General features: G+C 42.9%; 2 protein-coding genes across 2 annotated transcripts in view; both read left to right on the top strand.

Annotated features, from left to right (window-relative positions):
- The first annotated feature begins 3,336 nt into the window (after nucleotides 1–3,336).
- Nucleotides 3,337–9,731, top strand: LOC132899033 (uncharacterized). The gene is made up of 3 exons (XM_060940682.1): nucleotides 3,337–3,386; nucleotides 3,572–4,045; nucleotides 9,000–9,731. Exons 2-3 carry the CDS (start codon nucleotides 3,599–3,601, stop codon nucleotides 9,729–9,731), a joined length of 1,179 nt encoding a protein of 392 aa, XP_060796665.1. The 5' UTR covers nucleotides 3,337–3,386; nucleotides 3,572–3,598.
- Nucleotides 9,732–57,075: 47,344 nt separating this feature from the next.
- rtel1 (regulator of telomere elongation helicase 1) overlaps nucleotides 57,076–60,948 on the top strand; it is a 74,932-nt gene continuing 71,059 nt past the window's right edge. Inside the window, exon 1 of the mRNA XM_060941697.1 lies at nucleotides 57,076–57,324. Coding sequence (XP_060797680.1) covers nucleotides 57,223–57,324 — 102 coding nt within the window. The 5' untranslated portion in view covers nucleotides 57,076–57,222. The remainder of the gene's footprint in view (nucleotides 57,325–60,948) is intronic.

Genomic DNA, 60,948 nt, shown 5'->3' with positions numbered 1-60,948 from the left:
TCAGAAGACTTGAGAATTTTTTAAACTTTTAATGTCCTAACATACACAACCTGACCTTTTTTTCAACTGACCAACTTCTTTTGGGAAAAACATCTGTGAATCCTACTCCATTAAATTACTCTTTCTATTCTTTCTTTGTATTCTTTTCTTCAATTAGTCTCGAGGACCAACTTTTACACGCGACTCTTTTGCCCCTTTAAGTGCTTTCATTGCATTTAGTTGTATTTATCACACCACTAAGAGTAAGAAAGCTGATTTAAGATTGGTTAGTCATTGCCGCACATATAGGGCATCTCTTCCTACTGCACAAGATTCATCATATTCTAATGGAAATAGTTACTGGAAGCCATACAGTATGTACACTCTTAAATCACTCAAGGGTATAATTTCATTCCTGAATCTGCCATTAAGTGCACCAATTATCATCTAAAACCAATGCAAACATTCCAGTGTGGATACCTCTTAGCAGTGTTTTGCATAGGATCCCACTTCACTAAAGGTATAATTTGAGAAAGACCCAATTAACACACATTTCCTACTTATCTTAAGTGTATTCTACCAGCTGAAACATGTTTTGTGATTAAATTTGGTTTCTTTAGTTTTGATAGATGCTTACTGAAAGTCTGCAACCAGCATCCTGCCGACTGCATTCCCAAATCATCATGAAACTTGTCTCAAACTGTGTCAAGCTGAGAAAATAATGTACGTTTAAGCAGGTCTGAGTGGACTTTGCTATGCAATTAATGACCAGTAGACTCCATTATTCATTAACTCAGTCAACATCATACAGAACCCCAAGGCAGAGCATAATTTCAACACCAACATTTGCGAAACCTGCCTGACTCGTCTGATATATGTGGACAATTTGTGTAAATTTGATTTCCCCTAAATCCTTCCACTAACAGGGTGTAGCCTATGCAAAGCACAGACAGTGGAGCTCAGACAGTCAAATACTAAGATACTAACTTGGTTCTTTGTGTAGGCTCCTTGCAATGTGAAACTGCAAGTGTAAAACTATCAGAAACCTTTTAAGGGGAAAATACTTACAACAACCTAGTTGCAGAAGTGTACACACCCCTAAACTAATACTTTATTGAAGCACCTTCTGATATTTCTTTTTTACACCACTCAGTCTTTTTCAATAAGAGTCTATCAGCATAGTACATCTTGACGTGGCATTATTTTCCCACTCTTCCTTGCAAAAACATTCTAGATCTGTTAAATTGTGAGGGCATTTCCTGTGCACAGCCTGCTTCAGGTCACCCCGCAGATGTTTAGTTGGATTCTTTTGGAGAAGATCTTTAGTTTGGATCTTCTTTTGGGTACGCCATTCCTTTGTTGATTTGGATGTATGCTTTGGGTCATTGTTATGCTGAAAGGTGAAATTCATTTCCATCTCCAGCTTACTAGCAGACACCTGAATGATTTACACTAAAATAACCCGGTATTCGTAGCTATTCATGATTCCCTCCACCTTGATAAAAGCTCCAGTTTGGTCTGAAAAGAAGGAGCCCTAAAACATGATGCTGCCACCGCCATGCTTCACCGTGGATATGGTGTTCTTTTGGTGATGTGCTTTTTTTTTTTTTTGCACCAAACATACCTTTTGAAATTGAGCTCATTAGACACATTCGGCCACATGGTTTAGGTGATTTAGTTGGGCTTGGATGTTTTTTTTTTGTGAGAAAGGGTTTCCATCTAGCCACCCTACCCCATAGACCAGATATGTGAAGAACATAAGAGACTGTAGATTGTCACATGCAGAGAACAATCAGTACTTGTCTGATATTCCTGTCGATCCTTTGATGTTACCGTATGTCTCTTATGCCGCTTTTCCACTACCAACGCGGCTGAGTCGGGCTGAGCCGTGCCGTGCTGAGTTGGGCTGAGTCGAGCTGAGTGGGGCTGTTGGGGTTGCATTTCGACTACAACCGCGCTGAACCGTGCTGGCTGGAAGTGGGTGGACACATTGGGTGGAGTTAGCGAAAGTGGGTGGACGTCAGGTGATGTCGTTAGGCGGCGCAAACAGTGACATCAGTGAGCTTTTAAGCGGTAGTCTCACGACCCGGAGAGTAAACAATAAACATGGAGGACATGGAGTCGTTAGTGTTGCTGGTCTTGGTGCTGTGGCTTGTTGTCACCGACAACGCCAACAGATACTGGCAAGAGCGTATAGATGAGGCGAGGCGCATAAGGCTTCATAATTCTCGTAATTCGTAATTCTTCTTCTTCCGGGTTTACGGTGTTTACAGATCCCAGCGTGCTCGCGGGGCGTGTGTGGGCATGTGAGGACACTCCTCCTCACCAATCAGTGCACAGGGGAGTGTCTGCTCACGCCCCTAGCCTCACTCAGCTCGGTTTGGCTCGCTTCAGCCCCACTCCAAAACCGTGCGAGTTTTGGGGGCTGAGCAGGGCTGAAGCGAGCTGAGTCGTGCTGTTCTTAGATAGTCGAAACGCGAGCCGTGTCGGGCTGAAGCGAGCTGAAGTGGGCTGAAAAAGGGTAGTGGAAAAGGGCCATTAGCAGCCTCCTTGATAGGTTTTTGTCTTGTCCTTTTGTATTTTCGTATGATCCTTTGTATAATTGTCCCATTTTCGAGAGTTCTTGGTAATGTTGCTATAGCGTCCTGTTTTTCTCCACTTATTGTTGATGACCTTCACAGTGTTCCACGGTACATCTAATGTTTGGGAAATTCTTTTATATCCCTCTCCTGATTGATATTTTTCAACAAGTGAGATACCATACATGCTTTGTAAGCTCTTTGCGGACTCAGCAGTGAGATGGAACCAAGAAGATGTCAAGAAAATGCTCAAGAAGCAGTTTATCTTTATTTGGACTTAATCAGAATAATTTCATTGATTACAGCTGTATAATAATTACTTTTGAACATGAGATTGACTTTCATTGGTTCGTTCTGAACACAACCACATCCCCAGTTACAAAAGGGTGTGCACACTTATGCAACCAGGTTGTTGTAAGATTTTTATTTTTCCTATTTTTCCCTAAAACGTTTATGATTGTTTTTCACTCAATTGTTATACCTTGTAATTTCTTATTGAGAGTGGGAAAAGTTCGAACATGATTTAGCTTGTAGTATTATTATTATTATTATTATTATTATTATTATTATTATATTACAAAGCCTGCTATTTTAACTGGACTGTGTGGATTTTTTTTTCATATCCACTGTATGTATGTTAAATCGTATACTCTCCCAGTCAATTAATTCACATAATCTCCGAGGCACCGCTGTTGTTTGAAATGTAAATGTTATTTGAAGGGCAGCTAAAGAAAAAAATTTATCAAACCCTTATTTGTTCTAGTTAGGAAGTATAAATACAGAAGCCAAAGTGAAGGTTATTTCACATCTCACTTCATCTGTATATTGGTGAGTCTCCTACCTGCATTTCTGACCATTTTATAAATAGATATTCTTTTTGAAATTAAAAATTAATTTCAAATTAGAGATTGTATAATTTTATCAATGTTACAAATGACCAAGATAAATTAATTATTTGATCACTTAATAGATCATGCATCTTTTTTTTTTTTTTGCTTGTGTTTCCAACTCAGTTCATCCATATTCTTCTCATTAAAACCATGGCACTATTTGGGAAAGTTCTGGAACCTGTTGGGTTCATGCAGACCATGCGCGTGCTCGTCGAAGGAATCTGCTCTTACCTGAATGGCAGCACTACCTCTGATGATTTGGACCCAGTGAAAAAGAATTTAGACCACATTGATAATGAGCTTAGCTCCTTTGGACCAGGTCTGCTGACTGACGAGGAGGTCCACTGTCTTGAGTATGACTTGGCTGTAGTGTACAATCAGCTAGGAGCATCAGTGAGAGCCCAGGCTGAGTTCACCAAACGTGAAAAGGAAGTCTTTCTGAGCTTTGTTCAGGAGTACAGACTGGAGAGGCAGCTGACAGCGCTGTACAGTCGTATGATGGGCATCTCTGTGCTGACCGATCAGCCCACCCTGTTGGAGAAGCTTGTTCTTAACCGCAAGCCCAGACGCTGGGAGATTAAAGAATTTTGTGTTAAGGTCAGTAAATATGCAGTCTTTGGGTGAAGGTTTAAAACATTCAGTTTCAGTAATCACTTTATCCTGGTCAGTATCATGGTGACTTTGGAGTCTATCCTGGGAACACTGGGCAGGAGGCAGGAATACACCCTGCATGGGATGTCAGCCTATCACAGGGCACCACACACACACACACACACACACACACACTCATTCACAACTAGGAGGCATTTGAACATAGCCAGTCCACCTCCTGACATGTTTTTGGGAGGTGGAGAACCTGGAGGAAACCCAACTGGAAATGAAGAGAACATATACAGAAACTTCACACATAGAGAAACACAAGTTCAGGAATGCAGTAATGCTAACTGCTGCACCATGAGGCCGCCCACTATACAACATCCATCCATTATCTGTAGCCACTTATCCTGTTCTACAGGGTCACAGGCAATCTGGAGCCTATCCCAGCTGACTATGGGCAAGAGGCAGGGGACGCCCTGGACAAGTCGCCAGGTTATCACAGGGCTGACAGAAACAACCATTCACATTCACACCTACGGTCAATTTTAGAGCCACCAATTAGCCTAACCTGCATGTCTTTGGACTGTGGGGGAAACCAGAGCACCCAGAGGAAACCCACGCGGACTGTTGGGGTGTCAAAAAAGTAGGGCCCAAGTACGCCAGCAGTGGTCATGGCGCACCACACATTCAGGAGAAAAATAATCTATTAGTATTAACATAATTTTGACTAACCCTGTAGATCCTGAAGAAACTATGCTCACTTTTTATCACGTTGGCTAGCTAGCTCACATTGCTTTGTACATTCATGTTAATGGTGCTTTCGGTAAAATCATCCATCCATTATCTGTAGCCACTTATCCTGTTCTACAGGGTCACAGGCAAGCTGGAGACTATCCCAGCTGACTATGGGTGAGAGGCAGGGTACACCCTGGACAAATCGCCAGGTTATCGCAAGGCTGACACACAGAGACAAACAACCATTCACACCTACGGTCAATTTAGAGCCACCAATTAGCCTAACCTGCATGTCTTTGGGGGAAACCAGAGCACCCAGAGGAAACCCACGCGGACACAGGGAGAACATGCAAACTCCACACAGAAAGGCCCTCGCTGGCTGCTGGGCTCGAACCCAGGACCTTCTTGCTGTGAGGCACCGGTGCTAACCACTACACCACCGTGCCACATTGACAATTCAATATAGTTCAGTTTCTAGGTGGTGGTGAAAAAGCACACTGAATACTCATATGATTGCTCAATCCCTGTACCATTTAAACACTGAGACTTGGATAAGCACTTTCAAAAATTCAGCTAAATGAAAACTTACTGGTTCATTGATGTCATTAGAAGAAAAAAAAAACATTACTGGTGATTACACACATTACGCACCAGGCAAGATAATTGCAAGCAAGATAACCTTGATAGTACTATACATAGTTGTAAATAACAAAGTAAATGTCACTCATGAAAGACAAAGAACAAAGCAAAGACATCTGATAACGCCAGCTGATAATTTACTCAGGAACCACTTTATCCTTTGTATTTTTAATTCCCACACAGAAGTCCTGATACAGAGACACAGTGAACAACCTGAAAGGAACAGTAAGGTTCTCTGGTGCTTTGTCCAAATGCACGGTGGCAGACTGGATAGGCAACAAATAATATGTCCATCTTCAATAATTTGTGTAATAAATTTAATTTAAAAAAAACTTCTTGATAAAAGCAACCAGGATCTGAGATAAAATATGGTAGTACTGTGTTTGGAACAATTCATGATGCCACCAATCTTCAAAGGAGCTCCAAAGCATCAATGATCCACCACCAGCACCATCGCCTCACAGCAACAGTGTTTATGATGGCTTTTACTTGGACACAGTCTCCTGAGTCAACTTAATCTTATTTTACATCATCCTCCGTAATCATTTATATCTATATTACCTGACTTGTGCAAGTCAAAAACCATATTTCCCTGTGGTTCTGGATGACAGAGGGATGTTATGTATGCTGTGACATATCCAGGCAAACAAGAAGCCTCCATTTACATACAGTGGTGTAGTGGTTAGCGCTGTCGCCTCACAGCAAGAAGGTCCGGGTTCGAGCCCCGTGGCCGGCGAGGGCCTTTCTGTGTGGAGTTTGCATGTTCTCCCCGTGTCTGCGTGGGTTTCCTCCGGGTGCTCCGGTTTCCCCCACAGTCCAAAGACATGCAGGTTAGGTTAACTGGTGACTCTAAATTGACCGTAGGTGTGAATGGTTCTCTGTGTCTACGTGTCAGCCCTGTGATGACCTGGCGACTTGTCCAGGGTGTACCCCGCCTTTCGCCCGTAGTCAGCTGGGATAGGCTCCAGCTTGCCTGCGACCCTGTAGAACAGGATAAAGCAGCTAGAGATAATGAGATGAGATTATTTAAAGCTAATAGATGTGTTGGAGAAAAAAACCGACAAAAAGGAGTTCTTGTGAGAATGATTTTGTTCAACAAAGGTAAGTAGTTTCTTTACTCAATTAAGTGGACATTTGAATCTTGTATAGTGTTGATTTTACTACATTCATTGAGCCTGTTTTCTTACATTTTGGTGCTGACTATAGCAATAAAGAATATGCTGCCACTCCTGGCATTCAAACTGAATTGTGTTAAAAATGTACTGTCGATTTTACAGTAATTTACTGGCAACCAGGGTAAACAACTGTAAAATATATTTACAATAAAGTAATGTAATATCTCATATGATATAAAATAAAACATAATGTAGGTCTGCAATAGATTAGTGAACTGTCCAGGGTTTACCTTGCCTCTTGCCTGAAGTCATCTGGGATTGGCTCCAGATTCCCCTTCGACCCTGATGGGTAAGCGGTATAGATAATGAATGGCTGGATGGATAATCCAGCATTTTTGGTTATTTGGCTGCTGCAGGATACAACTGAGAATCTGAACCCATGACCTTCTGAATTGCACTTGAAAGCCTTAAAGGCATGGGAAGTGTTTCTTTTTCAGGAACAGTTCTTTAAATTCTCTTTACATCCTGATAGCAATGCATAAATCAAACAATCTGATAATAAAGCTATGGCTTAATGGTTAGAGAAGTGGCTTTGGGACCAAAAGGTCCCTGGTTCAATTCCCTGGGTTGAAGTGCCCTTGAGCAAGGCACCGAACCCCCAACTGCTCTCCAGGCCACTCTGGGAATGTTGTTTGTCACTCTGGATAAGACTGTCTGCTAAATGGCTTTAATGTAATAAGAAAAAAATATCCATCATCTGTGGCAGTCACAGGACTGTAAAAAGCCCATTCAAGCATTTCATTGGATAAATGTTGCCTTCACGTGTTATTGGAATTATGGTAAATTTGAGTTGCCAACTTGGGTGTTGCACATGAACACAATGTCAAGTCATAATTTCAAGTGGGAACTTTGGAAATTATTTTGTTATCCGAGCTCCCAAGTTATGAGGACCTTCAACCTTTCAACATGGAAAAGAAGAGGACAATGTCAGTAGTGGATAATTGTTTATTTTTAGCAACACATCTACTCTTAGCTGTTGCTTATGTACATAATCTAATCTATAATCTGTGTACCCTTTACTTGATAATGCTATTTAGCATGTGCATATTGGAATCAAAATAGGATTTCTCCAAGAAACAAATGAGAAGGAATTTTGCATCCGCCCTTTTCCATTTCAAGCACTTGAACATGCCATACTTGTACTGTAATTCCAACTTCAAAAGTGGGAGGTAGGACCTTCCAACTCGCAAGAGATCTCTCATAGACTTGTTCTCCAGCAGTAATCAGTCATACTCTTGCTGGTTTCTCCAAAATCACTGACTATGCCTTTAACCACTGAGCCCCTACAATTACTGAATCACCATTGAGTCAATGCAATCGTTTAGTGGCGTTAAGTCAATGGTAGAAGTGCTTAATAGAGATAGTTGTGGTGGCTCAGTGGTTAAGGCTTTGAGTTACAGCTTAGAATGTCATATGTTCAAATCCTAGCACCACCAAATTACCATGATTGAGTCCTAGAGCAAGAACCTTAAAGTGCATATCCTGAACCAAATTCTTTTTTTTTTTAATATATATGAAAGAATGTCCCTTTACACACTCATCCAGAAGGGTAATTTTGCACAAGGCCATCTGTCTACAGCAGAAAAAAATAAAATAACAAAACGCATCTGGAAAAATCCCAAGGGAGTCTGGAGCCAGATTCGTGACGTCACCTGCGGAAGCACCAGCAGGCTGTGAGAGCTTGCACGGTTTCAGTGCACAGCCAAGTTTAGCAGCTAGCGATTTTGCATTGAAATATGGAATTGTCAACTGAGCGCAATGTGGGAAACGATGAGTACTAATCCCATCAAGATTGGTGTTGCTCCACCCTCCTACGATACATCTGTTAACCATTTTAATAATTACGTGATAACGTTGAAGAAATTTGCAGAAAACCACCAGGTTGTTTTCTCATAAACAAACCAGCGCTGATGTAGGATTCAAAGGGAGGCATCCCACACACGACGTCACGAAAATCAATGTTTCCCAGGAAATCCAAATGCCAAGTTTTTTCAGAGGCGGACCAATTCGCCTCAAATGGCTTGATTTCAACTGAATTTTTCTGGTATTGTGCAAGGCAAAAAAATTGCAGAGAATGCAGAATGTTACAGATATTTGACCAAAGTTTAATATAAAATAGGAGAATTACATTGATCTTGCTCCTGAATTTACCCGTGATATGCACTTTAAGTTGTATCCTGCATCAAGAAACTCTATTGCGTTATTTTATGCTATCTAAGATATTAGAGTACTTTACTGAAAACGTGTTTGAGTTATTTACAGTCGTAAATTTTACAGCACTTTACTTGCAACCTGAGTTGAAATTTAAATGAAAAAGTACAATTTACAGCAATTCCTTTTTTGACAGTGATGTCAGTGTTGAGAATTGTGTTTGTATAATATAAACCTAGCTTTTTGCATTGCAGGTGAATTTTGTGCTTGGGACAGGCCTGTTGTGCCTTTTTGTTGAGGCTTCTTTGACCGGAAGAGATCAGGCTCTTCTGATGAAGATGTGGTCAGACAGGATGTCGGCCTTGTACAGGAAAATGAAATCCACTGGAGGGCTCTGTTCTGGATACTTCAGAGAGCAGGCTGAAGATGACGTAAAGAAGCAGATCCTGGAGGTTCGGTGGAGCACACACAGTCCAGAGCAGCAAGCAGCAGAAATTCTAAAAGGTTTAGAGCGAAATTATGATTGGCTGCACTGGGCTGTAATGGTACACCCCCCTGTGCCATGTTGGAAGGAGGTTGCTGTGGAGGGCACGGAGGAAACCGAAGAGCAAAGCAGTTGTCCAAGCCTGGAGCACTTCATCTCTGCTTTTTCAGAGGCTTCCAATTCTAATGTAGTGGCTTGTCACAGGGATACCCCGTCCTCCCTGGATAAAGCTCGCATCCATCAGCTGATAGTGGACCTGGAATGGAAGATCCCAAACCCACCACCTGAAATCTACGCAGCTATAGAAGAAGATCCGGGTAAAGCTAGACTATATCTAGCCAATCGGATGTTTAAAAAGCTGCAGGAAGGACTTGGCACAAATATTGCTATCTATGTGGTACCTGGCAAAATGGAGATGAAGTGCAACTTTCCTCAGGCTTCATATTACCAATATGAATATAAGCACAGGCTGGCATCTGGAACCGTTTGTATATTCGGGTAGCACACCAGATTTGATTTATGTTGAATCTGAACAAGCATTTATTAATATATCCAACAAATCAAGCAATCAGTTCTCTGAATCTGAGTATGATTAGATGTTAGGTAAAACTGGCAAAACAAAGTTGCATATTAGGCATCTAAACATTGTATTAATTATTATATGTTGATACAATTTATCCACGTGCAAGAAATATATGTGCATTTTACACTTTTAAAATCAATAAAAGTGAACCGTGCTGAGCACACCTAAAAGAGTGCTGTTCATTACCATAAAGCAAGGACGACAAAACTTTTCTTTCCTACAGACGAGAGGAGACGTGTTTTTACAGGCACTCTCCAGTGTGCTAAATAACGACTCTTGATTCAGATAACAATCAGTAATCTCTTCATGTCCTTCCAAACATCTGGGTAGTCTTCAAGCACTTTGTAAAAACTGTCCACAGACAGAGAAAAAACCTGGCATATAGTCTGAGCTTGAACTGTAGCCACATGTTTTCCTCTGGTCATGAGACATGTCTCTAGAAAGGACAGAAATAATTTATGACAAACAAGTTTTTAGTTTAAAGACGTGATTATACTTATGCTTATACTTCAAATCCTTATCTAGTATAAAGCTCAAGACTAAATTTGTATTTTTGAAAAAAAAAATTAACCTTAATGATAAGAGCTACACAAAATGTACAATGTATCACTGAAAATATGAGAGAAGTGAAATAAATTTATCACGAGGAAATGAAACAGAGCCCTAAATAAACTATATACAATTTTTGAATGAAATTATGTCAATTATTGGCACCTGTACAAATGATTATGAACAAAATACAACAGAAGTATGTTCTCCTTAATAGTATAAGTACACCAGAGTGTTTAGGACAAATTCTTAACTTGGCATCCATGACTTCCTGTATCACAGAGGTGTAAATATGAGGTGACACCAAGACCTGTAGTCATTTATCAACATGGGGAAGGCGAAATCAGCATTCACGGTAGCAGTATGGGGTCAACAAGTCCATCCATCCATTATCTGTACTGCTTATCTGTCAGGGTCATGGGGGAAGATGGAGCCAATCCCAACTGACTTCTGGGCTGGTCACCAATCTATGGACCCTTTTCACGTGACGTCACGACAAACGCGGCCGCCATTTTGGACATGTACTACCAGTAGTTTACCACAGCCAACATTGAGGAACGGCAGCAAAGAAAGTGTTTATTTTCAGCAAGACTTCCATCATGCCACTATATTGTTGTGCACCTGGATGTAGTAACCATCAACAAACAAGGCAAGGGTTATCATTTTATCGGATCCCGGTAGATGCTGACCGACGGAGAAGATGGATAGCAGCATACCAACGCTTGTGTAGTGACCACTTTGTTGGAGGTAAGACAAATAAAATTAGCCAGAAAAGGCATTACATTGCTGTTAACATTCCATTCTAGTTTACTGTAATTATGATCTGGCAGCTATTTACACCGGATCCAGTGTAAATAGCTGCCAGAGCCAACGTCCGAGCTCGGACATTGGCTCCGGCAGCTATTTACACTGGATCCGGTGTAAATAGCTGCCAGATCATAATTACAGTAAACTAGTAAATACAGTTTTCTGCATCTCGCTCCTTTTTCTTTTATGTTTGTCGCCTTCCTCGCATTCAAACTGATTCGAGCCGAAGTCCACTACATGTCCAAAATGGCGGTCGTGTTTACGAAGGTCACGTGACTGAAAAGGGTCTATAGATGACTTACAACCACGTGATCAATATGTGCTACATCATGAGCGTCCGCCATGATGGTGGATATACAAAGCAACTTGGATGACAGCCGCTGAAAGCGTGTCTGTAAACAATGCTGAATTTTCTCAGTATTACCACGATTTGAGCAATCGAGCGGAGATTCGATACAAAGAGAAGAGAGATATGTGTGGTTTTGACCCATCTCATCTCATTATCTCTAGCCGCTTTATCCTGTTCTACAGGGTCGCAGGCAAGCTGGAGCCTATCCCAGCTGACTACGGGCGAAAGGCGGGGTACACCCTGGACAAGTCGCCAGGTCATCGCAGGGCTGACACATAGACACAGACAACCATTCACACTCACATTCACACCTACGCTCAATTTAGAGTCACCAGTTAACCTAACCTGCATGTCTTTGGACTGTGGGGGAAACCGGAGCACCCAGAGGAAACCCACGCGGACACAGGGAGAACATGCAAACTCCGCACAGAAAGGCCCTCGCCGGCCACAGGACTCGAACCCAGACCTTCTTGCTGTGAGGTGACAGCGCTAACCACTACACCACCGTGCCGCCCCCAACCAAAGGCTTCAGAAATACCACTGAGATTTGAATTCAAATCATTGGAGTCAAAGGCCAGAGTGCTAACCATTACACCATGGAACCAAGACGGTTTTGACTCATATTATTTCAAAAAGTCAGACTTTTCTGAAGATAAGACACTTCTACTGACCATCGGAGTACCCAGATATGATAATGCGTTCTATCTGGTTCGGCTGCCGAAGAATCAAGTCCGACCTTGGACGAAGCATAGCCCATTTTCTGAGTGGGTGCCCAGTCTGGATTGTTTCTATTGTATAATTTTGCTGGCACTCCTAGAAGCGAAATGGTAATACACGTGTTAAAATTATAACAACGACCGAGTGAACCACGACAAGAGAACGCTCATTTTACAGCAAAATTCTAGCAACACAAAATAAAATTCTTCCATGATATTATCGAGAAAGCTTGTGAATCTCACCTGAGATAAAATGATTATTGCAAACATGAGCGGTTTTGGTTTTAGCCTCTGTTAGACCAGCCCTGCCGATGTTGTTCGGCCGTGCTCATCTCCTCTCCGTACTAAGCCTCAGTGTTTCCTCACCCTCTTTCCAAATCACAGACGGAATTCTAAAAAATCAGAACGTGCCATGGTAACGAGTACTGTTGTGACCACAACCATATACAGTACAAAGATACGGTATAGCTAAAAGAACGCTTAAAGCAGTGGAAAAATAGAGATTTGCGCACACATGACTATGTTTTGCGTGGAATGTCTCTTGACCCCGCATTTGTATCTCCACCAACATGGCCGACATCCAGGTTTCTATTTTGCTTTGACGTCACTTGCAAAGCTAAACAAACATTCACAGGCAATTTAGAGTAGCCAGTTGACTTAATCCACATATCTTTAGACTGTGTAAGGAAACTAGAGTTAGTTCCAGTCAGCCGCAAGGTTCAAATGCAGAACCTTCTTGTTGTTTGGTGACAGTGATAACCACTGCACCACCATGTCACCTTGATCACCCAGTCTCCAAGTGATTTAGGCTGAAATGAGAGTCCATATGAGAGAACCTAGGACCTGGAGGATCTGAAGAGATTCTGCATTAAAGCGCAGTCTCAGTTCTCAGATCATTTAGCATTATAGGCGAAGACTATTGTATCGGTGCTGTGGGATTATGTTGAGGTTATACAAAGTATTAACCTTTTTTTAGTTTTAATACATTTTTTCCTAGGGTGGCACAGTGGTGTAGTGGTATCACCTCACAGCAAGAAGGTCTGGGTTCGAGCCCCGTGGCCGGCGAGGGCCTTTCTGTGTGGAGTTTGCATGTTCTCCGTGTGGGTTTCCTCCGGGTGCTCTGGTTTCCCCCACAGTCCAAAGACATGCAGGTTAGGTTAACTGGTGACTCTAAATTGACCGTAGGTGTGAATGGTTGTCTATGTGTCAGCCCTGTGATAACCTGGCGACTTGTCCAGGGTGTACCCCACCTTTTGCCCGTAGTCAGCTGGGATAGGCTCCAGCTTGCCTGTGACCCTGTAGAACAGGATAAAGCGGCTAGAGATGATGAGATGAGATACATTTTTTCCTAGGGCGGCACAGTGGTGTAGTGGTTAGTGCTGTCACCTCACAGCAAGAAGGTCTGGGTTCGAGCCCCGTGGCCGGTGAGGGCCTTTCTGTGTGGAGTTTGCATGTTCTCTGTGTGGGTTTCCTTTGGGTGCTCTGGTTTCCCCCACAGTCCAAAGACATGCAGGTTAGGTTAACTGGTGACTCTAAATTGACCGTAGGTGTGAATGGTTGTCTATGTGTCAGCCCTGTGATAACCTGGCGACTTGTCCAGGGTGTACCCCACCTTTTGCCCGTAGTCAGCTGGGATAGGCTCCAGCTTGCCTGTGACCCTGTAGAACAGGATAAAGCGGCTAGATGCGATATTTTTTCCTTTGGATACATTTAGTTCAATTTCTCTCAAATTTTCATTGCGAGCTTAAGCTAATTAACCATAAAGCTCTTTCCCCATAACCATTTTAAAACATGGTTTTAAAATTATCAAGGGTGCTAATAATTATGCATCTGAGAGTATATAATAATGATAATATACATAACAGCTTAAGTTGTCTCATTCATACTGACCTCCAAAGTAGCCCCCGTCACATAGCTCTATCTGAGAAGTCTCTGTCTCCACGACGACCTGTCCATGCTCGATGAAGAACATGCGATCACCAGGGGTGTTCTGATACACAATGACGTCACCCTCTTGAAAAACCTCATATTGCAGATGGAAAAGGAGGGCATTGATGAAATTTGTTTCACAATTGCGAAAGATGGGGACTCTTCTTACAAGGCCCGAGCACATGATCATCAAAATCTCCTTCAGAAAAATCAAAACAATTTGAGAATTTTTTTCAACTATGGAAATTCAGTGACATTTACAGACTTTGAAATGCTCCCATCTTGTTAATTAGCACTCAAATGACTCAATGCTACCTCCTTAATGGATGAAGACACCCAGTTTAGTATATCCTTTTCATCATACCACTTTCCCCCATAGCGAGCCTGAAAGTAATTGCTGATGCGAAGACGCAGCTCTTTGGGAAGCTTCATGGAGGTCATGTAATCTTCCAGATGATTTAACTACAAGAGGAACGTATACAAATGTAATTTCTGAAAATGTCCTGATACTGATTCATCTCTTTGAAAGATTGCATATTATTTCACCTTGTTCTTGTACGCTTTTGCTGTGAGGTCTGTGTCAGTCATCAGAGCGACTGTGTTGGCAACCAGCACTGTGTACATTATAGCTCCTGACATAATGCTGGTCATGACAATCCACAGCTCGACCTCATCTCAAGTGGCAAGAAGAAAATGAAAACACAGAAGATACTCATTCACTGGTTAGAAAGCAGTGGTAAAATGAAACTGATACACTGATTCATTGTCTGGACACAGGTCAACTTTTTACTTGTCGGTGAGTCAGTGGAACCGTACGAGATTGCCGTCATATGCGAGAGTGCACGAAAGACACCAAAGGAATATTTCTCTCCCACGGTAGCATTCTGTAAAACATCAATGTTGTTTATTAATACAAGAAACACCGGAACAGATTTAACTACATTAGTCTATGAGCGGGGCGGCACGGTGGTGTAGCGGTTAGCGCTGTCGCCTCACAGCAAGAAGGTCCGGGTTCAAGCCCCGTGGCCGGCAAGGGCCTTTCTGTGCGGAGTTTGCATGTTCTCCTCGTGTCCGCGTGGGTTTCCTCCGGGTGCTCCGGTTTCCCCCACAGTCCAAAGACATGCAGGTTAGGTTAACTGGTGACTCTAAATTGACCGTAGGTGTGAATGTGAGTGTGAATGGTTGTCTGTGTCTATGTGTCAGCCCTGTGATGACCTGGCGACTTGTCCAGGGTGTACCCCGCCTTTCGCCCGTAGTCAGCTGGGATAGGCTCCAGCTTGCCTGCGACCCTGTAGGACAGGATAAAGCGGCTACAGATAATGGATGGATGGATGGATGGATAGTCTATGAGCTGAAATATTTAACAGAAACAAGTATTTTGAAGTAAGTTACAAAGTCAAGTATTCTACAAAAACCTACTAAACATTCATTGAGCTGTGAGCTGTGAGCTTAAAGCTAGGTGCCAGACTGGATCCTGGGATTTTCACATTAAACAGTCTCAAGGGTTATACAGAATGGCACAAAAACAAACAAAACTAAAGGGGCATACCTCTGCCAAGCCACATATTTGGATTTGCATCAAAATCTAAACATTTGTTCCTTGGCTCATGGCCCACGTTTCCTCAAAATTTTATCAAAATCCATTCACTACTTTTTGAGTTACGCAGGCTTGTAGTACTTGAATCCAGGACTCAGACTCGAGTCCGACTCATGCCCAAATTTTAAGGACTCATTACTTGACTTGGACTTGAGCACTGATAACTCGGACTTGGACTTGTGCATTAACTGCATTCAGACTTGTAAATTGGAGATGAGGACTCGGATTTTTTCTTTATTTTTGTAACATCTCATCTCATTATCTCTAGCCGCTTTACCCTGTTCTACAGGGTCGCAGGCAAGCTGGAGCCTATCCCAGCTGACTACGGGCGAAAGGCGGGGTACACCCTGGACAAGTCGCCAGGTCATCACAGGGCTGACACATAGACACAGACAACCATTCACATTCACTTTAGAGTCACCAGTTAACTTAACCTGCATGTCTTTGGGGGAAACCGGAGCACCCGGAGGAAACCCACGTGGACAACATGCAAACTCCGCACAGAAAGGCCCTCGCCGGCCACGGGGCTCGAACCCAGACCTTCTTGCTATGAGGCGACAGCGCTAACCACTACACCACCGTGCCACCCCTAAGATATTTATATCTACATTAATTTTTATACTAATTTTGTGCAAGAGAATGCACATTCACCTGTTCATACATCATGTTCAGGAACAAACTAATGTTAATGGCACTAAAATGCCTGGAGAGAACGCCCCTAGGATTGTCCGCTTTGCTTATACAGACTTCTTGTGCAGGGGGAAAAATGCACTGCTATGTGTTCCATATGTAGAAGAACTATCGAGGAGACGATGGGGACAACCTCAAACTTCAATCTTCATTTGGCAAGACTCCACCCAGAGGAGGAAGTGGCACACGATGTTCATTGTTCTGTTGATAGCGGGGCTTGCTTGCTGAGTGATTGACTCGCTAGTGTTAACCCTCTCTCATGTTATTTGCCCTGTTGATAGTGGGCGGGGCTTGCTGAGCGATGAACAAGCTTTTTATCTGTAGCCTATTAACTAAAATGGGGCAGTTGAGCAGTAACGTTAGTCCAACACAGTAGCAGAGACGCTTTCACATAAAGGCAGCAACAGCCACCATCAAATGGTGCGGCTGGAGTCGTGTTCTTGGACTCGACTCGGACTAGACTCAGGCTACATTCACACGACAACGGCAACGAGATGTTATTTAAAAAAATATCGCGTCCACATGGGCAACGATCAGTAAGGCTACATCCACACGACAACGGCAACGAGATGTTATGTAAAAAAATATCGCGTCCACATGGGCAACGATCAGTAATGCCGCTTTTCCACTACAAACGCGGCTGAGCCATGCCGTGCTGAGTCGAGCTGAGTCGAGCTGAGCGGGGCTGTTGGAGTTGCATTTCGACTACAACCGCGCTGAACCGTGCTGGCTGGAAGTGGGTGGACACATTGGGTGGAGTTAGCGAAAGTGGGTGGACGTCACGTGATGTCGTTAAGCGGCGCAAACAGTGACATCAGTGAGCTTTTAAGCAGTAGTCTCACGACCCGAATAGTAAACAATAAACATGGAGGACATGGAGTCGTTAGTGTTGCTGGTCTTGGTGCTGTGGCTTGTTGTCACCGACAACGCCAACAGATACTGGCAAGAGCGTATAGATGAGGCGAGGCGCATAAGGCTTCAGAAATCCTCGTAATTCGTAATTATTCTTCTTCCGGGTTTGCGGTGTTTACAGATCCCAGCGTGCTCGCGGGGCGTGTGTGGGCATGTGAGGACACTCCTCCTCACCAATCAGTGCACAGGGGAGTGTCTGCTCACGCCCCCAGCCTCACTCGGCTCGCTTTGGCTCGCTTCAGCCACACTCCAAAACGGTGCGAGTTTTAGGGGCTAAGCAGGGCTGAAGCGAGCCGAGTCGTGCTGTTTTTTGGTAGTCGAAACGCGAGCTGTGTCGGGCTGAAGTGAGCTGAAGCGAGCTGAAGTGAGCTGAAAAAGGGTAGTGGAAAAGGGCCATAAGATATCAGGTCCATATGGCAACGCAACGCTTGCTGAAAACGATGCAATACACATGCCACACCTCTAGGGGCGCTGTAAGACGGTCCCTTCGGAGACACCAGAACAATAGAAGAAGTAAGGACGCATGCACATAAACTATTATGCGCGAGACTTCATATTAGCCACAAAGTCAGGAAAATCTGTTCGTAAAATTACGTTATAATGACCAAATACAATGAAAAGTATTTTTCCAGTCTCACCTGTGAAAGGTAATCCCATGTGATCTCATTTGGACGGTAAACCTGTTGGTACAGTTAAACGCAGCACATGAATGAGGCATCTTTATTCTCCACTTTGACCTATCCAATATGGCGGCGAGGATGACGTATGATTCTACGCGGAAGGCGGCATCTTTAATGGTCCGGAATAAATTGAATGCTACACGTTGATGGATTAATTTGTTCTTCTACGCCCTTTTTGAGGAATGTATTGTTGGACTTAAACCAACATCTGAAGAGGTGAGATCGCTCCTTTTTTTCCCTATTTTTGCTGGCGGGATTGACTCTGCCCTAAGGGCTATTTTCTCTCATTCTCTCTCACTTTGCGCTATTACACAATAAATATTCACAGTGAAAATATTTTGTAAGCGCGTTTCATGAACCAAGTTATAGGATTTGTTGACAACTCACATCGAGTTTGTTACACTTCTACCCGGCGTGAAGCACTGACAGTCATGTGGTTGTGACGTCATCGTAAACAAATCCGTTCTACTCATCCAGATGACTTCGCAACGGCAACGTTGCCAGATCTTTCCACTCTGGAACCCGTTCTCAAAAGATTGCGTTTTGGGGTACCCAAAACGCTGGTGCCGTGTGGACGACAGGCCTAAACGATAAACAATTGTATCGGATTCACCTGAATCCGTTGCCGTGTGGACAGGGCCTCAGATCAGTAGTGGACTCAACTCAGACTCAACTTGAAATTTTCTTTATTGACTTGGACTTGACTCGGACTTGAACACTGGGGACTTGAGACTGGACTCAGACTCGAGATTTAGTGACTTGACTGCAACACTGGAGTTACACTGGGAACAAACAAACAAAAAATCCTGGATCCGCATACATATCAAAATCTAATCAATTGTTCCTTGGCTCACCCACCCATTATCCATAGCCACTTATCCTGTGCAGGGTCACAGGCAAGCTGGAGCCTATCCCAGCTGACTACGGGCAATAGGCAGGGGTACACCCTGGACAAGTTGCCAGGTTATCAAAGGGCTGACACATAACCATTCAGACTCACATTCACGGTCAATTTGGAGCCACCAATTAGTCTAACCTGCATGTCTTTGGACTGTGGGGGAAACCGGAGCACCCAGAGGAAACTCCACCCAGAAAGGCCCTCGTCAGCCGCTGGGCTTGAACCCAGGACCTTCTTGCTGTGAGGTAACAGTGCTAACCACTACACCACCGTGCCACCCCCATGGCTCACCTTTCCTCCAAATTTCATCAAAATCCATTCATTACTTTTAAAGTTACATTGGGAACAAACAAACAGAGGTGAAAACATAACCTGCTACAACAAAGTTGATGGAGGTAAAAAGGATGGAAATGCCTTATTGCTGAAAGAGATCAGAGGAGAATTACCAGACTGGTTCATCAGTGAGCCTGTAACTCAAAAAATCGCTCTTTACAAACGTATTGAGCAGAAAAGCATCTCAGAATGCACAACAATGAACCTTGAGAAGGAATGGCTACATCAGTAGAAGACCACAACTTAGGTTCCACTCCTGAACAACAGAAATCTGCAGCTACAGTGACCACAGGATCACTGAACAGCGAAAAATAGATCTTCCTTTTTATTCAATGTTATTCTGTTATCTTTTTTTTATTTAATTCTCATTGCTATATTTGCATTATTTTTGTATGCTGCTTAACGCTTAAATGTCTCACTTGGGATAAATTAAAAACATCACTTGGGAGTGTTGTTTTCGCTCTTATCTTGAACTACTCTCTAATTGCATATCAAATTACCATGAGATTTTCTCGTCGCACCCAGCAGTCTGATGGAAACTCTTCCAGCATTGGAACAAAATACTGCACACAGCCATTCCAGTGGCACAGCAGAAAAATCATCATGAACAGAGACAAGATTCTGAACAAAACTCGAACCACCTCCAGGTTGGCATTCGACACCTAGTAAGCAAAGGTAAAAATAAATAATAATAAAATTATACTATGGGCCATTATGATGCTGGCATGCAATTTGAATATGAAACTGTAAAATTTAGGTAGTCTTCAGAAAAGAACAATAAAAGTAGAGGTTTGAAGAAGGAACCATAAAGTATCTTACTCTCTCCACTTCATTAAAGAAGCGGACCAGGCGAGAGACGCGCAGCAGACGCACCAGGCTGAGGATCCGCACAAACATAAGGATCCGCACCATTTTATTGGCTTTAGAAGAGGGAGAATCGCTATGATATTGGAGATCCTGAGAAACAGAAGTCGCTGAATGTCAAAGATTCATATGCACATACAGTGGGGCAAAAAAGTATTTAGTCAGCCACCAATTGTGCAAGTTCTCCCACTTAAAAAGATGAGAGAGGCCTGTAATTTTCATCATAGGTACACTTCAACTATGAGAGACAGAATGGAGGGGAAAGAATCCAGGAAGTCACATTGTAGGATTTTTAATGAATTAATTGGTAAATTCCTCGGTAAAATAAGTATTTGATCACCTACAAACAAGCAAGATTTCTGGCTCTCACAGACCTGTAACTTCTTCTTTAAGAGGCTCCTCTGTCCTCCACTCGTTACCTGTATTAATGGCACCTGTTTGAACTCATTATCAGTATAAAAGACACCTGTCCACAACCTCAAACAGTCACACTCCAAACTCCACTATGGCCAAGACCAAAGAGCTGTCAAAGGACACCAGAAACAAAATTGTAGACCTGCACCAGGCTGGGAAGACTGAATCTGCAATAGGTAAGCAGCTTGGTGTGAAGAAATCAACTGTAGGAGCAATTATTAGAAAATGGAAGACATACAAGACCACTGATAATCTCCCTCGATCTGGGGCTCCACGCAATATCTCACCCTGTGGGGTCAAAATGATCACAAGAACGGTGAGCAAAAATCCCAGAACCACACGGGGGGACCTAGTGAATGACCTGCAGAGAGCTGAGACCAAAGTAACAAAGGCTACCATCAGTAACGCACTACGCCGCCAGGGACTCAAATCCTGCAGTGCCAGACGTGTCCCCCTGCTTAAGCCAGTACATGTCCAGGCCCGTCTGAAGTTTGCTAGAGAGCATTTGGATGATCCAGAAGAGGATTGGGAGAATGTCATATGGTCAGATGAAACCAAAATAGAACTTTTTGGTAAAAACTCAACTTGTTGTGTTTGGAGGAGAAAGAATGCTGAGTTGCATCCAAAGAACACCATACCTACTGTTAAGCATGGGGGTGGAAACATCATGCTTTGGGGCTGTTTTTCTGCAAAGGGACCAGGACGACTGATCCGTGTAAAGGAAAGAATGAATGGGGCCATGTATCGTGAGATTTTGAGTGAAAACCTCCTTCCATCAGCAAGGGCATTGAAGATTAAATGTGGCTGGGTCTTTCAGCATGACAATGATCCCAAACACACCGCCCGGGCAACGAAGGAGTGGCTTCATAAGAAGCATTTCAAGGTCCTGGAGTGGCCTAGCCAGTCTCCAGATCTCAACCCCATAGAAAATCTTTGGAGGGAGTTGAAAGTCCGTGTTGCCCAGTGACAGCCCCAAAACATGACTGCTCTAGAGGAGATCTGCATGGAGGAATGGGCCAAAATACCAGCAACAGTGTGTGAAAACCTTGTGAAGACTTACAGAAAACGTTTGACCTCTGTCATTGCCAACAAAGGGTATATAGCAAAGTATTGAGATGAACTTTTGTTATTTACCAAATACTTATTTTCCACCATAATTTGCAAATAAATTATTTAAAAATCAGACAATGTGATTTTCTGGATTTTTTTTCTCTCATTTTGTCTATCATAGTTGAAGTATACCTATGATGAAAATCACAGGCCTCTCTCATCTTTTTAAGTGGGAGAACTTGCACAATTGGTGACTGACTAAATTCTTTTTTGCCCCACTGTAGTGTATGTTCTTTTCCTGCTTTTTGCTAGAGATTCAACTAATAAGATCTTACCGCAATCAGAAGGATATAACCCACTGGAAATGCTGCGATCAAATCTGGTATAAACCAACTCTTTAAATAATTTTGTCGAATGGATTTCAGATCGAGAATGGCCGCCTGTGTGAGAGAAGGCAGGGTGAAGACATTTCCATCTTGTCAAAACTTGCCAGCAATAAAACAAACACCACAATAAACATCATATATTATTGAAATACTCAAACCATTGACTGTCTACATGTGAAAGGAAAATGTTTGTCATATTCTAAATCACCATGGCTTACCCTTTTGTCAAGGCTGACTGAAAAACGTTTTATTGATATGTTTGCGAATTTTGGATGCATATTTTCAATGGCAGTAGTCTATACTTTCATGCTTAGTGACACAACTATCACAGATGAAGCGCATTTCAATAACAAAACTTGGAAAAAAAATCTCCAAATACGTCATCACCATATTCCAATATTGTACAAACGCTCTAGAGTAAATAAAAATAATAAAACAATAATTACTATACACATTTTATGCAAATACAAATGACTACATTAAGATGTTGGCCTACACACTTATTTCTTACAGTAATAACACCAATAACAGGGTTGAGAAAATATTCAGGCCTGAGTTTCCCAAAAGCATCGTAGCACAAAGATGATCGTTAAATGGTAGAGCAAGCAGCACAATGAACGCTCTCTCTCTCTCTCCTAGTTAAGATACTCTTAGTGTTAAGAGGCTTTTGGTAAACCCACCCCAGAATTTTCCAAGTTCATAATGAGTCCTTAAAATGCAGTATGAAGAGATGACAAAAATCAATATGAAAGATAAGTCATATTTTATAATTTATTCTTGCCATAGCAACTTAACACAAGGTTAAAAAAAATTAAATAAATAAATAAACAACCATTAATCTCTATAATGATATGAACACAGTAGTTTAAGAAAGAAAGTCTGTGCCTACTAAATATTAGGCATAAATGATGCTATACAGTAGGCTATGTTCCCCAGCCTTATTCCCCTGCTTATTGAGATGCTTTATTAAAACACCACTGCATATAAACTCATCCAAAATCCACTAATGCATCATTAAACCATAGGTTTGTGATGCTTCATGCATCCAATATATCCCTTTCACTTTCCTCTCTTCACTTAATACCGTCCCAATTAACCTGAACCATGCTGCCCCAAATGACTAAACAGCTTGATAATTATTAAATTATAAACATTTGTTCATGACTTGAACTAAGTTTATGCTTATTTTGTTACATTAGTACATCGTATGTATATACAACCCCGATTCCAAAAAAGTTGGGACAAAGTACAAATTGTAAATAAAAACGGAATGCAATAATTTACAAATCTCAAAAACTGATATTGTATTCACAATAGAACATAGACAACATATCAAATGTCGAAAGTGAGACATTTTGAAATTTCATGCCAAATATTGGCTCATTTGAAATTTCATGACAGCAACACATCTCAAAAAAGTTGGGACAGGGGCAATAAGAGGCTGGAAAAGTTAAAGGTACAAAAAAGGAACAGCTGGAGGACCAAATTGCAACTCATTAGGTCAATTGGCAATAGGTCATTAACATGACTGGGTATAAAAAGAGCATCTTGGAGTGGCAGCGGCTCTCAGAAGTAAAGATGGGAAGAGGATCACCAATCCCCCTAATTCTGCGCCGACAAATAGTGGAGCAATATCAGCAAGGAGTTCGACAGTGTAAAATTGCAAAGAGTTTGAACAGATCATCATCTACAGTGCATAATATCATCAAAAGATTCAGAGAATCTGGAAGAATCTCTGTGCGTAAGGGTCAAGGCCAGAAAACCATACTGGGTGCCTGTGATCTTCGGGCCCTTAGACGGCACTGCATCACATACAGGCATGCTTCTGTACTGGAAATCACAAAATGGGCTCAGGAATATTTCCAGAGAACATTATCTGTGAACACAATTCACCGTGCCATCCGCCGTTGCCAGCTAAAACTCTATAGTTCAAAGAAGAAGCCATATCTAAACATGATCCAGAAGCGCAGAAGTCTTCTCTGGGCCAAGGCTCATTTAAAATGGACTGTGGCAAAGTGGAAAACTGTTCTGTGGTCAGACGAATCAAAATTTGAAGTTCTTTATGGAAATCAGGGACACCGTGTCATTCGGACTAAAGAGGAGAAGGACGACCCAAGTTGTTATCAGCACTCAGTTCAGAAGCCTGCATCTCTGATGGTATGGGGTTGCATTAGTGCGTGTGGCATGGGCAGCTTACACATCTGGAAAGACACCATCAATGCTGAAAGGTATATCCAGGTTCTAGAGCAACATATGCTCCCATCCAGACGACGTCTCTTTCAGGGAAGACCTTGCATTTTCCAACATGACAATGCCAAACTACATACTGCATCAATTACAGCATCATGGCTGCGTAGAAGAAGGGTCCGGGTACTGAACTGGCCAGCCTGCAGTCCAGATCTTTCACTCATAGAAAACATTTGGCGCATCATAAAACGGAAGATACGACAAAAAAGACCTAAGACAGTTGAACAACTAGAATCCTACATTAGACAAGAATGGGTTAACATTCCTATCCCTAAACTTGAGCAACTTGTCTCCTCAGTCCCAAGACGTTTACAGACTGTTGTAAAGAGAAAAGGGGATGTCTCACAGTGGTAAACATGGCCTTGTCCCAACTTTTTTGAGATGTGTTGTTGTCATGAAATTTAAAATCACTTAATTTTTCTCTTTAAATGATGCATTTTCTCAGTTTAAACATTTGATATGTCATCTATGTTCTATTCTGAATAAAATATGGAATTTTGAAACTTCCACATCATTGCATTCCGTTTTTATTTACAATTTGTACTTTGTCCCAACTTTTTTGGAATCAGGGTTGTACAGTGGTGCTTGAAAGTTTGTGAACCTTTTAGAATTTTCTATATTTCTGCATAAATATGACCTAAAACATCATCAGATTTTCACACAAGTCCTAAAAGTAGATAAAGAGAACCCAGTTAAACAAATGAGACAAAAATATTATACTTGGTCATTTATTTATTGAGGAAAATGATCCAATATTACATATCTGTGAGTGGCAAAAGTATGTGAACCTTTGCTTTCAGTATCTGGTGTGACCCCCTTGTGCAGCAATAACTGCAACTAAACGTTTCCGGTAACTGTTGATCAGTCCTGCACACCGGCTTGGAGGAATTTTAGCCCATTCCTCCATACAGAACAGCTTCAACTCTGGGATGTTGGTGGGTTTCCTTACATGAACTGCTCGCTTCAGGTCCTTCCACAACATTTCCATTGGATTAAGGTCAGGACTTTGACTTGGCCATTCCAAAACATTAACTTTATTCTTCTTTAACCATTCTTTGGTAGAAGGACTTGTGTGCTTAAGGTCGTTGTCTTGCTGCATGACCCACCTTCTCTTGAGATCCAGTTCATGGACAAATGTCCTGACATTTTCCTTTAGAATTCGCTGGTATAATTCAGAATTCATTGTTCCATCAAGGATGGCAAGCCGTCCTGGACCAGATGCAGCAAAACAGGCCCAAACCATGATACTACCACCACCATGTTTCACAGATGGGATAAGGTTCTTATGCTGGAATGCAGTGTTTTCCTTTCTCCAAACATAACGCTTCTCATTTAAACCAAAAAGTTCTATTTTGGTCTCATCCGTCCACAAAACATTTTTCCAATAGCCTTCTGGCTTGTCCACATGCTCTTTAGCAAACTGCAGACGAGCAGCAGTGTTCTTTTTGGACAGCAGTGGCTTTCTCCTTGCAACCCTGCCATGCACGCCATTGTTGTTCAGTGTTCTCCTGATGGTGGACTCATGAACATTAACATTAGCCAATGTGAGAGAGGCCTTCAGTTGCTTAGACGTTACCCTGGGGTCCTTTCTGACCTCGCCGACTATTACACGCCTTGCTCTTGGAGTGATCGTTGTTGGTCGACCACTCCTGGGGAGGGTAACAATGGTCTTGAATTTCCTCCATTTGTACACAATCTGTCTGACTGTGGATTGGTGGAGTCCAAACTCTTTAAAGATGGTTTTGTAACCTTTTCCAACCTGATGAGCATCAACAACACTTTTTCTGAGGTCCTCAGAAATGTCCTTCATTTGTGTCATGATACACTTCCACAAACATGTGTTGTGAAGATCAGACTTTGATAGATCCCTTTTCTTTAAATAAAACAGGGTGCCCACTCACACCTGATTGTCATCCCATTGATTGAAAACACCTGACTCTAATTTCACCTTCAAATTAACTGCTAATCCAAGAGGTTCACATACTTTTGCCACTCACAGATATGTAATATTGGATCATTTTCCTCAATAAATAAATTATCAAGCATAATATTTTGTCTCATTTGTTTAACTGAGTTCTCTTTATCTACTTTTAGGACTTGTGTGAAAATCTGATGATGTTTTAGGTCATATTTATGCAGAAATATAGAAAATTCTAAAGGGTTCACAAACTTTCAAATACCACTGTTTGCATCATAAATATGTGTAGTATATTAATCATGACAATTTTATAACATTATGAATAAAAACTAGGCAAAGCACATGCCATTTTTCCTACATATATTAACATACACAGTTATTTGTTTGTTTGGTTTTTTGTTTTCTGGCTCTGTGTATTTACCTCATTGTCCTCAGAAATGATCCCCATACGAAAATTCAGTCCCACGTCTACAAGGAACAGAGTGTCTGAGAAGACATTAAATCCCTCCCAGCCCACTCCGCCTTGACCGTCTAAAAAAGCAATCTCTATTGGGATCCCAATGAGGTTCAGAAATGTTATGGCCACCATGCACATTATGTAGTAACTCCTGAATACACACACAAAAAGTAGCAGAGCTTGGTTTATTCCATCACACACAAAAAAAAAAAATTACGATCATAAAACCATTATTATAATTAAGGATGAGACAGAGATGTTTGCACTATTGACTGTCTAGATCATATCATATTATATCATATCATATCAGTGCAGAATCATGCCACTCGAGTTGTGTATAAGAAAGGTCATTCAGGTCATTTCGAACTGTCTGGTTGTATCATCTTGAACATTTTGACACTTCTGAATTGTGCTGTGAACTGCAGAAGCCCGTCAGATAAATCTTCAAGATTATATCAGAAGTCCAGTAGACTTAACATACAGTAACTAAATTTTTAAAAAGTTATATTTAAAAACAACATTTAAAAGTGGTTGTTATTTGTTGTGCCTCAGTATATGGATTATATGAATACAACTGTAAAAAAAAATTGACCAAGCAGACAGTACCTTAAAGGACTGAACGGATGAATGACAAAAACTCCTTTCTCTCTTTGTCTGATACATGCCTTCTCCACAGCCACTTCGCTGCCGTACACATACAGAGACTGCCTGTTTAACTGGGGCAGCAGCAGATTTCTCCATGCGTCCCAGCTAAAGCATCCGTGGGCCCCAGGTGCTTGCTTTTCCATCTCTGGTCCCTGACTAAGCAAGCTGATCATGAAACCACTTTTGACATCACTGCTCCCCTCTGGCAATTTTATTTCTGGACTTCTTTTATGCTGATCTTGCCTTTCTTCCCTATTACTTGCTCACACAAACAGTAATTCTTCCAGCACTCTTGTTTATCCAAGTAGGGTAGCAAAGAGGATCGCAAGCACAAGACTTTCCATTCTCTCTTTCTCTTTATCACTGCCAGTCTCAGTTCTCTCATCAACTATTCAGCATCCTCGCATCATGTGCACCTGAATGAGGCACACCTGAAATGCAGTCTGGTTTGCCAACACAATGGGGGGTTTTAAATATCATGGCTATATGTCATCTGCACCAGACAGATGGTTGTGACAGAACTAAACGCCTGGCTGGTCCTGAAGATTTTGCGACACAAATAATGATTACAATGAATAAGAGATCATAATGGGGAATATTAATGTTAAAAAAAAGGAATACATGTCATGCTATACCTATATATCTTTCCATTTTTGTTATGTATTTATTTAAAAAGGATATACTGTATGTGCTGATGCAGGCTTTGGGCATTTTTTTCACACTGTACAGTGTTAAATTACAGACCTGATGTTACCCCTCTGATTTCGTAGTAAATAGTCAGAGTCTCAAGACAGAGGGTTATGTTTCAGTGTGACAATGAAACAGCTAAATGACCTTAAATGTCCCTTAAGGAGTGTCCTTTAAGAAGTGTCCTTTAAGAAGACACTCAATTAGAGCCAGTTAGATGAAGTGAAAAGCCTCAGCTATTTATTAGTGGGAAACATATGGCTCACAAGATGCTAGTCTTGATCCCTGTCTTCCCCGATTGCATCAAATGTTATGCTAAATACAAAAAAAGTAGTGTGCTAGACAAGTGGACTAGACTTCTTGGTGGTGGAGACATCCCTGTTCCATTGGATGAGAAGATCATTCAACTCAAGTATAATTGTATAGAAATATGAAAGTGTGTTCCCTTAAATGAAGAGATTGGAAGCTCCTGAGAACCTACAGCACGACTGGAGTCATTACCTCTAAACACACAAAACTCACTCATTCATGTCTTCACTGTTCTCACTTATCCTTGGCTATCAACCACCCCTCCTGGTCAGGAGAATCAGGACAAAATGCAAACAAACAAAGGAGGCAGGACATGTCCAAGCCATCCAGTGACAGAAGCAATAAGCAGACTGGCACCCTCACCCACAACATCAATTACATCTGGTAATGGTCTGGCTCTTCACACAGAACCTGAAACTGAAACTCCCTTCAAGAACGCTGAAGTCCGAGGTTTATTGGTCACTTTAGAGTTCTGAGAAAATTACTTCTGTAGCATGCAAACTTGAACTGCCAGCAAACTATAAAATAGCACATACTTTCCATTTCCATATCACCCTACTAAAACCAGTTTTTTCATCCTCTCAAACCCAGGTGACTGGAGCACCACCCTACAGTGTTCACACACTACCTCACTCCAGGTGACAGGGCAACCGGATGTATTATCTGGTACACGCTTAGAAAATAAAGTATATTATTGTACCATAGTGGTGTAGTGGTTAGCACTGTCACTTCATAGCAAGAAGGTTCTGGGTTTGAGCCCAGGGGCCGACAGGGGCCTTTCTGTGTGGAGTTTGCATGTTCTCCCCGTGTCTATGTGGGTTTCCTCCAAGTGCTCTGGTTTCCCCTACAGTCCAAAGACATGCAGGTTAGGTTAATTGGTGGCTCTAAATTGACTGTAGGTGTGAATGGTTGTTTGTGTCAGCCCTGCAATGACCTGGTGACTTGTCCAGGGTGTACCCCACCTCTCACCCATAGTCAGCTGGGACAGGCTCCAGCTTGCCAGTGACCCTGCACAGGATAAGTGGTTACGGATGATGGGTGGATTATTGTACCTTTAGGGGTACAGTGGCTTGTCACTGGGGCAGTACCCTCTAAGGTATTTATTTGTACCCTTTATATACTGCTTAGGAACGTGTACAGTGACTTGCAAAAGTATTCATCCCCCTTGGTGTTTGTCCTGTTTTGTCGCATTACAAGCTGGAATTAAAATGGATTTTTGGAGGGTTAGCATCATTTGATTTACACAACAAGCCTACCACTTTCAAGGTGCACATTGTTGTTTTATTGTGACACAAACAATAATTAAGATGAAAAAAACAGAAATCTGGAGCGTGCATAGGTATTTACCCCCTTTCGCATGAAACCCCTAAATAAGAGCTGGTCCAACCAATTCACTTCATAAGTCACATAATTAGTTGATTAAGATCCACCTGTGTGCAATCAAAGTGTCACATGATCTGTCACATGGTGTCTGTAGAAATCAACCTGTTCTGGAAGGACCCTGACTCTGCAACACGACTAAGCAAGCAACATGAAAACCAAGGAGCCTCCAAACAGGTCAAAGACAAAGTTATGGAGAAGTATAGATCAGGGTTGGGTTATAAAAAATATCCCAAACTTTGAATATCCCACGGAGCACCATTAAATCCATTATAGCACAATGGAAAGAATATGGCACGACTACAAACCTGACAAGAGAAGGCCGCCCACCAAAACTCACAGAATGGACATGTTAGGGTTTTGCTGGGATTCGAACCTGGTTCGTTGGTGTGATGATCCAGCAAACCCCCACTAGGCCACCAGGGGAATGACTCAAATGCAGAGGTGTGAGGCGGAAGTAGAAAAAGTAACAAAAGGTTTATTTATACTATGTACACTATATACAATCCAGGGCAAAACAAAAAAAAAACAAAAACAAAGAGTATAATTCAAAAAGAAAAAGGCAAAAATGCAAAAGCTCAGAAGATCCACAAAACACAGTACAAAGGAAACTGGAGATAAACATAACAGCACAAAGACTCCGTGACAAGAGGACTGAACTCAGGGGTATAAATACACAAACTAATTAAGGACACAGGTGAAGATAATTAGGACTAACAGGCAATTAACAAAAAAAAAAACACAAAACACAGGAACAGTGGCGGCCTCTAGAGGCCAAAATAAATATGACACGAAAAGGAAATAACAGCGGCCTCTAGAGGCCAAAACAGTCCAAGTCCTAACAGGACCCCCCCCTCTAGGAGCGTCTCCTGACGTTCCCAGGGCGATCCGGATGGGCCGAATGGAAGTCCCGACACAGTTCTTTATCCAGGACATCCCGAGCAGGAACCCAGCAGCGCTCCTCAGGACCATAGCCCTCCCAGTCCACCAGATATTGCAACCCGCCGCGGACCCGGCGGGAGTCAAGCAGGCGATGCACAGTGAACACAGTCTGCCCCTGGAAGATGCGGGGGGGTGGGGGGTTCCTAGGGGCAGGGGCATACGTAGACGTCAGTACAGGCCGCAACAGGGAAACATGGAAAGTGGGGTTGATCCTCAGAGTCCGGGGCAACTGAAGCCGGTAGGAGACAGGGTTCACCCTGCACACCACCTTGAAGGGGCCAATGTAGTGAGGAGCAAGCTTGCGGTTCTCCACCCGCAGCGGAAGGTCCTTAGTGGACAGCCAAACCCGCTGCCCAGGGCGGAAAGTGTGTGCAGGTCTTCTGTGGCGGTTGGCCTGAGTCTGGTTGGTTCTGGAGGTCTGTATGAGGGTCTTCCTGACCTTGCTCCAGGTCTTGCGACACCGTCTCACATATTGGTTGACCGAGGGCACCCCCGCGTCCTCCTCCTGGTCCGGGAACAGAGGTGGCTGGAACCCGAATTGGCACTGGAATGGCGACAGCTTGGTGGCCGATGACTGCAGGGTGTTGTGGGCGTACTCTGCCCATGGCAGCCAGGTGCTCCACGATGTCGGGTTATCCATAGCCAGGCCTCGCAGGGTGGTTTCCAGGTCCTGGTTGAGCCTCTCCGTCTGACCATTGGACTGTGGGTGAAACCCAGAGGAGAGGCTGGCAGTGGCTCCGATGACCTTGCAGAACCCGTGCCACACTCGGGAGGAGAACTGGGGCCCTCGGTCTGAGACGATGTCCTGTGGAAGACCAAAGACTCGGAAGACATGATTAAATATAAGTTTCGCTGTTTCAAGAGCAGAGGGGAGTTTGCACAGAGGTATGAAGCGGCAGGCCTTGGAGAATCTGTCAACAATGACCAAAATGACCATGTTACCTTGTGACTCAGGGAGACCCGTGATGAAGTCGACTGCCACGTGGGACCAGGGACGCCGGGGAATGGTCAGAGGATGCAGGAGACCCTGGGGACGCTGTCGTGGGTTCTTGGTTCTGGTGCAAACCTCACAGGACAGGACAAATGACCTTACTTCCTGCTCCATGTTAGGCCACCAGAAGCGTCTTTTCAGGAAGTCCAGGGTCCTCCGAGCTCCCGGGTGGGCGGTGAGAGGGGAAGAGTGACCCCACTGGAGAACCTTGGCCCGGGCTTGATGTGGGACGTACAAGAGGCCCGGTGGCCCCGTCCCAGGACCGGGGTCCTGGCGTTGGGCTCGTCGAACAGCCTCCTCAATACCCCAGCGGACAGGGGCCACAATCCGGGACACCGGGATAATAGGCCCGACTTCATTCTCCCTGTTAGTGGCAGAGAACAGCCTGGACAGTGCGTCAGGTTTGGTGTTCTTGGAGCCGGGACGGTACGAGAGGGTGAAGTCAAACCGACTGAAAAACAGGGCCCACCTAGCCTGTCGAGGGTTCAGTCTCTTGGCTTGCTGGAGGTACTCCAGGTTCTTGTGGTCAGTCCAAACCAGGAATGGATGTTGCGCTCCCTCCAGCCAGTGCCTCCACTCCTCAAGGGCCAGTTTGACCGCTAGCAGTTCTCGATCCCCCACATCGTACCGGGACTCCGCAGGACTCAGGCGGTGGGAGAAGTAAGCGCAGGGGTGCAGCTTTCCTTCCGAACGTTGAGAGAGTACCGCGCCGACACCACTGTCCGAGGCGTCCACCTCCACGATGAATGGTTGGGAGGTGTCCGGGAGGACCAGAATGGGTGCCGTGCAGAAGCGGGCCTTGAGGTCTTTGAACGCCTTTTCTGCCTGAGGAGACCAGCCATAAGATCCACCTGTCCCTTTGGTGAGGTCTGACATGGGTGCTGCCACAGAACTGAAGTTCCTGATGAACTTGCGGTAGAAGTTAGCGAATCCTAAGAACCGCTGAACCTCCTTAACGGACTTGGGAGTAGGCCAGTCCCGGACGGCCAGGGTCTTGGCAGGGTCCATTTGGAGTTGGCCTGTCCGTACAATAAATCCCAGAAAGGAGACCTCGGGAACATGAAATTCGCATTTCTGGGCCTTGGCGAACAGATTGTTCTGTAGCAGCCTCTGGAGAACCTGGCGGACATGGTGGCGGTGCTCCTGCACGGTCTTGGAAAAGATAAGGATGTCATCGAGGTAGACAAAGACGTACAGGTTAATCATGTCCCTTAAGACGTCGTTGATTAGGGCCTGAAAAACAGCTGGTGCATTGGTGAGTCCAAAGGGCATCACCTGGTATTCGTAGTGCCCAGACGGGGTGTTAAAGGCAGTCTTCCACTCGTCTCCCTGTCGGATACGGATGAGGTGGTATGCGTTCCGTAGGTCCAACTTGGTGAAGACGGTGGCGCCTTGGAGCAGGTCGAAAGCAGTGGACATCAGCGGAAGGGGATATCGGTTGCGCACAGTGATCTTGTTCAGGCCCCTGTAGTCAATACATGGTCGAAGCCCCCCATCCTTCTTGCCGACAAAGAAGAAGCCGGCACCAGCAGGTGAGGTGGAGGGTCGAATGAACCCAGAGACCAGGGCGTCTTTGAGGTATTCCTCCATAGCCTTGCGTTCTGGCTGAGAGAGGGAAAACAGTCTGCCACGAGGAGGGGTAGTCCCAGGGAGCAAGTCGATGGCACAGTCGTAGGCCCGGTGCGGAGGAAGAACGGCGGCCCTGCTCTTGCTGAATACCTCCTTGAGATCCCAGTACTCTGTGGGAACTTGAGATAACTCGGTGAGATCAGGGGGCTCGGCAGGAGACACAGGAGAGCTAGAGAGCAGACAAGAGGCATGGCATGCAGGGCCCCATTCCACAACCTGGCTTGTTACCCAGTCTATGCGAGGGTTGTGGCGAGTAAGCCAAGGAAGGCCTAGAATAACTGGGAACTCAGGTGAAGGAATCAGGTGCAGGGATATTTCTTCCTTGTGACCTTGAGACTGGAGGAAGACTGGAGAAGTAACTTGAGTGACTCTTCCATCACCTAACGCTTGGCCATCGAGGGCAGACACAGACAGAGGGACTTCAAGAGGTGCAGTAGGTATATTGATGCTTTGGGCGAAGTGAATATCCATAAAGTTCCCAGCCGCCCCTGAGTCTATCAAAGCTTGACAAGAGTGGACAGACTCACCCCAGGAGATGGAGACCGGGATGTAGATTCCTTGGCCAGGGAGTCCGGGAGAGAGGGTAGGCCCCGTCACAACCCTCCCTCGGCTGGATGGGGCGGTCCTTTTCCCAAGAGTTCGGGACATGATGCTCGGAAGTGACCAGGCTTGCCACAGTAGATGCAGCACTTGTCCCTCCTTCTGCGCTCCCTCTCAGATGCGGAGAGGCGAGTACGACCCACTTGCATGGGTTCTGGACAGTCACTGAAGGAGGTAGATGGTCTCCAGGTAGAGGTAGGGAGGCTGGGGGGGCTCAAGGCTTGGTGGCGTTCTCTCATCCTGTTGTCCAGACGAATAGCATGTGAGATGAGGTTTTCAAGGTCACTTGGGCATCCAATAGAGGCCAGACCATCCTTGATGGGGTCAGACAGACCATGGTGGAAGGCTGACACCAGGGCAGTCTCGTTCCATCCACTTACTGCTGCGAGTGTTCGGAACGAGATGGCGTAATCTGCGACGCTTCCTCCTTGCCGGATGGACATGAGCTTTCGGGCTGCGTCGGTACTGATGTCTGCCTGATCGAAGACCCGAAGCATCTCTTCAGAAAACAGCTGGAAATCAAAGCACTCAGGTCTCTGTCTTTGCCAGATAGCAGTAGCCCAGGCTCGTGCCTTACCAGCTAATAAGGTGATCACAAAGGCAATCTTGCGGCGATCCGTAGTGTAGGTGGTAGGCTGAAGCTCAAAGGTGAGTTGACACTGGGTAAGGAACTCTCAGCACTCACTGTGCTTGCCGTCATACCTCTGTGCTGCAGGAAGGCTGGGTTCGCGAGGTGAAGAAGGCAGCATGGCAGGAGGCACTGGAGCGGGAGCTGGATCTGGATCAGGAGCAGGAGATGCAGGCAGAGATGTCAGCTGTGCCAGGGTTTTCCCAATTTGCTGAAGCAGTTCCTCGTGGCGAGCAAGGGCCTCACGTTGGCTGATGAGCGTACGTCCATGAGCATCCATGGTCGCTCCGAAGCATGTCAAAGCTGCCGTAATTCCCTGAAGGTTGGCCGGGTAGACAGTTGAAGCAGCCTCTGCTGAGTCGGTTAGGGTTAGTTAGGGTTTTGCTGGGATTCGAACCTGGTTCGTTGGTGTGATGATCCAGCAAACCCCCACTAGGCCACCAGGGGAATGACTCAAATGCAGAGGTGTGAGGCGGAAGTAGAAAAAGTAACAAAAGGTTTATTTATACTATGTACACTATATACAATCCAGGGCAAAACAAAAAAAAAACAAAAACAAAGAGTATAATTCAAAAAGAAAAAGGCAAAAATGCAAAAGCTCAGAAGATCCACAAAACACAGTACAAAGGAAACTGGAGATAAACATAACAGCACAAAGACTCCGTGACAAGAGGACTGAACTCAGGGGTATAAATACACAAACTAATTAAGGACACAGGTGAAGATAATTAGGACTAACAGGCAATTAACAAAAAAAAACACAAAACACAGGAACAGTGGCGGCCTCTAGAGGCCAAAATAAATACGACACGAAAAGGAAATAACAGCGGCCTCTAGAGGCCAAAACAGTCCAAGTCCTAACAGGACAAGGAGGGCATTAATCAGAGATGCAACAAAGACACCAAAAATAACACTAAAGGAGCTGCAAAGATCCACAGCGGAGATGGGAGTATCTGTCCATAGGACCCCTTTAAGCCATACACTCCACAGAGTGGGGCTTTATGGAAGAGTGGCCAGAAAAAAGCCATTGCTTAAGAAAACACATTTGGAGTTTGCTCAGCAGCCTGTGGCAGACTCCCCAAACACATGGAAGAAGATTCTCTGATCAAATTAGACTAAAATTGATCTTTTTGGTCATCATGGGAAATATCATGTGTGGTGCAAACCCAACACCCTGAGAACACCATTCCTACAGTGAAGCATAGTGGTGGCAGCATCATGCTGTGGGGAAGTTTTTCATTTAAAGGAACAGGAAAGCTGCTCAGGACTGAAGGAAAGATAGATGGAACTAAATACAGGGCAATTCTGAAGGAAAATCTGTTTGAGTCAGCCAGAGGTTTGAGACTGGGACGAAGGTTCACATTCCAGCAAGACAATGACCCTAAACATACTGCTAAAGCTAAACTGAAGTGGTTTAAAGTGAAACATTTAAATGTCTTGGACCTCAATCCAATTGAGAATCTGTGGCATAACTTGAAGATTGCTGTACACCAACACAACCCATCTAACTTGAAGGAGTTGGAGCAGTTTTGCCTTGAGGAATGAACAAAATCCCAGTGGCTAGATGTGCTAAGCTAATATAGACATACCCCAAGAGACTTGCAGCTGTAATTGCAGGAAAAGGTGGCTCTACAAAGTATTGACTTTTTGTGTGTGTGGGGGGGGTGTGTGTGAATACCTATGCACACTCCGAATTTCTGTTTTTTCATCTTAATTATTGTTTGTGTCACAATAAAACAACAATGTGCACCTTTAAAGTGGTAGGCTTGTTGTGTAAATCAAATGGTCCTAACTCTCCAAAAATCAATTTTAATTCCAGCTTGTAATGCGACAAAACAGGACAAACACCAAGGGGATGAATACTTTTGCAAGTCATTGTATGTACCTTTTTTGCCCTAAAAAGGTACACATAGTTACCTTGAGGTCCAATAATGAGCCCTAAGTGGTACATTAATGTAGATTGTACCTTGGGGGACAGAAGTGAACTCCTACTATACCCTCTGACAGTGTAGACTGGAATAACTAAGGGCTTAAAGAGAGATCCTGGGTAACAGTAAAGGACAATCTAGACAATGCATATATGAGCCAGATCTAGAAGGAGGATTAGGAACCGCCTGTTTGGGTTTGGGGTTTGGGGTGGGTACTTTCACATCAGCCCAGGACATTTCACCTCCACCCCACTAGAGGGCACCTTCCACTGAATATGAGAAATCTTTCTGCTTTTACACTTGTTTCCTGATTGCTCTGTACATAAAGAATATGGTCACAAACACTTGACACAAAGTTTTACCAATTGTGTTCATCTATGTAAGTTCTGAAGCTTGATAATCTGCCAAGCTATTCTGTATATGACCTTGCCTTGTTTCCTGTTTTCTCATTTGCTTCTACCCTTTGGATTTGTCTGTGTGCCTGTGCCAAGTGTAGGGATGGATTGCCATGCCCATAGCCATAGTAACCAATTCCCTGCTTCACTTTATGAACCAACCTTCTCCCTTTCACTGTACAGCATTGAACACACCAATCCCTGTACTCGATGCCATGTTCTATCTCCGCCCATTCTTCTGACTCCCTGTAATGGTATTGGATACAGAGATGATACCGGATACCAAATACAGTGACGTCACGACTGTGCTTTAAACCCGCGGCGGAATTGAAATTCTTTCTCTCTGGCGGTGGGTTTCCACACGTGAAAGAGAAGCCGTGCATCGGCGCTACAGAAGGACAAAGGACAAAGAACGAGCTATTGATACCGGACCTTTAGCCAAAGTGAAAGTATTTGACCTTTGCAGAGTTGTAATAATAACTGAACCGGTTAGTTACTGCAACCCACACAGTATTTCAAAGAGAAAAGGTGACTGGATCCCTTTTCCCTTTCTTAACATCGACGAACTATAAATAAGATTCCTTCCAGATCATCGGATGACCGATGGAACACCGAAGATCTTCAGCTGACGAGCTGTGAAAGGAACAGAACTGTCTTCTTCCTGGACCTGTGCTCTGTGCTGTCTTAGGATAACAGAAGGCGCACTTTCAATCACTAACAAGAGCGATCTCAAGTAAGGCTGGCATCTGGGCAATTGCTAGTCTTAGTTGTGACTAGTTAATATGAAGAGTGTTGCTTATTTGAATTAATTCATGGTTTAAATGTACGCATTTTGATTCACATGAAACTCGGTCTTAGACCGCGTGTTGTTTGATTTACTTTGTTTACTATCTGTATTTAGTTAGATCGTGCATGCTCTCTCTCTCTCTCTCCCTCGCTCTCTCTCTCTTATTAACTCCCTTCGTTGTACTCCACTCCTCAACATTGGGATTTCAGGAGTAGCTAAGGGTTAAATAGACGTTTGAGTTTAAGGCCTAGCCAAGACTAGTTTAAACTACAGATTCCTTTGTTTCTTCTTTTTGCGCACTCTTCCTGAGTTGACCCTCCCCCTTCTGGGTGCGGACTGGCACAGGGTTTGTGCATTCTATTCGCATTCCACACACACACTCTTACACACACACACACACACACCTGATTTCCCTATCACATTTTAACATCCACTCGCCCCTACACTGTAAACTTGCATATAGCTTATTACTTCTGATCATCATTAGTGCCTTAATTACCATCATATACACTACTGATTCTTATTTGTACACATTGTATCACCATTTATATTGAATTATTCCTTGGCTGCTATTGTTGCTATATCTGATCAGTATTAGTTTGCTAATTCATGTCAGCTATTTCAATAAATGGTATCTTTGGAATAAACTGTGTCCTGTTTATTGCTACAACACCCACTGAATGCCAACCTCTGCCAAACAAGTATTCTAATTGCCTTCACCCGTTTGGTTGTTATATGAATGTTATAGATCTAGAGTAACCATATTACACTGGAGCTACAATACTCAGTAAACTATAGCAACATCACCACTAAGTTATTCCATTGATTTTAATAGCTTAGCTATAAACTATTAGACACTTGAATTGCTGATTAATGAATTTATGAGACTGATTCCTTTTTACATGAGACTGATTTGATAAGCCTATTGCACCTACACAAGTTATTGTGCCTTTGACCTGAGCCTGGGTTCTGATTACTCTTTGGATCACTCTTGATATTGTTCACTTTGAGTTTGCCATGTTACAACAACTATGTGGGGGGGGGGGGGGGGGACATTTTGAGGAAATGTATCATTTCTGTTTTAATTTTAATAAACTGTGTTTACAAACAAATTCAGAAGTACATTGCTTTTGGATGTTTTTCTCTTGTGGTTCTACATTGGTCATGATCGTAACCGCATCTGAAAAAAAAAAGAATGTGACAAATTGCAAAGCTGTAAGAATAATACAGATTGTATGGTATCATATAGAGGACCGTGCAAAAGTTTTAGGCATATTTAAAGAAATGCTGTTGACCAAAAATGGCTTAAAATAATGAAATTAAATGTTTCAACATTTTAAAAAAATACGATAAACAGCAGTAAGCCATAATAAATGAAACAAAGCCAATATTTGGTGTGAGACGACCTTTTGCTTTAGGCCCACTTTACACGGGGACGGTCTGAAACAAAAACGCAAAAGTCCGTTTTCGTTCTCACTTTTTTCTGCGTCTACACGACCATTTTCAAGGAGGAAATCTGCGTCTATACGGTGACGCATAAATGTGTGGAATTCAATTGGATGTGCATGCCAGGCGGCTAGGTGGTGCTGTGAAAGACCTCCGCTATGTCTGCACACATGCGCAACGTCTTCCGTCTTGTCTGATCTGCACATCTGCGCCGCGAAAACTTTGACTACTCTGGCTATGGTAAGTAAGAAAGTAAGTAAAAAAGTAAGAGCATACTATACCCGCCTCTGTTCATTAACGGTATATGTGCAGATTCGGTATAGATGTTTGAAGGACTCCTGGACGTTTATTAAAGCTGCCAGAGCAGCTTGAAGGTCCGTTGGATCGATGTAATCAGACATGCTCTTACTTTTTTACTTACTTTCTTACTTCCCGGGCTGGCATGTACATATGTATGACGTAAATGCGTACCCGACGTGAGCAGATCCGAGCAGAGTTTTGCGTATTGGGTAGTTTAGACGGATATGCAACGGGGGCTGTTTTTAACTTATCCACTCTGGAAGGCGTTTTCAATTTTTTCTGTTTTTCAGCCTCGGAAACGCCGTCCCCGTGTAGACGAAAGGCACTTCCGATAAAATATTTTGTTGTTTTTACCCGACAGCGTCCTCGTGTAAATGGGCCCTTAGTCTCAATGCAGTTTTATAAGGAAATGAGCTCTAGGTTATACTGAGCGTCTTACAGAACCAGCCACAGTTCTTCTGGACACTTTGACTGTCACACTCACGTCTTCATTTTGTACCAAAACCCAGCAGCCTTCATTATGCTTTCTTTATTAATCTGAAAAGTGCTCTCTTATGGAATATACTGCTCAGATATAAACATTTTTTTTCCTGTAACATTTAATTTTGTGCTGGAAAACAAACATTTGGACTCTAAAATGTTTTTCTACTGACTTGATAATGTAAAAGTCATAAAATAGAAATCGAGAACAAGGTTTGTATGAAGGCAAAAAAACACAGGGTGCCTAAGACTTTTGCACAGTACCGTGTATATGTACAATTAAAGACTAGAAAAAGGGGAGCAGGAGCCAGATAATGTATGAGCGTTATATGAGACACAACAAGACACTGCTTTGTATGATCACCCTAAAACATTATTATAATTGAATGCAGACTGTTACAAGACTACAAACCTGATTAAACATATGTAAAGCAGATTTAAACAAGTTCCTGGAAACAATAGAAGATGTTTGATTCATTTATTTACTACTTCTGATTACGTTTGTCATTATTAAATTAGGCCAGATTCTCGCTGACTTTCATTTCACCTTCAGGACACTTGAGATGCTTTGAGTGAACTATTGAATGAGTTTTTTTTTTCTGGATTTATTTTCTGGATTGTAATTCTTGATTATCAACTGCTGCAAATTCTCATTGTGGAAAAATAATAAATTCCATCATATATATGAGTGGGGGCGGCACGGTGGTGTAGTGGTTAGTACTGTCGCCTCACAGCAAGAAGGTCCTGGGTTCGAGCCCCGGGGCCGGCGAGGGCCCTTCTGTGCGGAGTTTGCATGTTCTCCCCGTGTCCGCGTGGATTTCCTCCGGGTGCTCCGGTTTCCCCCACAGTCCAAAGACATGCAGGTTAGGTTAACTGGTGACTCTAAATTGAGCGTAGGTGTGAATGTGAGTGTGAATGGTTGTCTGTGTCTATGTGTCAGCCCTGTGATGACCTGGCGACTTGTCCAGGGTGTACCCCACCTTTCACCCGTAGTCAGCTGGGATAGGCTCCAGCTTGCCTGCGACCCTGTAGAAGGATAAAGCGGCTACAGATAATGAGATGAGATGAGATATATGAGTGATTCCACGCTTATGGGTACTGAAATGGGGACATGAACTTATTTTTAAAAATTCACCTAAAACCATTTCTTTTTTTACCATCAGGTCACAAAACATGTAATCTTTAATGAATGATATGTTAAAAGATAACTTTAATTTTCTGAGATGTAATAAAAACATATTTATATGCCAAAGTCAAGCCTATGAGTTCCAAAATGATGTCTGTTACATTACTTCTGTTACGATTGTCCATCTCGCGTCTGTTACAAATTAATTACAATCTAGCTATATACCATGTTAATCTTATTGAAAGAATGTGTATGTTTATTCTACTACACATGTTTATTAATTATATTTGCTAAAACATCACCTTCCTATGTTTCAAAAAGTAATTCTACATTGTTAAAATTGAGAATATATATGTCCACAACACTTCTGTTACGTTCTGACTTTGGCATATGAATATGTTTTTATTACATCTCAGAAAATTAAAGTTATCTTTTAACATATCATTCATTAAAGATTACATGTTTTGTGACCTGATGGTAAAAAAAGAAATGGTTTTAGGTGAATTTTTAAAAATAAGTTCATGTCCCCATTTCAGTACCCATAAGCGTGGAATCACTCATATATATATATGGTTAGCGCTGTCGCCTCACAGCAAGAAGGTCCGGGTTCGAGCCCCGTGGCCGGCGAGGGCCTTTCTGTGCGGAGTTTGCATGTTCTCCCCGTGTCCGCGTGGGTTTCCTCCGGGTGCTCCGGTTTCCCCCACAGTCCAAAGACATGCAGGTTAGGTTAACTGGTGACTCTAAATTGACCGTAGGTGTGAATGTGAGTGTGAATGGTTGTCTGTGTCTATGTGTCAGCCCTGTGATGACCTGGCGACTTGTCCAGGGTGTACCCCACCTTTCGCCCGTAGTCAGCTGGGATAGGCTCCAGCTTGCCTGCGACCCTGTAGAACAGGATAAAGCGGCTACAGATAATGAGATGAGATGAGATGAGATGATATATATATATATATATATATATATACACAAGAAACTTTTCAAATGTTTTTGGCTTGAAAAAAATATTAGTGATACCACTCATCCCTATTCCAATCACTCCTTATCCGGCTCATGAGTTAATTATCCACCATGCCGTAATTTAATCAGGTGTGTTGGAATGAAGGAAATTGTAAAATCGTTCAGAGCAGAGTTCCCCCACGACTGTAATTGAGAAACCCTGCATCACTGAGTACTGATATTATGTAAAACAGCTCCAGTGATATTTTTAAACACCGGTCATGAACACGTAACAAATTTCTCCATTTATGGCTCAATTAGCTTAATTCTTATAACCGTTTCCTTTTTTAAACAATGAAAGAGCTTTAAGAAACCTGACAATTTGAACAGCTCTTGCAATGATTGCAGGTGAAGAGTAAGTAGGCTAATTGATCAGTTTAGACTGATACACAGAGAGCTCTGTTTCAGAAAACATTGTTGCCAAGCATTTCTTAATCTTTGGAAATTAAACACACTTCTATGATGGGGAGTGTGCACCTTATCTTTAGATTGACTGTTTTATCTGGATCAGGGCTTCAGTTGATCCAGAGTCTATCCCAGGTACACTCGGCGCAAGGTGGGAATACACCCTAGGTACAGTGCCAACATACACAGGGCATCGCATGCACACACCAGTTCAAACATTTGCAACCTGAACTCAGGATCAAATCCCAGACTGTGCAGCTGTAAAATGGTGACCTGGTGAAAGTCCTCTTTTACAACAGCTTCAGAACTGACCTCTAGTTCTACAAGTATTCTGGGACTCATCAGATTGAGCAGTTTATACTGTATAATAAACATATATAATGATGATATCTGCACATTTCTTCATCTCACGGATGCCAGCCACAACCACCTATATGGCCACTAAAAATAGATCTTGCGTAATAGGTACAGTCAGGGGAAAAATGGCATGTACAGTGCCCACTAAAAATAGCCTTGGCATTATAAATGGCGAGAAGCACTAGAAAATATACTATGTATAGAAAAGAAAGTTTATATAAAAGTATAAATATCTTTAGTAGGTAGCAGTGAATTATCTTGACCATGACACCTCAACCAGGTGTTGTGCCAAGTGGGAATAATGATGTTTAAGTTGCTGAAACAACTAAAACTGGACAATAAATAAATAAATAGACTTTAAATGTATTGGACACAGAACCTGTTTCTGAGAATTAAAATAACGGTTTGGTTATAATGCAGTGTCAGTGGCAATGCCTAAATACATTAGGTATGATTTTCAATAAAATATCATTATTTACTCTGTTTTGATGGCATACATGTAATACGCAAACAACAACCCACCAAGACACACACCAACTCATTGCTTTTTGAGTCTTTTCTCTTGACGCCATGTGTTATTTTAGAGTTCCTTTATTAATCTTAAAGGAGATACACAGAACCTTTATTTTTAAATACATTTCTGAGTGGATAGTATCTCCATCCCTGACTCCTGTATGCTGCATCATTGGGAATTTTAAAAAATATATATTTTTGAGAGTTAAAATCGACCGCAAAGTTGGCATTTGAGCTGCCCCACTGAGCCAGCCAGCCCTGAGTGCATGACGTCACAGCGGTAACCGGTTTTAAAGGACCCATGGCATGGTGGTTTGTTGATGCTTTAAACGGGCTCGTGGAGGTTTCCGGAAGTTATATCCGCAGCCTTTCTCGAAATGAACCCTCGGCATGTAGATATAGCCTCCTGGGAGAAAGCCCCATTTCAGCGCTTTTCCCAGTGTGTCGTTTTGCTAATGAGAAGCAGGAGGCGGGGAAGGGTAGAGGGTGGGGGTGGGTCTTATCATTAATATTCATGACATGTAAACGTGTTACCTCTGATTGGCTAACAGCACTGTGACGCTACCTCCAGTGGGTCAGAACAAGCGGATGTGGGTGTCTTACTATGGCGAGAGAGAAGGAACAAACCGCGAAGGGAAAAATACCGCGCGCTGACGTCATTAAGGTGCGACGCGAGGAAATAAAATAAATTCAACAAATGTTTGGGTTTTTACTGAACAAACAAACAAATAAAATGAACGAGTGACTTAAAAAAAAGAATGTGGGTGTTTTTGTAAAAACTGTTTTGATTGGCTATTATAACAGAGCATGCTGCATGCTTTTTGGTTTTGTAGCGCAGAGTACCTGGCTAACTGCAGGAAGCGGTTAGCTGCACAGCTAATGTAGCCATTGCAAGGCTAACGTGGCACCGATTTTAAAACACGGCAAAACATAAGCTCATAAGTTACAGTCAATTTCCAGACTAAACTCAGTTTAACAGAGCATGCTGCATGCTTTTTGGTTTTGTAGCGCAGAGTACCTGGCTAACTGCAGGAAGTGGTTAGCTGCACAGCTAATGTAGTCATTGCAAGGCTAATGTGGCACCAATTTTAAAACACGGCAAAACGACTTAACAGTTATACACTTACTTGTTCGCTGTTTGTGGCTGATGCGGCAGGGATGCTTGGTACGGACCCAGGCTTCAGTGACAGTTGATGTGCAAAACCTGCCCTGTACTGTCCCAAGTTGTGGAAACATTCCTCAGGAAAATGCTTCCGACAAACATACACCGTCTTAGGTAGACTCGACGGCGTATTATTGAAGTAAATAAAATTAAGCCACTGCGTCTTCAGGGGCTCTCCCGTCGGCAGTAAAAACAGACTCTTTTCTGTGTTGTCACATCCATGTACAGCGCAATTTCCATGTTTCGCTCGCTTAGGTGATGCCATGTTGTTGTGTCCTCTATGGTCTCCTCACTACAACTGGGCGGGCAATTCATACAGTGGGTGGGAATCCAGAGGGGGGGCGTGGGGATCATCTCCCTTGCTGACGTAGTAAAGGGAAGAGTTTATCAACGCTCCGTTTTGACGCGCCATTCTCAAATGTTGGGCATAGTTTGGTTTACACATTATGAAGTTTCTAGCCACTGGGGTGACTTAAGAAGGTCAGAGGAACTCATTTTAACGTTAAAAAACCTCAGAAAGTGAAAATTTCATGCCATGGGACCTTTAAGGCCGAGGCCTTTGACAGCTACAGACCAAAGCCAGACTCAGCAGGCGAGAGTGGCTGCAATGGCCTCTTTGCTTGGATTTATTGGAGATTCTTTGGATTCTTCAGATAGTAATACATCTGACTGTGATAGTCCTGAAATTGGACTGTGTGTACATGCTACTGCTATACACATAGAACCGTATCAGTTCGAACCATCGAAAAGTGAATCTGATAGTAACACGTCAGCCACGGAGGCCCCACCTTACGAAATAAAGCCAGAGAGCAAAGCCGTCTAGAGAATTGAATGGAACTGAACTCACAGTCTCATGTGACTCTCATTAAAACAGGATAGGCGTTATAACTTATGCAACATACATGTACATGCATGCATTTTCACTGATAAAATGTAAAAGGCTCATTAAATAATCAGATGAACTGAGACAATCACATTCTGAAAGCAAATTAAATAATCTTATACTGGTAATTTAAACACACAATACAAGTTACATGTATTAATCTAAATGCAGGTAAACAACGAGTGTTGTTGTTGTTATGTAACCAAATGAGAGTCGGAGCTTACCCGTCTGTGTTCTCGCTTCCTGAAGGCTGATCTTGTGGCCGATTGTTTTGAAGCAATCTGACTTTCAGTTCATTTGCTTCTTCCATGTAAGGGTGAGATATTGCTGCTGAGGCAAGCATATCCAGCAGAGAAATCTGACAACTGGTCCACTCATTCTCCATTTTCTCCATACCGAGTACTCCGCCATTACTGCTCAGCTCACACTCCAGGAGAACTGATGCAACTGAACTCACTTTCCTTTTCTTGTAGTTTTCTTTTCCTTTAATTGTTGGTACTGCACCCTTTTTCAATACGGGCTTATAGCCAACGCTCCTCAACAGATCAGAGGTTTCGTATGAGTCATCAGTAAAATATGCCCATGAATTTCTCGCAAAACACGTCCAAATCTGTGCAGTTTGAACATTCTTGGGCCATAAATGCAACATAAATCCACCTTCTGTCATGTTGCTGCACCTGCCAGCAACACATCTACGTGGCATGGTGATAAATTAGCTCAAAATGGAGTTGCAGTCAGCTCTGTGTTTTAGTATAGCAGAAATGGCGATGAGACTGATAGCCTTCCTGCTGTGACATCACAGATGTCAAGGTCATTCACTCAGACCACGATTTACGATTGTTTTAATCGTAAAAATTACTATATTAGATTTATTGTTAACACTTAAAACTATTCCTATGCCATTCTTGAGGTCTCAAGGCATTTATAAACGAAAGTGAGGTCATGGTTCTGCATATCTCCTTTAAGAAAAAGAGGTGCTCTCTTGATGTGCTTAATTGATGAAGAAAGAATGAATGAATGACTGTGGATTATGTGCATACGAAAAGAAAATGAAGGTGAACGATGTCTTTACTTGCATGCTGAAAACTTTCAACAGTGATGTATGACACACTATTTGCAAATAAATGCCACTGTCATACAGCCATCTTTCCCGTTCTTCTTCTCATCTCTGCATATGTTGACTACATATACACGATATGGAGCTATCCCGGTGATTAAATCACGACTCTACAGCGAAGATGCATCACTGTTCACACCTAGTGTTACTTGTGATCAGATTTCATACATCATTTCAGCTGAACGAAGGCTGTCACGTACATTTTATTACATGTTCTACTGCATGCACAGTACCAGTCAAATGTTTGGACACACCTACCGATTTCACCACAGCTATTTCCATCTCATCTCATGTCATTATCTCTAGCCGCTTTATCCTTCTACAGGGTCGCAGGCAAGCTGGAGCCTATCCCAGCTGACTACAGGCGAAAGGTGGGGTACACCCTGGACAAGTCGCCAGGTCATCACAGGGCTGACACATAGACACAGACAACCATTCACACTCACATTCACACCTACGGTCAATTTAGAGTCACCAGTTAACCTAACCTGCATGTCTTTGGACTGTGGGGGAAACCGGAGCACCTGGAGGAAACCCACGCGGACACGGGGAGAACATGCAAACTCCACACAGAAAGGCCCTCGCCGGCCCCGGGGCTCGAACCCAGGACCTTCTTGCTGTGAGGTGACAGTGCTAACCACTACACCACCGTGCCGCCCCGCTATTTCCATCCTCTTTGCGAAATCCACCACCATCTGCCTTTCCACATTTCTCTGCTTCACTTCATACTTCATACAGGGCGGCACGGTGGTGTAGTGGTTAGCGCTGTCGCCTCACAGCAAGAAGGTTCTGGGTTCGAACCTCACGGCCGACAGGGGCCTTTCTGCGTGGAGTTTGCATGTTCTCTGCGTGGGTTTCCTCCGGGTGCTCCAGTTTCCCCCACAGTTTAAAGACATGCAAATTCGGTACAATGGGGCCACTGTAATTGGCGCAAGCTGTTGTGGTTTCCCATGCCATGATGTGTGTGTGTGTGTGTGTGTGTATATATATATATATATATATCTTCCTTTGGCAAAAAGCTAAATAAATACTTACCCATCACCCCTGTTCCCTTCTCCAACATGCCCATTTAGGTCTGCTCCAATCACCACTCTTTCATTGGTTTTTTTGGTATCCTTTCAACCACTTCATCCAACTCATTCCAGAATTCTTCTTTCTCCTCTATCTTGCACACCACGTGAGGGGCATATGCGCTGACAATGTTCATCATCACCCCTTCGATTTCCAGCTTCACCCTTATCACTCTGTCACTCACTCTCTTTACCTCCAACATACTCTTAACATACTTTTCATTCAGGATTACCCCTGCACCATTTCTCCTCCCATCCACACCATGATAGGAAACCTTGAAACCACCTCTGATGTTCCTGGCCTTGCTTCCCTTCCACTTTGTTTCTTGTACACACAGGATGTCGGTTTTTCTCCTCTCCATCATATCAGCCAGTTCTCTTCCTTGACCAGTCATAGTGCCGACATTTAAAGTTCCAACTTTCAATTCCACTCTCCTGCCTTTTCGACTCTCATGTTTCTTCTGAATTTGCCTTCGACCTCTCTTTCTCCTCCTTGCCCCATCAGGATCATAGTGTCCACTGGTACCCTGCTGGGAAACAGTTCCAGTGGCGGTCGTTGTTAACCCGGGCCTCAACTGATCTGGTATGAAAGTCCTCTTCATAGTTGATTTGGCATGAATTAGATTAGATTAGATTAGATTAGATTAGATTAGATAAAACTTTATTGATCCCTTTGGGAGGGTTCCCTTGGGGAAATTAAGATTCCAGCAGCATCATTACAAATAAACTGAGAAAAGAAATAGAGAAAAACTTCTAGATAAATTAAAATAAATTAAGTATTTACATATACAAATATAAAAGAATAAGATATGGGGAAGAGAGGAAGAGGAAGGGGGAAAGGGGGGAGAAGTGGGGTTAGGGTAAGTGTGTGTGTGTGTGGGGGGGGGGGAGCAGGAAAGATATTGCACTTTATATTGCACATTATATTGCACATTGTCTGGTATTGCTTATTGTTAGGCTAGGCTAGGCTACTGCTCCTTCCTGTCCTCTGTCCTCCTGTTACCCCCAGAGAGGAGTTGTACAGTCTGATGGCGTGAGGGACAAAGGAGTTTTTAAGTCTGTTAGTCCTGCACTTGGGAAGGAGCATTCTGTCACTGAACAGGCTCCTCTGGTTGCTGATGACGGTGTACAGAGGGTGACTGGCATCGTCCATGATGCTCAATAGTTTGTCCATACACCTCTTCTCTGCCACCATCGCCAGAGAGTCCAGCTTCATGCCGACCACAGAGCCGGCCCGCCTGATCAGTTTGTCCAGCCTGGATGTGTCCTTCTTGGATGTGTTGCCCACATCCTTTCTGTCATCACTGATACACCCAACGATGGCTGTGTCATCGGCAAACTTCTGAATGTGACACAGCTCCGAGTTGTAGCAGAAGTCCGCGGTGTACAGGGTGAAGAGAAGAGGGGCCAGCACCGTGCCCTGGGGTGCTCCAGTGGTGCTAATTTTATACCGGATGCCTTTCCTGACTCAACCCTCCCCATTTATCCAGGCTTGGGACTAGTACTAAGAATGCACTGGCATGTGCACCTCAGTGGCTGGATTGACGTGAAATACACTACACTACACTACACTACACAATTCAATGGTTCATATACTATAATATTATGATTCTTCTCAGGTTGATTTTGTGCCCTTGCAAATATTTTGCTCATACACTCATCAGGTACAGAAAGCACATTTTTTTCTCTCCGTGCTTTTAGGGAAGGTGGTCGCATTTTTCTCTGCTCTCCCTCTCCCTCCTTTTTTTCCCTGCTTGTGCTCCTTTGTCTCATCTTGTCTGTCTATACTTTTGAGAGACTCTCTCCGCATTGCTATCTAAGCTAAAAAATCATGGAATTGATAAACTGGTCTCCTAACGAAATTGACACAGTTTTCTCGATGAGAAGCCTTGATTCGGGGGAAGCTGCCTGTCCTGCCGGAATGTTCGCGGCTGGTTACACGATGGATGCGTGGGAGCGGTGGTGGGTCGTGTGCCTGGCGATTCTTTCTGTGGAGGACATTGAAGACATCTACCTATTCGGAACCATGATTACAGGACTTTTGCTGATTGGATTAGGCATTGCCCTGGTTTATTGAGGAAATCAGACAACGGTGACAGCTGTTCAAAGACCCATAAAGCTGCCCAATATGATTGAAGCGGTGGGCAGAGCTGTCGGCACTCAGACTGTGGCTATTCAGAACTTGAACCACAACATGGATGACATCATGGAGAAGCTTTCGGCTTTGCAAAGAAAAAGTATTTCGGAGACCAAATTGGACAAAATGGACAGAATGGACAGAAATGGATGAACAGAGTGGATGTGCAAAAAATGCGTCTGCTTGCCCCAAGACCAAACAATCCCAATCTTATCTGCCTTCGGCCCCCTGAGACAGCTCCGGCCTCGGCCAAGGGCGTTGTTGGGACAACATCTCCCCCTGAAGGTCACTGCTGTGAGACGCTTTCGCATTCCTTGCATTCCTTCCCCCACTTCCCGCGGTCGCCGCTTTCACCCCCAGTGTGACAAGCGGGTGCGTGACCAGCGCCCTCATGGCTGCAGGAGCGGATGGCTGCTTGCTTGTGCTGGGTTACCTCTACCTCAACAATGCTTACAAAACCTAACGCCGTTACCAAAGACAGAAATGTGAATTCACAAAATAAACACAGGTGGCATGGTGGTGTAGTGGTTAGTGCTGTCGCCTCACAGCAAGAAGGTCTGGGTTCGAGCCCTGTGGCTGGCGAGAGCCTTTTTGTGTGGAGTTTGCACACAGCAAAATCCCCAGTGTTGATTTAACACCCTACTGTGTTTATATAGGGCCAATTGGACACAAATTAACTCTGAAAGTGTTAATTCAACACTGAGGAATTTGCTGTGCATGTTCTCCCCGTGTCCGCGTGGGTTTCCTCCGGGTGCTCCGGTTTCCCCCACAGTCCAAAGACATGCAGGTTAGGTTAACTGGTGACTCTAAATTGACTGTAGGTGTGAATGTGAGTGTGAATGGTTGTCTATGTGTCAGCCCTGTGATGACCTGGCGACTTGTCCAGGGTGTACCCCGCCTTTCGCCCGTAGTCAGCTGAGATAGGCTCCAGCTTGCCTGCGACCCTGTAGAACAGGATAAAGCGGCTAGAGATAATGAGATGAGATGAGACAAAATGAACACATGCTGTGCCATCATGGTGGTTTAATGTTAACCTAGCTAGTCAGTGAAGCTCCACCTGACATACTAGCAAACTCTTTTCAAACTCGAAATCATATTGGGTAGCTAACACTACTAGAAAAGAAAAGATTTCTACATTCTGTTTATTTGGCAAGATTATGCTAAAACATATTTCTGAAAGGACTTCAGATAAGTTAATGCTATTCATGTTAGCATAACTCCCTTTTTACATGCTAACTAACAGTGTCCAAGTTAACTAGCTATGTGTTAACGTTAGCCGTGGACAAGTCTATGGCAACTTGGCGGGAAAATCCATAGAAAGTCATTTGACTAACCAGACTGCATAGCTATTGCAATGTTATCGCTAGCTCTAAAAGCACAGACAACTTCACTGCAAGCTTTCTCTTGGAATAAAACGTCTACAGACCTCAATATGCTTCCGCAGGTTGGACGGCGAGTTTTTGTACAGCGTGATGTGGTTAGTTTTCAGCAAACAAAGTAAACATTTAAAACAAAATGAATCTTTAATCCTTTCAGGAAACTGAAACATGGGTTCTAGGTAAAGCCATGGGTGCATACATTCCCCAGAAGAACTGCCTCCTTCTGTTGTGCCATCAACTGATCGTGTTAAATAATGCTGCTGAGAAATGATTGAACTTGATTTTATACAGTCTATGGACTTGACATGACCCTAGTGATTACTGATAGTCTGTCTCAGTGTCACCTGCAAAAAAAACAATCACGTTTTAGAAAAGAAAACAAAAAAAAATCCACTTTCAAAGCGGCTTCATAGTAATGAGTAACGAGGACCTTGACAGAAATGTAGTGGAGTAAAAAGTACAATACAGTGGTGCTTGAAAGTTTGTGAATCCTTTAGAATTTTCTATATTTCTGCATAAATATGACCTAAAACATCATCAGATTTTCACACAAGTCCTAAAAGTAGATAAACAGAACCCAGTTAAACAAATGAGACAAAAATATTATACTTGGTCATTTATTTATTGAGGAAAATGATCCAATATTACATATCTGTGAGTGGCAAAAGTACAACCCCGGTTCCAAAAAAGTTGGGACAAAGTACAAATTGTAAATAAAAACGGAATGCAATAATTTACAAATCTCAAAACCTGATATTGTATTCACAATAGAACATAGACAACATTTCAAATGTCGAAAGTGAGACATTTTGAAATTTCATGCCAAATATTGGCTCATTTGAAATATCATGACAGCAACACATCTCAAAAAAGTTGGGACAGGGGCAATAAGAGGCTGGAAAAGTTAAAGGTACAAAAAAGGAACAGCTGGAGGACCAAATTGCAACTCATTAGGTCAATTGGCAATAGGTCATTAACATGACTGGGTATAAAAAGAGCATCTTGGAGTGGCAGCGGCTCTCAGAAGTAAAGATGGGAAGAGGATCACCAATTCCCCTAATTCTGCGCCGACAAATAGTGGAGCAATATCAGAAAGGAGTTTGACAGTGTAAAATTGCAAAGAGTTTGAACATATCATCATCTACAGTGCATAATATCATCAAAAGATTCAGAGAATCTGGAAGAATCTCTGTGCGTAAGGGTCAAGGCCGGAAAACCATACTGGGTGCCCGTGATCTTCGGGCCCTTAGACGGCACTGCATCACATATAGGCATGCTTCTGTATTGGAAATCACAAAATGGGCTCAGGAATATTTCCAGAGAACATTATCTGTGAACACAATTCACCGTGCCATCCGCCGTTGCCAGCTAAAACTCTATAGTTCAAAGAAGAAGCCGTATCTAAACATGATCCAGAAGCGCAGACGTCTTCTCTGGGCCAAGGCTCATTTAAAATGGACTGTGGCAAAGTGGAAAACTGTTCTGTGGTCAGACGAATCAAAATGTGAAGTTCTTTATGGAAATCAGGGACGCCGTGTCATTCGGACTAAAGAGGAGAAGGACGACCCAAGTTGTTATCGGCACTCAGTTCAGAAGCCTGCATCTTTGATGGTATGGGGTTGCATTAGTGCGTGTGGCATGGGTAGCTTACACATCTGGAAAGACACCATCAATGCTGAAAGGTATATCCAGGTTCTAGAGCAACATATGCTCCCATCCAGACGACGTCTCTTTCAGGGAAGACCTTGCATTTTCCAACATGACAATGACAAACCACATACTGCATCAATTACAGCATCATGGCTGCGTAGAAGAAGGGTCCGGGTACTGAACTGGCCAGCCTGCAGTCCAGATCTTTCACCCATAGAAAACATTTGGCGCATCATAAAATGGAAGATACGACAAAAAAGACCTAAGACAGTTGAGCAACTAGAATCCTACATTAGACAAGAATGGGTTAACATTCCTATCCCTAAACTTGAGCAACTTGTCTCCTCAGTCCCCAGACATTTACAGACTGTTGTAAAGAGAAAAGGGGATGTCTCACAGTGGTAAACATGGCCTTGTCCCAACTTTTTTGAAATGTGTTGTCGTCATGAAATTTAAAATCACCTAATTTTTCTCTTTAAATGATACATTTTCTCAGTTTAAACATTTGATATGTCATCTATGTTCTATTCTGAATAAAATATGGAATTTTGAAACTTCCACATCATTGCATTCCGTTTTTATTTACAATTTGTACTTTGTCCCAACTTTTTTGGAATCGGGGTTGTATGTGAACCTCTAGGATTAGCAGTTAATTTGAAGGTGAAATTAGAGTCAGGTGTTTTCAATCAATGGGATGACAATCAGGTGTGAGTGGGCACCCTGTTTTATTTAAAGAACAGGGATCTATCAAAGTCTGATCTTCACAACACATGTTTGTGGAAGTGTATCATGGCACGAACAAAGGAGATTTCTGAGGACCTCAGAAAAAGCGTTGTTGATGCTCATCAGGCTGGAAAAGGTTACAAAACCATCTCTAAAGAGTTTGGACTCCACCAATCCACAGTCAGACAGATTGTGTACAAATGGAGGAAATTCAAGACCATTGTTACCCTCCCCAGGAGTGGTTGACCAACAAAGATCACTCCAAGATCAAGGCGTTTAATAGTCGGCGAAGTCAGAAAGGACCCCAGGGTAACTTCTAAGCAACTGAAGGCCTCTCTCACATTGGCTAATGTTAATGTTCATGAGTCCACCATCAGGAGAACACTGAACAACAATGGTGTGCATGGCAGGGTTGCAAGGAGAAAGCCACTGCTCTCCAAAAAGAACATTGCTGCTCGTCTGCAGTTTGCTAAAGATCACGTGGACAAGCCAGAAGACTATTGGAAAAATGTTTTGTGGACAGATGAGACCAAAATATAACTTTTTGGTTTAAACAATAAGCGTTCTGTTTGGAGAAAGGAAAACACTGCATTCCAGCATAAGAACCTTATCCCATCTGTGAAACATGGTGGTGGTAGTATCATGGTTTTGGGCCTGTTTTGCTGCATCTGGGCCAGGACGGCTTGCCATCCTTGATGGAACAATGAATTCTGAATGATACCAGCGAATTCTAAAGGAAAATGTCAGGACATCTGTCCATGAACTGAATCTCAAGAGAAGGTGGGTCATGCAGCAAGACAACGACCCCAAGCACACAAGTCATTCTACCAAAGAATATTTAAAGAAGACTAAAGTGAATGTTTTGGAATGGCCAAGTCAAAATCCTGACCTTAATCCAATGGAAATGTTGTGGAAGGACCTGAAGCGAGCAGTTCATGTGCAGAAACCCACCAACATCCCAGAGTTGAAGCTGTTCTGTACGGAGGAATGGGCTAAAATTCCTCCAAGCCGGTGTGCAGGACTGATCAACAGTTACCAGAAATGTTTAGTTGCAGTTATTGCTGCACAAGGGGGTCACACCAGATACTGAAAGCAAAGGTTCACATACTTTTGCCACTCACAGATATGTAATATTGGATCATTTTCCTCAATAAATAAATAAATAAATAAATAAATAAATGACCAAGTATAATATTTTTGTCTCATTTGTTTAACTGGGTTCTCTTTATCTACTTTTAGGACTTGTGTGAAAATCTGATGATGTTTTAGGTCATATTTATGCAGAAATATAGAAAATTCTAAAGGGTTCACAAACTTTCAAGCACCACTGTAATTGTCTTTCAAATGTAGTGAAGTTAAAGTCATAAGTTTCCAAAAAATATAATAATCAAGTAAAGTACAGATACTCCAAAAGTGTACTCAAGTAAATGTACTTCGTTACTTGTCCACCTCTGGGGCAGAGTACAGAATCTGGCCCAGGACACACAGAAGTGGTCATCCTTTGTTGCTGCCCTACATGCCAGCAGGCATAATAGGCAGTAAGTAAAGTAAGTACACTCCTCAGAAGGTCCACTTTTAGGTGGTGTGTAAATATCTATATTATTTGAAACAGCCATGGAATAAAAGTGATCCAAATTAAGTCATTCCATCCATCCATTATCTGTAGCCGCTTATCCTGTGCAGGGTCGCAGGCAAGCTGGAGCCTATCCCAGCTGACTATGGGCGAGAGGCAGGGTACACCCTGGACAAGTCACCACAGCGCTGACACATAGAGACACACAACCATTCACTCTCACATTCACACCTACAGTCAATTTAGAGCCACCAGTTAGCCTAAACTGCATGTCTTTGGACTGTGGGGGAAACCGGAGCACCCGGAGGAAACCCACGCAGACACGGGGAGAACATGCAAACTCCACACAGAAAGGCCCTCACCAGCCGCTGGGTTTGAACCCAGAACCTTCTTGCTGTGAGGCAACAGTGCTAACCACTACACAAATGACGTGTAGGCTAACTGACATCCATCCATCCATTATCTGTAGCCGCTTATCCTGTTCTACAGGGTCGCAGGCAAGCTGGAGCCTATCCCAGCTGACTACGGGTGAAAGGCGGGGTACACCCTGGACAAGTCGCCAGGTCATCACAGGGCTGCACATAGACACAGACAACCATTCACACTCACATTCACACCTACGGTCAATTTAGAGTCACCAGTTAACCTAACCTGCATGTCTTTGGACTGTGGGGGAAAACGGAGCACCCGGAGGAAACCCACGCGGACACGGGGAGAACATGCAAACTCCGCACAGAAAGGCCCTCGCCGGCCACGGGGCTCGAACCCAGAACCTTCTTGCTGTGAGGTGACAGTGCTAACCACTACACCAGGGGTTTTCAAAGTGTGGGAGAGTCAGGCCCCCCTCAGAGAGCAAATAAACAACAGCGCCCCCCCCCTTACAAATTTTGTTGTTGCTATACTTAATGTTCCATTCGTATTTTAAAAAATGGTTGTTGTACACATTTTTATTTTTTTCTTTGACACATTTTAAACATCTGTGCTTTTTGAAAACATCTTTTTTTTACACATTTTAAACATCTCTGCTTTTTTTAAACATCTTGTTTTACACATTTTAAACATCTGTGCTTTTTAAAAACATTTTTTTTACACATTTTAAACATTTGTGCTTTTTTAAAAAAACATCTTTTTTTTACACATTTTAAACATCTGTGCTTTTTTTTTAAAACATCTTGTTTTACACATTTTAAACATCTGCTTTTTAAAAACATTTTTTACACATTTTAAACATCTGTGCTTTTTTAAAAGCATCTTGTTTTACACATTTTAAACATCTGCTTTTTAAAAACATTTTTTACACATTTTAAACATCTGTGCTTTTTAAAAACTTTTTTTTACACATTTTAAACATTTGTGCTTTTTTTTAAAAAAACATCTTTTTTTACACATTTTAAACATCTGTGCTTTTTTTAACATCTTGTTTTACACATTTTAAACATCTACTTTTTAAAAACATTTTTTACACATTTTAAACATCTGTGCTTTTTAAAAACATCTTTTTTTTTTTTTTACACATTTTAAACATCTGTGCTTTTTTTTTTAAAGCATCTTGTTTTACACATTTTAAACATCTCTGCTTTTTAAAAACAGCTTTTTTTTTACACATTTTAAACATATGTGCTTTTTAAAAACATCTTTTTTTTTTTACACATTTTAAACATCTGTGCTTTTTAAAAACATCTTTTTTTTTTTTTTTACACATTTTAAAAATCTGTGCTTTTTTTTTTTAAAAAAAACGATCTTGTTTTACACATTTTAAACATCTCATGGCATGGTTAGCTAGCACCTCTTGGCAGACAACACACTGTGGCAGTGGAGCATCTTCAGATCCAGTCCATGAAAATCCAAACTTTAAATAATCGTGGTCAGACTTCCTTCTTTTTTTGCTTGGCCCAGACTCTGTCTCCAAACTCACTGTAGCTTTAGGTACTAAAAATCGATCCATTTTGTCTCTGGCAAAGGCTAGCTGAAGCTCGCTAAATGTCCGCTTAACTTATTCTGGTTTATTTTTCCTCACGTAGCGCCCCTGAAGAACTCTGGCGCCCCCTAGGGGAGGCGCGCCCCACACTTTGAAAAGCCGTGCTACACAAATGAAGTCACAAAACAGGATACATGCGATTGGCTCACTGACATGTCAATCAAAAACGAATCTCGTGCACCTTGGTTTACATCTCTGTGACCTGCAGGTGGCAGTCGCTTCCATCTGATCACAGTCTGTCACGCCGGAAAAGGAGGCGAAGAAATCTGGCGCGGTGTAAACACAGTGTGTTTGAAGGTGTAAATGGAGATGAAATAGAATCGAGTGTTTGAATGGAGTGGTGATGTTTCGGTAGCAGTCGGTTCGGTGTGTGTTTGAGTCCTGGCTGTAGGAACAGGATGCCTTCTCTGACTTTAAGAGGAGTTACTGTGGAGTTCCCGTTTACTCCATATCCGTGCCAGACTGAGTACATGAGCAAAGTGATCGAGTGCCTGCAAAACGTAAGGAATTCACTTTCTTTGTGAATATTTTTGTATTTTAACATATAACATCTTTTTTTTTTTGAGGTCTAACACCTTGACATGAACTGGAAACGTCAAAGCTGAGCATCAAATGAAATGTCAACAAAAATGAATGAATAATTAGAGTATATAATAAAATATACTTATATAAAGTAAGGTCAGGAAAAAAACTGTTATAGGAAAATAATCAACGACAGAATGGTCAAGTGGAACAGTATTTTTCTATTTGATGTCCACCTGACCCCATGTGCTCAAGGGCACTTCATCTATTTCTGCTGGGCCAGGGAATCGAACCAGCAACCTTTTACTTCCAAAGCTGCCTCTGTAAACATTAGACCATGGCTTGTCCTCCATTGAGTTATCCAGAATGTCTTTGCATACTGCAACCCTGTTCCTGTACACAAAGTGAGCTCCATAAACACATGCTGGAGTGCAAGAACTCCAGAGAACCCTGATGCCCACTGAACACTTTTGGGATAAACTGGAGCGCTGACTGTACCCCAGACCTTCTTACACAACATCAGTGCCTGATTTCATTAATCCTGAATGAACATAAATCCCCACAGGCACGCTTTGAACTTCAGTGGAAAGACTTCGCAGAACAGTGGGGGTTATGATAACGGGGAAAGGGGATTAAATCTGGACTTGTTCCACAAGCAGATGGTCAGGTGTCCATAAACTTTTGGTCATATTATATACAGTGCTCAGTGTAAATGAGTGCACCCCCTTTGAAAAGTAACATTTTAAACAATATCTCAATCAACACAAACAATTTCCAAAATGTTGACAAGACAAAAATTTAATATAACATCTGTTTAACTTATAACGTGAAAGTAAGGTTAATAATATAAACTCAGATTACACATTTTTTCAGTTTTACTCAAATTAGGGTGGTGCAAAAATGAGTACACGGCACAACAAAAACTACTCCATCTAGTACTTTGTATGGCCTCCATGATTTTTAATGATGGCACCAAGTCTTCTAGGCATGGAATGAACAAGCTGGCGACATTTTGCAACATCAATCTTTTTCCATTCTTCAACAACGACCTCTTTTAGTGACTGGATGCTGGACTCAACTTGTCTCTTCAGAATTCCCCAAAGAAAATAACTTCTTTCCACCACAAAGGTGAAGGCTACAAGAAGATCAGCAAAGCTTTACTTATCAGTCAGAATACTGTAGCAAAAGTGGGACAACAATTTAAGAAAGATGGAACTGCAACCGTCTCACAGAGACGTCCAGGTCGTCCACGGAAGTTAACACCTCGACAGGCGCGTCTTCTGATGAGAAGCGTTGAAGAAAATCGGCATGCGAGTTCACTGCAGTTATCTAAAAAAGTAGAAAGCCAAACTGGGGTGACTATTTCCCGTGACACAATACGGCGTACACTGCAGAGGAATGGCATGCATGGATGCTGTCCACGAAAGAAGCCTCTCCTAAAGCCCAGGCACAAAAAAGTCCGCCTAGAGTTTGCCAGGGCCCGAAGACTACTGGGACTCTATACTCTGGAGTGATGAGACCAAGATAAATGTTTTTGGAACTGATGGCTTCAAAACTGTACGGCGTCGCAAAGGTGAGGAATACAAAGAAAACTGCATGGTGCCTACAGTGAAACATGGTGGTGGCAGTGTCCTTATGTGGGGCTGCATGAGTGCTGCTGGTGTCGGGGAGCTGCATTTCATTGATGGCATCATGAATTCACAGACGTATTGCTCTATACTGAAAGAGAAGATGCTACCATCACTCCGTGCCCTTGGTCATCGTGCACTTTTCCAACATGACTAAACACACATCTAAGGCCACTGTTGGATTTCTGAAGAAGAACAGGGTGAAAGTGATTCAGTGGCCAAGTATGTCTCCTGATCTGAACCCAATCGAACACCTATGGGGAATTCTGAAGAGACAAGTTGAGCATCACTCTCCATCCAGCATCCAGTCACTAAAAGAGGTCGTTGTTGAAGAATGGAAAAAGATTGATGCTGCAAAATGTCGCCAGCTTGTTCATTCCATGCCTAGAAGACTTGGTGCTGTCATTAAAAATCATGGAGCCCATACAAAGTACTAGATGTAGTAGTTTTTGTTGTGGGGTGTACTCATTTTTGCACCACCCTAATTTGAGTAAAACTGAAAAATGTGTAATCTAAGTTATATTATTAACCTTACTTTCACGTTATAAGTTAAACAGATGTTATATTAAACTTTGTCTTGTCAACATTTTGGAAATTGTTTGTGTTCATTGAGAGATTGTTTAAAATGTTACTTTTCAAAGGGGGTGCACTCATTTACGCTCAGCACTGTGCATTAATTTTAATATGCCACATACTCTATATGGGAAAGCTGTGGCCTATTGGTTAGAGAAGCAGCTTTGGGACCAAAAGGTGGTTGGTTCAATTCCCTGGATGAGCAGGAATGGCTGAAGTGCCCTTGAGCAAGGCACCTAACCTCCAACTGTTTCCCAGGCTGCTCTGGGTATGTTGTATGCTGCTCTGAATAAGAATGTCTGTCTGCTAAATGCCATGTATGGTAGTTTTATAAACTCTGTATTTAGCAGCACTCGTCCCTTTCCTATTAATTAAAAAAATTGATAAAGGGCCATATTCCTCTCTTCTTTACTCACATACGAGGATTAGTTTTTGTCATCTGTCATCTGTTTTTGAGGTACTGGCACAAAATACACTCATGACTAGTACAGACTAGTGTGAAGTAGTATATTACTGTGGTTACAGCCTTGTTGTTTAACACTTGCTGTTAGGAGAGATGTAAAGGATTGAAATCTGAAGTCATGGGAGCGTTTTAGAGAGTGTTTTGATACAAGTGATTAAATGCTGGTATGAAATCACTGCAAATCTGCCCTTAAATGTTCTAAAAGTATTATATTTAATACACACTACCGTTCAAAAGTTTGGGGTCACTTTGAAATGTGCTTATTTTTGAAAGAAAAGCACTGTTCTTTTCAATGCAGATCACTTTAAACTAATCAGAAATCCACTCTATACATTGCTAATGTGGTAAATGACTATTCTAGCTGCAAATGTCTGGTTTTTGGTGCAATATCTCCATAGGTGTATAGAGGCCCATTTCCAGCAACTCTCACTCCAGTGTTCTAATGGTACAATGTGTTTGCTCATTGCCTCAGAAGGCTAATGGATGATTAGAAAACCCTTGTACAATCATGTTAGCACAGCTGAAAACAGTTGAGCTCTTTAGAGAAGCTATAAAACTGACCTTCCTTTGAGCAGATTGAGGCCCTGTCCACACGGCAACGGACTCAGGTGAATCCGATAAAATTGTTTATCGTTTCGGCCTGGCGTGCACACGGCACCGGCGTTTTGGGTGCCCCAAAACGAAATCTTTTGAGAACGGGTTCCAGAGTGGAAAGATCTGGCAACGGCGCCGTTGCGAAGTCGTCTGGATGAGTAGAACAGATTTGTTTACGATGACGTCACAACCACATGTGCTTCACGCCGGGTAGAAGTGTAACGAACTTGATGCGAGTTGTCAACAAATCCTATAACTTGGTTCATGAAACGCGCTTACAAAATATTTTCACTGTGAATATTTATTGTGTAATGGTGCAAAGTGAGAGAGAGAGAGAGAGAGAG

The sequence above is a fragment of the Neoarius graeffei genome, chromosome 15, assembly GCF_027579695.1.
Source record: "Neoarius graeffei isolate fNeoGra1 chromosome 15, fNeoGra1.pri, whole genome shotgun sequence".
Classification (NCBI taxonomy): domain Eukaryota; kingdom Metazoa; phylum Chordata; class Actinopteri; order Siluriformes; family Ariidae; genus Neoarius; species Neoarius graeffei.
The sequence above is the reverse complement of the archived record's forward strand: the minus strand, read 5'-3'. Positions and strand labels throughout refer to the sequence as shown.

What these genes read in the sequence shown, in the direction of transcription:
- LOC132899033 (XM_060940682.1), top strand. Translation starts at nt 3,599, where the DNA reads ATGGCACTATTTGGGAAAGTTCTGGAACCTGTTGGGTTCATGCAGACC. An exon ending in TTAAAGAATTTTGTGTTAAG is followed by an intron (nt 4,046 to 8,999) that starts GTCAGTAAATAT and finishes TTTGCATTGCAG; the next exon opens with GTGAATTTTGTGCTTGGGAC.